Here is a 72,089-nt window from a genome sequence, read left to right as displayed (position 1 = left end):
TCTCTGTAATTATATCCAGCTCCTGGGATCATGAATTCCTTGGTCACTCTGTATCTGGATTTATTTCCTTCTGTTTACAGAGCTTATCTGTGTGCTCCTTTATCTGGAGTTATAAACCGGGATCCTGCTGCCTGGGCTTGTAGTGCGGACCTGTAGCATCTGGGCCCATAACCTGTCACAGAGTGCATCTTCTTACAGTCACCACTGTACTTACGAGAGCTTCAATCAGCAAGATATCTTGAGTAAACAGTATTTACTTCATACTGTATAAACATGAGAAACAATTCAGTGTCACACAGTCCGTGTGCTGCTGACATAACACATTCAGGAAAAAAAGAAAAACAGGAAGCAAAAAACAACCAACTATTAAGAGCTTCCCTCCCCACATTACAGCAAGCATATAACTTTACACACTATCGCCATCTGCTGTCTGGTTAGTATAAAGTCCTTCTTTCACTTATAATAAGTTCTAATCTGTTGCATATGCCAACAATTCAGAATGATTTACAACAATCTAAAAAAAGGACCCAAATCCAAAGCTTTCATTTAGGCTATGTGGAGAAAGGGTATCCAGCCGATGTATCCACCTGCTCTCCACCTGTGCCAGTACCTTGCCCAGATCCTCACCTCTAAATCCCATTTCTACTTGGTCGATACCTCTGATCGTCAGTCACTAAGCACTTTATTTAATTGAATTACAGATTTGTCTTTCCACCTAGGTGACTTTGTATATCAATTAAAAGTTTCTGACATATCAGCAGTTTACTGTATTTTGATATATCTTTAGCTCTAGGCCTTTACAATCAGATGTTTTGTTTGGGGATTGCTATGTTTTTCCTCTCCATTGTGAGGTACCCTTCCCTGTTCTTCTGATATTATCTTGACTGTTTTTAGCATTTTCATCAATAAAATTCTATTTTTATGACATTGTGTATCTAGAGTCTCTTTTTCCTTGGTCTCTGACTTTGACCTATTGAGATCTTGAAGCATTATGACTGTTTAAAGTGTCTAGCTGTAATTTACTATTTTGTACTTTTGAGATAAATTGAATATAGGTGGGTTGTATGTGGTCTCATATGGTATATACAGTGACATGTGAAAGTTTGAGCACCCCTGGTCAAAATTACTGTTATTGTGCACAGTTAAGCAAGTTGAAGATGAAATGATCTCTAAAACGCCTAAATTACAGATGACACATTTCCTTTGTATTTTAGGCAAATATATAAAGTATATACAGGTATATATATATATATACAGTACAGACCAAAAGTTTGGACACACCTTCTCATTTAAAGATTTTTCTGTATTTTCATGACTATGAAAATTGTACATTCACACTGAAGGCATCAAAACTATGAATTAACACAAGTGGAATTATATACTTAACAAAAAAGTGTGAAACAACTGAAAATATGTCTTATATTCTAGGTTCTTCAAAGTAGCCACCTTTTGCTTTGATGACTGCTTTGCACACTATTGGCATTCTTTTGATGAGCTTCAAGAGGTAGTCACCGGAAATGGTTTTCACTTCACTGGTGTGCCTTGTCAGGTTTAATAAGTGGGATTTCTTGCCTTATAAATGGGGTTGGGACCATCAGTTGTGTTATGCAGAAGTCAGATGGATACACAGTGGATAGTCCTACTGAATAGACTGTTAGAATTTGTATTATGGCAAGAAAAAAGCAGCTAAGTAAAGAAAAACAAGTGGCCATCATTACTTTAAGAAATGAAGGTCAGTCAGTGCGAAAAATTGGGAAAACTTTCAAAGTGTCCCCAAGTGCAGTTGCAAAAACCATCAAGCGCTACAAAGAAACTGGCTAACATGAGGACCGCCCAGGAAAGGAATTCCAAGAGTCACCTCTGCTTCTGAGGATAAGTTTATCCGAGTCACTAGCCTCAGAAATCGCAGGTTAACAGCAGCTCAGATTAGAGACCAGGTCAATGCCACACAGAGTTCTACGAGCAGACACATCTCTACAACAACTGTTAAGAGGAGACTTTGTGCAGCAGGACTTCATGGTAAAATAGCTGCTAGGAAACCACTGCTAAGGACAGGCAACAAGCAGAAGAGACTTGTTTGGGCTAAAGCACACAAGGAATGGACATTAGACCAGTGGAAATCTGTGCTTTGGTCTGATGAGTCCAAATTTGAGATCTTTGGTTCCAACTACCGTGTCTTTGTGCGACACAGAAAAGGTGAACGGATGGACTCTATATGCTTGGTTCCCACCGTGAAGCATGGAGGAGGAGGTGTGATGGTGTGGGGGTGCTTTGCTGGTGACACTGTTGGGGATTTATTCAAAATTGAAGGCATACTGAACCAGCATGTCTACCACAGCATCTTGCAGCGGCATGCTATTCCATCCGGTTTGTGTTTAGTTGGACCATCATTTATTTTTCAACAGGACAATGACCCCAAACACACCTCCAAGCTGTGTAAGGGCTATCTGAACAAGAAGGAGAGTGATGGGGTGCTACGCCAGATGACCTGGCCTCCACAGTCACCAGACCTGAACCCAATCGAGAAGGTTTGGGGTGAGCTGGACCGCAGAGTAAAGGCAAAAGGGCCAACAAGTGCTAAGCATCTCTGGGAACTCCTTCAAGATTGTTGGAACACCATTTCTGGTGACTACTAGAGATGAGCGTTGTTCGACTCGAACTGTTCGCCAATCTCAAATTCGAGCTGTTTTGGGCGGTGTTCGAGCGGTTCGGCGAACACGAACGATTTGAAAAAAATTCGGCTGTTCGAGGTTATGTTCGATAACTGTTCGTGCACCAAAATCATAACTGGATTTTTTCGCAGTAATGATGAAAATTAATGTTAATACGCAGTTTGAGTGTTCAGCGGGGCTGGGGGAGGGGCAGGGGATGGATCTCTGCAGGAATAATGAAGATCTCCATTTTTTTTTCTCTTTCCCGCATTTACAGTGGGGAGGTGCAATCTGTCAGCTTATCAGCAGCGCACACACGGAGCGAAGTGCTTTTTTTCACACAAGCAAGGGCATGTGTCATTGGCAGTGTATGTCACATGTCCTTGCCCTATAAGACCCAGCCATTTGCCCCGTCGCCACCATTTTCTCACTGCTGCAGCTGCGTGTTAGACGGCACCGCTGTTGCTGTGTGCGCTATACCTTGTTAATTTCAAGCCAATTTTCGCACAAATCTACAGATAGCTTGGGAGTAGGGAATAGTGTTGAGCCACCCCCGTAGTGTTCGAGTTCGGTTCGGTTCGTCGAACACCCGTGTGTTCGCCGAACTGTTCGTCGAACTGTTCGTCGAACACCTTCGAACACCGTTAAAACCAATGGCAGGCAAACAAAAACACATAGAAACACATAGAAAACACCTTCAAAGGTGTCCAAAAGCTGACAAACTGCTCAGAAGACACAACTAACACATGGAAAAGTGACAAGTACATATAGTCATGCGAAAAGAAAAGAGGTGGAGGAGTAAAAGGAGGGGGAGACACAGATATAGGCATGTCATGCCCTTCTAAAATCCAAAAAGTGAGAAGCCGAGACGGCCAGTCCGCTCCTGCCCGTGCCACCTCCGTGTCGCCGGGTTTGTGCCAGAGCCGCGGTGAACCCTGACGGCCAGCCCCCCTCTCCCAATACTGGTGCCTGTCCGCTGGTGGGTCGAGAGAGCCCCCCTGTGGTGGAGGCAGCTCTAAGCTTTTTAATTTAAATTGTCCCTCTAATTTGAATGAATACACTTTAAATCCATTTACAAGGATCTATTGGAGGGCAAGTCTCATGCCAGCAGCCGCGTAATTCCAGCTCCAGTAGCGTCCACTAAAGCTGCTGCAGTTAAAAAGCTTTTATAAGGATCGAGCTCGGCTGTCCACCGCAAGGCATCCTAGTGCCAGTCCCAGCCCCTATGCCTTGGGGTGCCTCCTGATGCTCTTCACTAAGTATCCCGTGGTCCCGAAGCATTTCCTTTGAAAAAATTAAGTGTCCAAACAACAGGTGGTGTAGCTTGCTTAACAGCCGGGATAATCCGCTGACTAGCAGACACTGCTACTAGGCACAAAGTATTTCCTGGGCTAGATGCAGTTAAAAATTTGTAAGTAGATACTCTCGTTGGATGCTGAGAAAGCATTCCATAGAGTCTCCTGGCACGCCATATATGATTCTCTTAAAAAGCTTGGGGTAGGGGTCTAGGGGACCCTTTTATAGCCAAAATCACGGCCCTGTATCACAATACGTCACCTAGGCTGAAGATAAATGGAACTGTAGCACCGAGGGCTCGGTTGCTACAGACGTATTGCACCTCACCCAGAGGTGTGATATCTCACTCTCAGATAAGGATGGAGTGTGGATCAGGACCCGACACCTGCATGCATTACACCACATTGCCGTGGGGCAGGGCGACCAATATGCCCCTGAGATGGGCACGACAGTCCCTGTCCCTGGCTGGAGTGGGGGGAGGGAACACTGAGGAAGGGGAACCCTGCAGTGCAGGAGCAGGGAGGAAGCAGTTCCTGGGTGCATTGAGAAGGGAGTATAAAAGGTGGGCACCATCTTAGTTCAGTGCAGAGAAGTCTGAGCAGAAGTGGCAGGGAGCAGGGGCTCTGCATGAGCTCTGCTCCGGAGGCGGGCCTAGTAACAGAGGCCCAGGCCTGCAAGAGGGAGAAGGAAGGAAGAGGAGCGGAGAAGGCTCCAGGAACGAGGAATGAAGGGATCCCAGGGGTGCGGACGGGCGAGTCGCCACCGCACGCCCGAATCCACCTGCGTGGAGGGGTCAGGCCAAAGGGGGAGACCGGTCCCCGAACTAGTGGAGGCAGGAAACGACCCTCAGCTAGAAACCGGAGGCTCTGACATTTTATGTGGCGCAGCCCCTTGCTCCACCCGCTAGGAAGGCACCACATAGGGTCAGGGAAACTGGCGCCAAGTTTACCAAGAGGAGGCCCGAGGCAGCCGGACAGAAGTGTTGGTAAGAAAGGCCAGACAAAGGACACACAAAGGGGGTCCTGTGAAGCGCTCCAAAGTTATCTGGGAGTTGTCTGAGCCCCTCACCTGGTGAGCACAGTACGACGTGGGCAGCCGTTACCTGCAGACGTGGTCTGGATAATAAGAACTGTGAGTAAAGGCCCTGAACTGCATCACTGACTCCGTGTCGTTACTGCTGCTGCCCTGCACCATCACCCCCATCCTCTGCATACACTGCCCTGAGGCTATACTCCTCCCGTGGGGAGTTATGCTACGCTCTGCTGCACCCACAACACCAGCCTTAGCGGTCTGCCCTGTAGCGGCGGTTCACTCTGACCGCAATCCACGGGTGGCGTAGTCGGACATTTAAACATCAAAACCACATAAATAGTTCCGCCACTGGTTTGACCGCCCTGAGCCACGGAACCGGATCGCCGCCACGAAGACTACAACCACCAGCATCCACCAAAAAGGGTCCGGCTCCGGGTGTCCCAAGGCCCAGGGGGTGCGTCAGAACATTTTCATCACCTTTCACAATCACCAATGGGACAAGGCAGGGATGTCCTCTGTCCCCTCTCTTATACATCCTAGTGACGGAGCACCTGCTCTCATCAATTCGCCATAACCCCAATATTAGGTGGATTGAGGTGGGAGGCACCGAGTACAAGTGCTCTCTATTTGCTGATGATGTCCTAGTATATATCACTCAATCACATATATCCATCCCTGCTGTTATGGCTGAAATAGATCACTTTGTTACATGGTAAAATTTTAAAATCAATGCAGCGAAGTCTGAGGCCCTCGATGTCTCCCTCCCTAAATCCATATAGGATTCCATCCAGTCCAACTTTCCCTTTGCCTGGCCCTCACAGGGTATCAAATACTTAGGAATTCCTATTCATAGAGACCTCTCCCATCTATGTTATCTTAATTTTGGGCCCTTTATTGAACAATTCCATACAGACCACGGTTGGCAAGTTGGAACTGTGAGATTCACTACGTGCACCACTGGTATTTTGTGGAAAAGCACATGTAAGATTCTGCAACAGTCTCTGCTGATACTCCTGCATGCGTGCATCCCTTTCTATGGCAGGAATAATTTCTGCAAATTTACTTTTGTACCGGGGATCTAACAGTGTGGCAACCCAGTAGTCAGGATTATTTCTAATTCTCACAATTCGAGGGTCATGTTGCAGGTAGTGCAGCAAGAAGGCACTCATGTGTGTTGCGCATCCAGGAGCACCAAGTCCCTGTTGTGTTGGTGGCGAGGTAACAATCATGCTTCCTTCCTCTGTCCTCTCCCCCCAACCTCGCACAACAGAAATGTGATCAAGGTCTCCCTCATCTGATGAGTCTTCCATCAGTTCGTCCTCCACTTCTTCCTGGGCTCCTGCACCTTCCTCACTAGTTTGGCTGCTACCATGCACCCTGGTAAAATCATCTCCCCCACCCTCACATGCCTGCCGCCCTGGTGCTGCCGACCGTCTGGACCTTGCAGATGTTAGCCCTTCCGCATACAACTCCTCCTCCTCTACTTCCTCCACCTCCTCTTGTGCCACCACCTGACTCCGAATTCTGTTTAACATGTGCTCCAGCATGTAAATCACTGGAATAGTCATGCTGATAATGGCATCGTCAGCACTAAACATCTTCGTCGCCATTTCAAAACTGTGCAGAAGGGTGCATAGGTCCCTGATCTGAGACCACTCCTCCAGCGTGATTTGCCCCACCTCTGAATCTCGTTGGCCCAGGCTATACGTCAGAACGTATTGCACCAGGGCTTGTCGGTGCTGCCACAGTCGCTGCAACATGTGCAGAGTTGAATTCCACCGGGTAGGCACATCGCATTTTAGCCGGTGAAGTGGCAGGCCCAAAGACTTCTGTAGAGATGTAAGTCGCTGAGCTGCGGGATGCGAACGGCGGAAGTGAGCACACAGCGACCGTGCCCTCTGCAGAAGGCCATCTAGTCTGGGATAGTGGGCTAAAAATTGCTGGACAACCAGGTTCAACACGTGAGCCATACAAGGCACGTGTGTGACATTGCCCCGGCGAAGGGCCGCACCCAGGTTTGCAGCATTGTCGCACACGGCCTTCCCTGGTTTCAGGTCCAGTGGAGACAACCATTCATGAAATTGGTTCTCCAGAGCTGACCACAACTCCTCAGCTGTGTGACTCACATTTCCCAGACATTTCAATGTAAAAACCGCCTGATGACGTTGAGCCCTACTGCCAGCATAGTAAGGAGGTGTGCAGGATCCCTTCTGCGCAGTTAGAAAGCTTGTGGCATGACCAGACAGGCTTTGGGTGCAGGTGGAAGACCGAGAGGAGGTTGAGGAGGCAGAAGCAGTGGAGGAAAAATGACATAAAGAGGATTGACGCACAACTCGTGGGGACGGCAAGACTTGGACAGCAGCCCCTTGTCCTGCTGTCACCATAGTTACCCAGTGCCCAGTCAGCGACATGTAACGCCCCTGTCCATGCCTACTCGTCCAAGTGTCTGTGGTGAAATGCACCCTGTCACACACAGAGTTTCTCAAAGAAGCGGTGATGTTGTGTGCGACATGCTGGTGGAGCGCAGGCACACCTTTCTTTGAGAAGTAGTGCCGACTGGGCATCTGGTACTGGGGCACTGCGACGGACATAAGGTCTCGAAAATCCTCTGTGTCCACCAGGCGGAAAGGCAGCATTTCTGTAGCCAAGAGCTTGCAGATGGTGAAATTCAACCTCTTAGCTTTCTCATGGCTAGGAGGAAATGGTCTTTTACTTGTCCACATCTGAGGGACCGAGGGCTGGCTATTGTGCTTAGACGGGGTTGATAAGGGTGTCCCCGGCAAACTGCCGGTCTGTGAGGAAGATGCAGGCGGACATGTTAGGTTGCCTTGATCCAAAGGTGGTGCTATCGATGTCGGACAGCGCTCAAGACCAGCTGGTGTTACCACCTCCAAAGAAAATGATGACCTGCCAATCACGCTGGCTGTTGCGGGTAAAGAGGTGGCAGGTCTGCGCCCCAAAACAGGTGTGACTGCTGTCCCCCCAGTCACAGAGGATGAAGAGGCCGCGGATGCACAAGATATGGCAGACGGTGGTTGGCCCGGCCGGCTAGACCGCATTGTAGCACACTGAGCTTCCCACTGCAACTTATGCTTCATGTCCATGTGCCGGTTCATGCATGAAGTACTCAAACTATGTATTTTTTGGCCTCTACTTAGCTTTTGCTGACAAATGTTACAGATAACACGAGTTGGGTCATCTTTATCGATCTGAAAAAATGCCCAGGCTATGCAAAGCTTAGCACCCATGCGATCTGAAGAGCCACCACGACTTGTGGTGAGAGGCAGAGTTGTGTTTGAGGATGCAGTTGTTGACGTGCTTCCAGTACTACGTCTCTGTCCAGGAAGGCGCAACCTGACCTCGTCGTCACTAGCATCTTCCTCCACCTCCTCTGCTGACCTCATCTCTTGGCTGACTGTGGGTTGACAGTAAGTGGGATCTCCGACCTCATTATCATCACCCTGTGCGTTATCACACCCGTCGTCCTCAGAGCCAACCTGTTCCTGCCCTGACAAAAAACTAAAGTTGTCGCTCCAATCAGGTATTTGAGTCTTATCATCGTCTTCCTCATTGTCTCCACCAACAGGAGTTACAGTTTGGGAATGAGGGTCTACATTATGGTCAGAACCTTCTGCGTCTGGTCCTGGATCCGACTCATAAGGATTCTGGGCATCAGTGCAGATCATTTCCTCGTCTGGATTCACAGAAGCGCTGTAGTCGACCTCTGATTCCCAGGCTATAGTATGAGTAAACAGCTCTGCAGACTCAACCATCTGTTCTACCTCATACTCAGACGGGCAGCTGGAGATTTGGGAGCTGTGAGGAAGCAAGTGCGATTTGGGTGACACCTTTGAGGACTGGAGTATTTGTGATGTTGAAGTTGATGTGGAGGAGAGCCCACTTAAAGGAGCACTTGATATCCGTTGAAGCACCTGCTGTTTTTGTGCCTCATCTGGAATTTGTAGCGATTGGCGTGGCCGTAAGAAAGGGATCTTATCACATTGTCCGCTAAAAGAAGTAGACATTTTAGTTTGGCTGGAAGATGGTCTTTCTTCTGCACCTACCCCACGGACACAACCTTTTTTCCCCTTCCCAACACGCCTATTCCCCTTTCCACCAGCAGCAGGCCTTTTTCCACTCATTTTGGTGGTTAACTAATTCACAACTCTGGAGTTGTTTGCACAAAAAAACAATGGATGGTAACCGAGCAGAGCTGAGTGGCCAAACTGTGGTATTAGGCCAAAACTATTGGCTGGGTTAGATGCAGAAAAAAATTATTTTTAATTTGCAACCTGATGGAGGTCAGTATAGATGGACTAATAGACCAAGTCCCACACACCGCTAGAAGCCCAAATATTTTTTCAGAGCTAGATGCAGAAAATTTTTTTATTCAATTTGCAACCTGATGGAGGTCAGTATAGATGGACTAATAGACCAAGTCCCACACACTGCTAGAAGCCCAAATATTTTTTCAGAGCTAGATGCAGAAAAAAATTATTTTTAATTTGCAACCTGATGGAGGTCAGTATAGATGGACTAATAGACCAAGTCCCACACACTGCTAGAAGCCCAAATATTTTTTCAGAGCTAGATGCAGAAAAAAATTATTTTTAATTTGCAACCTGATGGAGGTCAGTATAGATGGACTAATAGAACAAGTCCCACACGCTGCTAGAAGCCCAAATATTTTTTCAGAGATAAATGAAGAAAAAAATTATTTTTAATTTGCAACCTGATGGAGGTCAGTATAGATGGACTAATAGACCAAGTCCCACACACTGCTAGAAGCCCAAATATTTTTTCAGAGCTAGATGCAGAAAAAAATTATTTTTAATTTGCAACTTGATGGAGGTCAGTATAGATGGACTAATAGACCAAGTCCCACACACCGCTAGAAGCCCAAATATTTTTTCAGAGCTAGATGCAGAAAAAAATTATATTCAATTTGCAACCTGCTGGAGGTCAGTATAGAAGGACTAATAGAACAAGTCCCACACACTGCTAGAAGCCCAAATATTTTTTCAGAGCTAAATGAAGAAAAAAATTATTTTTAATTTGCAACCTGATGGAGGTCAGTATAGATGGACTAATAGACCAAGTCCCACACACTGCTAGAAGCCCAAATATTTTTTCAGAGCTAGATGCAGAAAAAAATTATATTCAGTTTGCAACCTGATGGAGGTCAGTATAGATGGACTAATAGAATGATGCTATGCCCAATAGATTTTACTTCACTAGGTGCAGTAAAAAAATTGGTATTCTATACACAGGTGGTATATCTTGCAACACAGATAGGCTACTCCACTGACTAACACACTCTGCAATAGGCCAAAAAGGATTAGCTTTGCTAGATTCAGCCAAATGCTGTGAAAAAAACTTGCACAGCACTGGCACAGACCTGCCTGGCAAAAACTGATAGGAACTGATGTAACCTAGTCCTGAAAAGGACTCCAATTACAATTAGTCTTTACTCCCACAATCTATCTATTTAAGAGCACAGACCTGCCTGATAAAAGTCGTAGGAAATGCTGTAACCTAGTCCTTAAAAGGACTGCAATCACAACTATTCCCTACTCCCAAGCTATCTGTATATTTGTGCGAAAATTGGCTTGAAATTAACAAGGTATAGCGCACACAGCAACAGCGGTGCCGTCTAACACGCAGCTGCAGCAGTGAGAAAATGGTGGCGACGGGGAAAATGGCTTGGTCTTATAGGGCAAGGACATGTGACATACACTGCCAATCACACATGCCCTTGCTTGTGTGAAAAAAAGCACTTCGCTCCGTGTGTGCGCTGCTGATAGGCTGACAGATTGCACCTCCCCACTGCAAATGCGGGAAAGAGAAAAAAAAATGGAGATCTTCATTGTTCCTGCAGAGATCCATCCCCTGCCCCTCCCCCCGCCCCGCTGTACACTCAAACTGCGTATTAACATTAATTTTCATCATTACTGAGAAAAAATCCAGTTATGATTTTGGTGCACGAACAGTTATCGAACATAACCTCGAACAGCCGAATTTTTCTCAAATTGTTCGTGTTCGCCGACCGGCTCGAACACCGCCCAAAACAGCTCGAATTTGAGATTGGCGAACAGTTCGAGTAGAACATCGCTCATCTCTAGTAGGGAATAGTTGTGATTGCAGTCCTTTTAAGGACTAGGTTACAGCATTTCCTACGACTTTTATCAGGCAGGTCTGTGCTCTTAAATAGATAGGTTGGGACTAAAGACTAATTGTAATTGCAGTCCTTTTCAGGACTAAGTTACATCAGTTCCTATCAGTTTTTGCCAGGCAGGTCTGTGCCAGTGCTGTGCAAGTTTTTTTCACAGCATTTGGCTAAATCTAGCAAAGCTAATCCTTTTTGGCCTATTGCAGAGTGTGTTAGTCAGTGGAGTAGCCTATCTGTGTTGCAAGCTACACCATCTGTGTATAGAATACCAATTTTTTTACTGCACCTAGTGAAGTAAAACCTTTTGGGCATAGCATCATTCTATTAGTCCATCTATACTAACCTCCACCAGGTTGCAAATTCAATATAATTTTTTTCTGCATCTAGCTCAGAAAAAATATTTGGGCTTCTAGCAGTGTGTGGGACTTGTTCTATTAGTCCATCTATACTGACCTCCATCAGGTTGCAAATTGAATATAATTTTTTTCTGCATCTAGCTCTGAAAAAATATTTGTGCTTATAGCAGTGTGTGGGACTTGTTCAATTAGTCCATCTATACTGACCTCCATCTGGTTGCAAATTGAATATAATTTTTTTCTGCATCTAGCTCTGAAAAAATATTTGGGCTTCTAGCAGTGTGTGGGACTTGGTCTATTAGTCCATCTTTACTGACCTCCATCAGGTTGTAAATTGAATATAATTTTTTTCTGCATCTAGCTCTGAAAAAATATTTGGGCTTCTAGCAGTGTGTGGGACTTGTTCTATTAGTCCATCTATACTGACCTCCATCAAGTTGCAAATTGAATATAATTTTTTTCTGCATCTAGCTCTGAAATAATATTTGGGCTTCTAGCAGTGTGTGGGACTTGGTCTATTAGTCCATCTATACTAACCTCCACCAGGTTGCAAATTAATAATAATTTGTATCTGCATCTAGCTCTGAAAAAATATTTTGGCTTCTAGCAGTGTGTGGGACTTGGTCTATTAGTCCATCTATACTGACCTCCATCAGGTTGCAAATTGAATATAATTTTTTTCTGCATCCAGCTCTGAAAAAATATTTGGGCTTCTAGCAGTGTGTGGGACTTGTTCTATTAGTCCATCTATACTGACCTCCATCAGGTTGCAAATTGAATATAATTTTTTTCTGCATCTAGCTCTGAAAAAATATTTGGGCTTCTAGCAGTGTGTGGGACTTGGTCTATTAGTCCATCTATACTGACCTCCATCAGCTTGCAAATTGAATATAATTTTTTTCTGCATCTAGCTCTGAAAAAATATTTGGGCTTCTAGCAGTGTGTGGGACTTGGTCTATTAGTCCATCTATACTGACCTCCATCAGGTTGAAAATTCAATATAATTTTTGTCTGCATCTTATCCAGCCAATAGTTTTGGATTAATACCACAGTTTGGCCACTCAGCTCTGCTCGGTTCCCATCCATTGTTTTTTGTGCAAACAACTCCAGAGTTGTGAATTAGTTAACCACCAAAATGAGTGGAAAAAGGCTTGCTGCTGGTGGAAAGGGGAATAGGCGTGTTGGGAAGGGGAAAAAGGTTGTGTCCGTGGGGTAGGTGTTAAAGCAACAGTAACATCTGCAGAAGAAAGACCATCTTCCAGCCAAACTAAAATGTCTACTTCTTTTAGCGGACAATGTGATAAGATCCCTTTCTTACGGCCATGCCAATCGCTACAAATTCCAGATGAGGCACAAAAACAGCAGGTGCTTCAATGAATATCAAGTGCTCCTTTAAGTGGGCTCTCCTCCACCTCAACTTCAACATCACAAATACTCCAGTCCTCAGAGGTGTCACCCCAATCGCACTTGCTTCCTCACAGCTCCCAAATCTCCAGCTGCCCATCTGAGTATGAGGTAGAACAGATGGTTGAGTCTGCAGAGCTGTTTACTCATACTATAGCCTGGGAATCAGAGGTCGGCTCCAGAGCTTCTGTGAATCCAGATAAGGAAATGATCTGCACTGATGCCCAGAATCTTTATGAGTCGGATCCAGGACCAGACGCAGAAGGTTCTGACCATAATGTAGACCCTCATTCCCAAACTGTAACTCCTGTTGGTGGAGACAATGAGGAAGACGATGATGTGACTCAAATACCTGATTGGAGCGACAACTTTAGTTTTTTGTCAGGGCAGGAAGAGGTTGGTTCTGAGGACAACGCGTGTGATAACACACAGGGTGATGATGATGAGGTTGGAGATCCCACTTACTGTCAACCCACAGTCAGCCAAGAGATGAGGTCAGCAGAGGAGGTGGAGGAGAATGCTAGTGATGACGAGGTCAGGTTGCGCCTTCCTGGACAGAGACGTAGTACTGGAAGCACGTCAACAACTGCATCCTCAAACACAACTCTGCCTCTCACCACAAGTCGTGGTGGATCTTCAGGTCGCATGGGTGCTAAGCCTTGCATAGCCTGGGCATTTTTTCAGATCGATAAGGATGACCCAACTCGTGTTATCTGTAACATTTGTCAGCAAAAGCTAAGTAGAGGCCAAAAAATACATAGTTTGAGTACTTCATGCATGAACCAGCACATGGACATGAGGCATAAGTTGCAGTGGGAAGCTCACTGTGCTACAATGCGGCCTAGCTGGCAGGGCCAACCACCGTCTGCCACATCTTGTGCATCCGCGGCCGCTTCATCCTCTGTGACTGGGGGGGCAGCAGTCACACCTGTTTTGGGACACTGACCTGCCACCTCTTTACCCGCAACAGCCAGCGTGATTGGCAGGTCATCATTTTCTTTGGAGGTGGTAACACCAGCTGGTGTTGAGCGCTGTCCCACATCGATAGCACCACCTTTGGATCAAGGCAACCTAACATGTCCGCCTGCATTTTCCTCACAGACCGGCAGTTTGCTGGGGACACCCTTATCAACCCCGTCTAAGCACAACAGCCAGCCCTCGGTCCCTCAGATGTGGACAAGTAAAAGACCATTTCCTCCTAGCCATGAGAAAGCTAAGAGGTTGAATTTCACCATCTGCAAGCTCTTGGCTACAGAAATGCTGCCTTTCCGCCTGGTGGACACAGAGGATTTTCGAGACCTTATGTCCGTCGCAGTGCCCCAGTACCAGATGCCCAGTCGGCACTACTTCTGAAAGAAAGGTGTGCCTGCGCTCCACCAGCATGTCGCACACAACATCACCACTTCTTTGAGAAACTCTGTGTGTGACAGGGTGCATTTCACCACAGACACTTGGACGAGTAGGCATGGACAGGTGCGTTACATGTCGCAGACTGGGCACTGGGTAACTATGGTGACAGCAGGACACGGGGCTGCTGTCCAAGTCTTGCCGTCCCCACGAGTTGTGCGTCAATCCTCTTTATCTCAAAGTTCCTCCACTGCTTCTGCCTCCTCAACCTCCTCTCGGTCCTCCTCCTGCACCCAAAGCCTGTCTGGTCATGCCACAAGCTTTCTAACTGCGCAGAAGGGATCCTGCACACCTCCTTACTATGCTGGCAGTAGGGCTCAACGTCATCAGGCGGTTTTTACTTTGAAATGTCTGGGAAATGTGAGTCAAACAGCTGAGGAGTTGTGGTCAGCTCTGGAGAACCAATTTCATGAATGATTGTCTCCACTGGACCTGAAACCAGGGAAGGCCGTGTGCGACAATGCTGCAAACCTGGGTGCGGCCCTTCGCCGGGGCAATGTCACACACGTGCCTTGTATGGCTCATGTGTTGAACCTGGTTGTCCAGCAATTTTTAGCCCACTATCCCAGACGAGATGGCCTTCTACAGAGGGCACGGTCGCTGTGTGCTCACTTCCGCCGCTCGCATCCCGCAGCTCAGCGACTTACATCTCTACAGAAGTCGTTGGGCCTGCCACTTCACTGGCTAAATTGCGATGTGCCTACCCGGTGGAATTCAACTCTGCACATGTTGCAGCGACTGTGGCAGCACCGACAAGCCCTGGTGCAATACGTTCTGATGTATAGCCTGAGCCAACGAGATCCAGAGGTGGGGCAAATCACACTGGAGGAGTGGTCTCAGATCAGGGACCTATGCACCCTTCTGCACAGTTTTGAAATGGCGACGAAGATGTTTAGTGCTGACGATGCCATTATCAGCATGACTATTCCGGTGATTTACATGCTGGAGCACATGTTAAACAGAATTCGGAGTCAGGTGGTGGCACAAGAGGAGGTGGAGGAAGGAGAAGAGGAGGAGTTGTATGCGGAAGGGCTAACATCTGCAAGGTCCAGACGGTCGGCAGCACCAAGGGGGCAGGCATGTGAGGGTGGGGGAGATGGTTTTACCAGGACGCATGGTAGCAGCCAAACTAGTGAGGAAGGTGCAGGAGCCCAGGAAGAAGTGGAGGACGAACTGATGGAAGACTCATCAGATGAGGGAGACCTTGATCACATTTCTGTTGTGCGAGGTTGGGGGAATAGGACAGAGGAAGGAAGCATGATTGCTAACTCGCCACCACCACAACAGGGACTTGGTGCTCCTGGATGCGCAAGACACATGAGTTCCTTCTTGCTGCACTACCTGCAACATGACCCTCGAATTGTGAGAATTAGAAATAATCCTGACTACTGGGTTGCCACACTGTTAGATCCCCGGTACAAAAGTAAATTTGCAGAAATTATTCCTGCCATAGAAAGGGATTACCGCATGCAGGAGTATCAGCAGAGACTGTTGCAGAATCTTACATGTGCTTTTCCACAAAACACCAGTGGTGCACGTAGTGAATCTCACAGTTCCAACTTGCCAACCGTGGGACCGTCGAGTGTTCAGCACTCAAACCGTAACAGAAACACAGTATCTGCTGGTAACATCAATTTTGTGGAATCATTTCACCACTTTTTTAGCCCATCCTTTGCAAGGCCACAGGAGACAAGAAGTCTGACACATAGTCAACGCCTAGAGACGATGGTACAGGAGTATCTCCAAGTAAACATTGAAGCCATGACTGAGTCACTGGACCCTTGCTCTTTTGGGCTTCCAATCTGGATAAATGGCCGGAGCTCGCCACTTACGCCTTGGAGATCTTGTCATGCCCCGCAGCCAGCGTTCTGTCTGAACGTGTGTTCAGCGCTGCTGGTGGTGTGTTGACAGATAAGCACACGCGGCTCTCCACTGATAATGCAGACAGACTCACGTTCATAAAGATGAACAAATCATGGATCTGAAACGACTTTTCTACCCCTGTGTCATCCTGGGGAGAGTAAAAGCTTGATGATTGGTTAAAATCACCTCTCCAACCGTTTTAAGCTTTCAAATTACTGTTTATCTGTATCTTGGCTGGAAAATAATTTGGGCTTTGTAGCAGTGTGCAGTACTGATTCTATTAGGCCATCTATGCTAAGCTCCACCAGATTTAAAATTACTAATCATGTTTATCTGTATCTTGGCTGGAAAATAATTTGGGCTTTGTAGCAGTGTGCAGTACTGATTCTATTAGGCCATCTATACTAAGCTCCACCAGATTTAAAATTAATAATAATTTTTAGCTGCATCTAGCCCGGAAAATAATTTTGGGGCTCCGAGATGCGCAAGACACATAAGTGCCTTCTTGCTGCACTACCTGCAACATGACCCTCAGATTGTCAGAATTCGAAGTAATCCTGACTACTGGGTTGCCACACTCTTAGATCCCCCACACTCTTCGATTAACCTTTTCATTTTAATAAAGACCAAAAAAATGGTCATTTTTTAAATTATAAGCATTAGCAGGTTATTAGAAACTGAAATCAAACAGTTTTCAACTTAAAACTTTATTCTAGGTGATGTTATATTTGCACATAGGACCCCTTGTTCGAAAGGAGCTTCTGAACTCTCTCGTCCATTGAATTTGTCAGGTTTTGGATGGTTTCTGCTTCAATTGTTTTGCATGAGGACAGAATACCCTCCCAGAGCTGTTGCTTAGATGTGAACTGCCTCCCGCCATCATAGACACTCCTTTTGATGATGCTCCAGAGGTTCTGAATGGGGTAGAGGTCAGGGAAGCATAAGGGTCACACGATGAGTTTGTCCCCTTTTATGCCCATATCAGCCAGAGATGCAGATGTGTTATGTGCAGCATGAGACGGTGCATTATCATGCATGAAAATGATGTTGTTGTGGAATACACGGTTCTTATTCTTGAACCATGGCAGGAAGTGCTGTTTGAGAAACTCCACATACATTATGGAGTTCATCTTTACCCCTTCAGGGATCCTAAAGGGGCCGACAATCTCTCTCCCCATGATTCCAGCCCAAAACATTACTCCACCTCCTCCTTGTTGGCGCTGTAGCCGTGTTTGCGTGGGGTGTCCATCAACCAGCCATCCTCCATTCCATCCATCTGGACCATCGAGCGTTGCACGGCACTCATCCGTGAACAAAACAGTTTTGAAGTCAGTCTTCATGTATTGTTTGGCCCACTGGAGCCATTTCTGCTTGTGTGCAGTGGATAGAGGAGGTCGACAGGATGGCTTACGCACAGCTGCAAACCTCTGAAGGACCCTGCATCTTGTTGTTCGGGGGATGTTGGAGGCACCAGCAGCTTCAAAAACTTGTCTGCTGCTATGACAAGGCTTTTTTGCCGCTGCTCTTTTAACCTGACGAAATTGCCTGTAGGAAAGAGTCCTCCATTTGCCCTTATCACCACGCACACGTGTGTACTGTGAATCAGCTACATACTTCTTGATTGCCAAGACACTTCATCCTGATCATCGCACAATGTTGATTGTAGTCATGCCTTGACCTAAACACTCCACAATTTGTTGCTTCTCAGCAGCCGACACATCCTTTTTCTTTCCCATTTTGGCAGAAAATGTAGGCTGCTTAATAATGTGGGACAGCCTTCTTAATTAGTCTTGCCTTTCATTGGACACACTTGCCAAACTAATTAGCACAGGTGTCTGCAATTGCTTACAGTGATATAAAGAGCCCTGACACACATCACCATCAATGAGTTTAACTGACAAACAAACAAATTCTTCCCTTATCACTCCTAAACACTTTTTGCATAATAATTTGGAACACAGTGTACATGTGCTTTTCCACAAAACACCAGAGGTTCACGTAGTGAATTTTACAGTTCTAACTTGCCAACCGTGGTCTGTATGGAGTTGTTCAATAAAGGGCCCAAAATTAAGATAACATAGACGGGAGAGGTCTCTATGAATACGAATTCCTAAGTATTTGATACCCTGTGAGGGCCAGGCAAAGGGAAAGTTGGACTGGATGGAATCCTATATGGATTTGGGGAGGGAGACATCGAGGGCCTCAGACTTCGCTGCATTGATTTTAAAATTTGACCATGTAACAAAGTGATCTATTTCAGCCATAACAGCAAGGATGGATATATGTGATTGTGTGATATATACTAGGACATCATCAGCAAATAGAGAGCACTTGTACTCGGTGCCTCCCACCTCAATCCACCTAATATTGGGGTTATGGCGAATTGATGAGAGCAGGTGCTCTGTCACTAGGATGTATAAGAGAGGGGACAGAGGACATCCCTGCCATGTCCCATTGGTGATTATGAAAGGTGATGAAAATGTTCTGACGCGCCCCCTGGGCCTTGGGACACCCGGAGCCGGACCCTTTTTGGTGGATGCTGGTGGTTGTAGTCTCCGTGGCGGCGACCCGGTTCCGTGGCTCAGGACGGTCAAACCAGTGGCGGAACTATTTATGTGGTTTTGATGTTTAAATGTCCGACTACGCCACCCGTGGATTGCGGTCAGAGTGAACCGCCGTTGCAGGGCAGACCACTGAGGCTGGTGTTGTGGGTGCAGCAGAGCGTAGTATAAGTCCCCACGGGAGGAGTATAGCCTCAGGGCAGTGTATGTGGAGGATGGGGGTGATGGTGCAGGGCAGCAGCAGTAATGACACGGAGTCAGTGATGCAGTCCAGGGCCTTTACTCACAGTTCTTATTATCCAGACCACTTCTGCAGGTAACGGCTGCCCATGTCGTACTGTGCTCACCAGGTGAGGGGCTCAGACAACTCCCAGATAACTTTGGAGCGCTTCACAGGACCCCCTTTGTGTGTCCTTTGTTTGGCCTTTCTTACCAACCCTTCTGTCCGGCTGCCTCGGGCCTCCTCTTGGTAAACTTGGCGCCAGTTTCCCTGACCCTATGTGGTGCCTTCCTAGCGGGTGTAGCGAGGGGCTGCGCCACATAAAATGTCACAGCCTCCGGTTTCTAGCTGAGGGTCGTTTCCCGCCTCCACTAGTTTCGGGGACCGGTCTCCCCCTTTGGCCTGACCCCTCCACGCAGGTGGATTCGGGTGTGCGGTGGCGACTCGCCCGTCCGCACCCCTGGGATCCCTTCGTTCCTTGTTCCTTTAGCCTTCTCCGCTCCTCTTCCTTCCTTCTCCCTCTTCCAGGCCTGAGCCTCTGTTACTAGGCCCGCCTCTGGAGCAGAGCTCATGCAGAACCCCTGCTCCCTGTCACTTCTGCTCAGACTTCTCTGCACTGAACTAAGATGGTGCCCACCTTTTATACTCCCTTCTCAATGCACCCAGGAACTGCTTCCTCCCTGCTCCTGCACTACAGGGTTCCCCTTCCTCAGTGTTCCCTCCCCCCACTCCAGCCAGGGACAGGGACTGTCGTGCCCATCTCAGGGGCATATTGGTCGCCCTGCCCCACGGCAATGTAGTGTAATGCATGCAGGTGTCGGGTCCTGATCCATACTCCATCCTTACCTGAGAGTGAGATATCACACCTCTGGGTGAAATGCAATACCTCTGTAGCAACCGAGCCCTCAGGGTGCTACAGTTCCATTTATCTTCAGCCTAGGTGACGTATTGCGATATAGGGCCGTGATTTTGGCTATAAAAGGGTCCCCTAGACCCCTACCCCAAGCTTTTTAAGAGAATAATATATGGCGTGCCAGGAGACTCTATGGAATGCTTTCTCAGCATCCAACGAGAGTATCTAATTACAAATTTTAAACTGCATCTAGCCCAGGAAATACTTTGTGCCTAGTAGCAGTGTCTGCTAGTCAGCGGATTATCCCGGCTATTAAGCAAGCTACACCACCTGTAGTTTGGACACTTAATTTTTTCAAAGGAAATGCTTCGGGACCACGGGATACTCAGTGAAGAGCATCAGGAGGCACCCCAAGGCATAGGGGCAGGGACTGGCGGTAGGACGCCTTGCGGTGGACAGCCGAGCTCGATCCTTATAAAAGCTTTTTAACTGCAGCAGCTTTAGTGGACGCTATTGGAGCTGGAATTACGCGGCTGCTGGCATGAGACTTGCCCTCCAATAGATCCTTGTAAAAGGATTTAAAGTGTATTCATTCAAATTAGAGAGACAATTTAAATTAAAAAGCTTAGAGCTGCCTTCACCACAGGGGAGCTCGCTCGACCCACCAGCGGACAGGCACCAGTATTGGGAGAGGGGGGCTGGCCGTCAGGGTCCACCGCGGCTCTGGCTCAAACCCGGCGACACGGAGGTGGCACGGGCAGGAATGGACTGGCCGTGTCGGCTTCTCACTTTTTGGATTTTAGAAGGGCATGACATGCCTATATCTGTGTCTCCCCCTCCTTTTACTCCTCCACCTCTTTTCTTTTCGTATGGCTATATGTACTTGTCACTTTTCCATGTGTTAGTTCAGGGGCGGACACAGACTGTAGTGGGCCCCTGTGCAAGAAATTTTTTGGGGGCCCCCCCCTGCCCTTCATAAGGCAACAAAGTTATGTAAACATAACCCCCCCATGTGCAGCCCTCATCCCCCCCATGTGCAGCTCTCATCCCATGTGCAGCTCACCCCCCCTTGCATCTCTCATCCCCCCGTGCATCTCTCACCCCCCCGTGCATCTCTCATCCCCCCCCGTGCATCTCTCATCCCCCGTGCATCTCTCATCCCCCCCGTGCATCTCTCATCCCCCCGTCCATCTCTCATCCCCCCCCGTGCATCTCTCATCCCCCCCGTGCATCTCTCACCCCCCCCCGTACATCTCTCACCCACCCCGTGCATCTCTCATCCCCCCGTGCATCTCTCATCCCCCCGTGCATCTCTCACCCCCCCCGTGCATCTCTCACCCCCCCGTCAATCTCTCATCCCCCCCGTGCATCTCTCATCCCCCCGTGCATCTCTCATCCCCCCATGTGCATCTCTCATCCCCCCATGTGCATCTCTCATCCCCCCATGTGCATCTCTTATCCCCCCATGTGCATCTCTCATCCCTCCCATGTGCATCTCTCATCCCCCCCATGTGCATCTCTCATCCCCCCCATGTGCATCTCTCATCCCCCCATGTGCATCTCTCACCCCCCCATGTGCATCTCTCATCCCCCCATGAGCATCTCTCACCCCCCCATGTGCATCTCTCATCCCCCCATGTGCATCTCTCATCCCCCCATGTGCATCTCTCATCCCCCCCATGTGCATCTCTCATCCCCCCCATGTGCATCTCTCATCCCCCCATGTGCATCTCTCATCCCCCCCATGTGCATCTCTCACCCCCCCATGTGCATCTCTCACCCCCCCCATGTGCATCTCTCATCCCCCCATGTGCATCTCTCATCCCCCCCATGTGCATCTCTCATCCCCCCCATGTGCATCTCTAATCCCCCCCCATGTGCATCTCTCACCCCCCCCCATGTGCATCTCTCATCCCCCCCATGTGCATCTCTAATTAATTAATTGTATTAATTGTATTTAAAAAAAATAAAACTTGTTATACTTACCCCCATGCGATCCCTGCAGAATCCTGGCGCTCGTCCACGTCGCTGCTGTAGCGCCGGCGTCCCTGCCCTCTGCTAGGCGGGGACGCTGTTCCCCTCACCCCTCTGCTCCGAGCCCGGCATCCTCCTCCCGCTCTGCTGGCAGCGCGCGCTCCTTCCCGGCCACTGTGCTTAGGGCGCGCGCGCGCGCGCTCCCTCCCTCTTAAAGGGGCCGCGCGCGCCGTCCCAATGGCCGGAGGACTTCACCATATATAAGGCACCTCCTCCAAAATGGAGGTGCCCGAGCAATGTTGTAGCACTGTTCACTACTCTGCTTCAGCCCTCAGGTCCCGTTGCCAGTTACCTGCCAGATTCCTGCCAGTTTGCTGTCTGATTCCTGCCTGATATTCTGCTTACCTGCCTGCTAGCCTGAAGTCCGACGGTCTGCCTACCGACTCCTGTCAGTCTGTCTAAGGACCAGCTTGCCCGCTCACCTGGGAGCGCTCCTCTGCTACCTGCCTGCTAGCCTGAAGTCCGACGGTCTGCCTACCGACTCCTGTCAGTCTGTCTAAGGACCAGCTTGCCCGCTCACCTGGGAGCGCTCCTCTGCTACCTGCCTGCTAGCCTGAGGTCCGACGGTCTGCCCTCCAACTCCTGTCAGTCTGTCTATGGACCAGCGTGCCCGCTCACCTGGGAGCGCACATCTGCTACCTGCCTGCTAGCCTATCTGGAGGCTCCGCCGTCACGTGCTGTGACCACCTGCCATTCCAGAGACTCTTGCCCGCTCACCTGGGAGCGCACACCTGTTACCTGCCTGCTAGCCTACCTGGAGGCTCCGCCGTCACGTGCTGTGACCACCTGCCATTCCAGAGACTCCTGCCCGCTCACCTGGGAGCGCACACCTGTTACCTGCCTGCCAGCCTACCTGGAGGCTCCGCCGTCACGTGCTGTGACCACCTGCCATTCCAGAGACTCTCGCTTGCTCACCTGGGAGCACAAATCAACCATCTGCCTGCTAGCCTACCTGGAGGCTCTGCCATCACAGGTCGTACCTACCCTTTACCCAGAGACTGCCCCGGTCACTTGCCGTAACCTCCTGCCCGTTCATCCAGAGACTGCCCCGGTCACTTGCCGTGACCTCCTGCCCGTTCATCCAGAGACTGCCCCGGTCACTTGCCGTGACCTCCAGCCCGTTCACTCAGAGACTGTCCCGGTCACCTGCTGTGACTGCCTGCCCGTCTTCCCTGGTCGCCACCCGCTCCCTTACAAGGACCGCCCCCTTGTATAGTAGCTCAGAGGTTCCGCCTCCCAGACCCGTTACAGTTTGCTCGGGCCATGGAACCCGGTGGCACCCAAGCTCCCTCACTCTCGGACCTGTGTCATGAACTGTCCCGTCAGAGGTCCCAACAGGAGTCCATCCTGGGTCACCTGCAGAATGTCAATACTCGCCTGGACACTCTGACTGCTCCACCAGCAACCACCGCCAGAGCCATGACTCGCAATCCGGCAGCTCCGCTGCCCACCAATACTAAGGTATCCTACCCCGGACCCCGGCTTTCCGCACCTCCTCGCTTCGGAGGCGACTCCGCTCAGGCCCGGGGCTTTATAAATCAGTGCACCCTGCACTTTGAACTCCTGTCCCACCAGTTTAACTCCGACCGGGCCAAAATTGCCTTCATCATGTCCCATCTCACCGGGGAGGCCCTGGCCTGGCTAAATCCTCTATGGGAGAGAGGAGACCCCCTGGTGTCCGACTTGCCTGCCTTTCTCACGGCTTTCCGGAAAGTCTTCGACGAACCTGGACGGAAGACCTCATCCGCGTCATCTCTGCTACGCCTCCGTCAGGGAAGTCTCACCGTGGGCCAATATGCCATACGGTTCCGTACCCTTGCCTCGGAGCTGGCCTGGGATAACGACGCTCTGGTATCTGTCTTCTGGGAAGGTCTGTCCGGCCGTATTAAAGATGAACTTGCCGGTCGAGACATTCCTACCACTCTCGATGACCTAATAACTCTTGCCACCCGGATTGACCTACGGTTCCAGGAGCGTGCCAAAGAAGTCACCCGTGAGAGGAGGTTTCCACGTCTAGCTCCTACTTTTCAGAAATCCGTCACTCCCTCCGTTTCTCCCCAGGTACACTCTCCTGAGCCTATGCAGGTCGACCAGACCAAGATGGTCAAAACCCGTCAGGACTTACGCCGTGCCGAGGGGAGCTGCTTCTACTGTGGCAGTAAGGAGCACCGGATCCGTACCTGCCCGGAGAGGTCGGGAAACGCCTGTGTCTAGGTTCGCTCAGAGAGGTCGACCTAGACAAGAATAAATCCTCTCCATCTCTGCTGCTGTCAGTCGCAATTATCTGCGGGGAGAATCGTTATTTCGAACTGGCTCAACTTGACTCTGGAGCGGCCGGGAATCTTATTGCACAGGCCCTGGTAGAAAAATACCGCATTCCCACCAAACCTCTGGCTATACCATTATCTGTCGCTGCTGTGGATGGGGGCCTCTTACCACGTCCCATCCAACTCATCACCGAATCCGTAACTCTGCAGGTGGGAATGCTGCATTCTGAGAGCATCTCTTTTCATGTTCTGCCTGGACTCTCTCACGCCCTCTTACTAGGTCTACCTTGGCTCCAGAGACATGCACCCGTGCTTGACTGGCAGACCGGAGAAGTCCTTCGCTGGGGACAGGACTGTCATAAGACTTGTTTGGTTCCTGTTCATCCCGCCCGTCCTTCTCCTACCCCAACTAATCTACCTGGACTTCCGATTCCCTATTGGTCATTTGCTGATGTATTTAATAAAAAGGAGGCAGAGACATTACCCCCTCATAGACCATACGACTGTCCTATCGACCTGTTACCCGGTACTACGCCTCCCCGTGGGCGTATTTACCCATTGTCCGCTGCTAAGACCCGGTCGATGTCCGAATATATTGAGGAGAATTTGGCCAGGGGATTCATCCGGAAATCTACCTCCCCGGCGGGAGCAGGCTTCTTTTTCGTAAAAAAGAAGGACTGCTCTCTCCGTCCCTGTATAGACTATAGAGGTCTTAACCAGATCACGGTGAAGAATAAGTACCCCCTTCCGCTCATTCCAGAATTATTTGATCGTCTGAGGGGGGCTAGAATCTTCACCAAACTGGACCTCCGTGGGGCGTACAACCTGGTCCGTATCCGTCAAGGGGATGAATGGAAGACTGCATTCAACACCCGGGACGGCCACTATGAATATCTGGTAATGCCCTTTGGTCTCTGTAACGCTCCTGCCGTCTTTCAAGAGTTGGTCAATGACATCTTCCGGGACCTTCTCTACTCCTGCGTAGTGGTGTACCTGGACGACATCTTGGTCTTCTCTCCGGATCTCCAGACTCACCGGAGAGACGTTCGTCAGGTCCTGCTCAGGCTCAGGCAGAATCACCTCTTCGCTAAATATGAGAAGTGCCTCTTTGAGCAGACCTCGCTTCCGTTTTTGGGCTACATTATTTCTCAGACCGGCCTTCGAATGGATCCAGAGAAACTGTCTGCCATCGAGAAATGGCCCCGACCGGAGGGGTTGAAGGCCATTCAGCGGTTCCTGGGCTTCGCCAACTACTACCGCCTCTTCATTCCGCACTTCTCTTCCCGGACTGCCCCAATTTCCGCGCTCACCCGTAAGGGCACTAATCCCAGAGAGTGGCCGCCCGAAGCAGAGGAGGCCTTTCTTTCCTTAAAACAGGCCTTCTCTTCCGCCCCGGTGCTGCATCGCCCAGATGGCAACAAGCAGTTCTTCCTGGAGGTTGACGCCTCCTCCTCTGGAGCCGGAGCAGTACATACCCAAAAATCATCTTCCGGAAGAATGGTAACTTGTGGCTTCTTCTCCAAACTCTTCTCCTCTTCTGAGCGCAACTATTCCATAGGAGATCGAGAGTTATTGGCCATCAAGCTGGCATTGGAGGAGTGGCGTTACCTGCTCGAAGGGGCTCTTCACCCGGTAATAATTTACACTGACCACAAGAACTTGGCTTACCTCCAGCATGCCCAGAGACTTAACCCGCGCCAAGCTCGGTGGTCCTTGTTTTTTGCTCGCTTTGATTTTATTCTTCATTTTCGCCCGGCTGACAAAAACATCAAGGCGGACGCCTTGTCCCGATCCTTTCTGGTGTCTGATCTCGAGGAGGAACCGAAACACATCATCGATCCCGCCAGAGTAATGCAGGTGGCTCCCGTGAGTCTAAATCATCTCCCTCCCGGTAAGACGTTCGTATCAGTACCTGATCAGGAGAAGATCCTACACTGGGGTCACTCGTCTAAACTAGCTGGCCACGCCGGTCAGAAAAAGACCCTCCAGCTTATTATCCGGCACTACTGGTGGCCTACCCTGCACAAGGACGTAATAGACTTTGTTTCTGCCTGTGTGTCCTGCGCCCGCAACAAGGTTCCGAGACATCTGCCAGCCGGTCGCCTCCTTCCGCTCCCAGTACCTGCTGCCCCCTGGCAGCATATAGCAATGGACTTTATAACTGATCTCCCCGTCTCTGCCGGTTGTACGGTCATTTGGGTGGTCGCTGACCGCTTTTCCAAGATGGCTCATTTCATTCCCCTGCCAGGCCTCCCGTCTGCACCCGAGCTGGCTAAAGACTTTAACCGCCACATCTTCCGTCTTCATGGCCTGCCCCTCCACATCGTGTCGGATCGTGGGGTTCAGTTCACCTCACGCTTCTGGAGAGCCACTTGTAAACTGCTAGACGTCACCCTGGACTTCTCCTCCGCTTACCACCCACAGTCTAATGGTCAAGTGGAGCGGATCAATCAGAACCTGACCAGTTACCTCCGGCACTTCGTTAATGCCCACCATTCAGACTGGGTGGATCTCCTGCCATGGGCCGAATTTTCTTACAACAATCATGAGAGCGAATCTTCCTCCAAATCCCCGTTTTTCGTTGTCTTCGGTCAGCATCCTCGGATCCCATTTCCCGTCTCCACCTCGGTGGACAATCCGGCTGCGGAATCTCTTGTTAACAAATTTTCCTCCATATGGGAGAGTACCCGATCCGCACTCCTTCTGTCATCCGAGCGTATGAAAAGACATGCTGACAAAAAACGTCTGGATCCTCCTCAATTCCGTCCAAGAGATAAGGTCTGGCTCTCGTCCAAGTATGTCCGGCTCAAGATTCCTTCCTATAAGTTAGGGCCTCGGTTCATCGGTCCTCTGGAGGTCATCAGTCAGATCAACCCGGTGGCCTATAAATTGAAACTCCCGGCCAACTTGCGGATCCCTAACTCCTTCCATGTATCTCTCCTCAAACCTGTGGTACTTAACTCTTTTTCCAAGTCTACAGGTACGCCTCCTGCTCCGGTTTCCGCTGAAAACGAATTTGAGGTAGAGAATATTCTGGCCACCAAAAGGGTAAGAGGGAAGACCTTTTTTCTAGTAGATTGGAAGGGGTTTGGTCCTGAAGAGAGAACGTGGGAGCCCCGGGAGAACATCCATGCCCCTCTCATCCTAGCTAAATTTCTCTCTGGCCTAAAAAAGGGGGGGCCTAAAGGGGAGGGGGTACTGTAGCGCCGGCGTCCCTGCCCTCTGCTAGGCAGGGACGCTGTTCCCCTCACCCCTCTGCTCCGAGCCCGGCGTCCTCCTCCCGCTCTGCTGGCAGCGCGCGCTCCTTCCCGGCCACTGTGCTTAGGGCGCGCTCCCTCCCTCTTAAAGGGGCCGCGCGCGCCGTCCTAAGGAGTCCCCGGCCAATGGCCGGAGGACTTCACCATATATAAGGCACCTCCTCCAAAATGGAGGTGCCCGAGCAATGTTGTAGCACTGTTCACTACTCTGCTTCAGCCCTCAGGTCCCGTTGCCAGTTACCTGCCAGATTCCTGCCAGTTTGCTGTCTGATTCCTGCCTGATATTCTGCTTACCTGCCTGCTAGCCTGAAGTCCGACGGTCTGCCTACCGACTCCTGTCAGTCTGTCTAAGGACCAGCTTGCCCGCTCACCTGGGAGCGCTCCTCTGCTACCTGCCTGCTAGCCTGAAGTCCGACGGTCTGCCTACCGACTCCTGTCAGTCTGTCTAAGGACCAGCTTGCCCGCTCACCTGGGAGCGCTCCTCTGCTACCTGCCTGCTAGCCTGAGGTCCGACAGTCTGCCCTCCAACTCCTGTCAGTCTGTCTATGGACCAGCGTGCCCGCTCACCTGGGAGCTCACATCTGCTACCTGCCTGCTAGCCTATCTGGAGGCTCCGCCGTCACGTGCTGTGACCACCTGCCATTCCAGAGACTCCTGCCCGCTCACCTGGGAGCGCACACCTGTTACCTGCCTGCCAGCCTACCTGGAGGCTCCGCCGTCACGTGCTGTGACCACCTGCCATTCCAGAGACTCTCGCTTGCTCACCTGGGAGCACACATCAACCATCTGCCTGCTAGCCTACCTGGAGGCTCTGCCATCACAGGTCGTACCTACCCTTTACCCAGAGACTGCCCCGGTCACTTGCCGTGACCTCCTGCCCGTTCATCCAGAGACTGCCCCGGTCACTTGCCGTGACCTCCTGCCCGTTCATCCAGAGACTGCCCCGGTCACTTGCCGTGACCTCCAGCCCGTTCACTCAGAGACTGTCCCGGTCACCTGCTGTGACTGCCTGCCCGTCTTCCCTGGTCGCCACCCGCTCCCTTACAAGGACCGCCCCCTTGTATAGTAGCTCAGAGGTTCCGCCTCCCAGACCCGTTACAGCTGCCACCACGTTCTCCTGACGTTCGGCCATGTGACGGCGCCACATACATAGCCATCAGCTTTTGTTTTGGCCAAAAGATTTTTAAAGCCGCCACCACGATAAGGTAGACTCTTCTTGCCGGGCCCTACTCTAACCTATTAAAATTTTCTTAAAATATCCAATACTCTTTTTAGATATATGTTTATTTAGTTTTCTTTAAGGGAATGTGTCATATATATTTTTTTTTAAAATGACCAATAATACCACATACAGGGAATACCGCCACACCATGACCAGACCACATATTACCACAACATAGTGACCGAATAATACCACACAGAAGGGAGAAAAACTGCCACACCATGACCAGACCACATATTACCACCACATTACTAATATTACCACCACATTACTAATATTACCATAAGTGTCATTATGCACGGGAGCTCTATACATGGTATGTATAATGTAAGTGTCCAGGTAATCTAGTGATCACCAGTGACATTATACACAGGAGCTCTGTATATAGTGTCAGTGTACAGGTAATACAGTGATCACCAGTGACATTATACACAGGAGCTCTGTATATAGTGTACAGGTAATACAGTGATCACCAGTGACATTATACACAGGAGCCCGGTACATAGTATATAGTGTAAGTGTACATGTAATACACTGACTCACTGGTGACGTCTCTAGGTGAAGTCCTTCAGCTATGCTTTTCTCCTTCATCCAGCACAGACCGCCATCACGTCTTCCAGCCAGGACTCGTCTCTGCATAAAATAACACAGTTATCTAGAGCACATTCCCCAACTTCTACATTACGCAGCTGAATACAGACGTGCATGCACCATCAATATATGGTTAGTTATTATGCCACCTACCATTCCAAATATAAATTGTAATCCACCACGGTGCCCCCATTAACTGTAAATAGGCACTCAATATATAATTTAATTAGAACCTCTACTCTTTCCGCCAATTTGTTACCAGTTACACTCCTGCATCCGCAACGCCCCCTACTCTATGCTTCCTGCTCCCCGCATTCATTATTTACATGCACCCCCTGCCCCAATTCATTATATCATGTCCGTGCTCTCCCCACCCCATCATCATTTATCATTTACTCTCCCCCACCCCACATTCATTATATGCAGCTCATTATCCCCCTACTCCCAATTCCCCCATGTGCAGCTCATTTTCTCCCAATTCCCCCATGTGCAGCTCTCATCCCCCCCATGTGCAGCTCTCAAACCCCCCCCATGTGCAGCTCTCAAACCCCCCCATGTGCAGCTCTCAACCCCCCCATGTGCACATCTCTCACCACCCCCATGTGCACATCTCTCACCCCCCATGTGCACATCTCTCACCCCCCCATGTGCACATCTCTCATCCCCCTCCCCCACATGTGCCCCTCTCTCATCCCCCCATGTGCATCTCTCATCCCCCCACATGTGCAGCTCTCACCACCCCCCCATGTGCACCTCTCTCACCCCCCCATGTGCACATCTCTCACCCCCCCATGTGCACCTCTTTCATCCCCCTCCCCCACATGTGCACCTCTCTCATCCCCCTCCCCCACATGTGCACCTCTCTCATCCCCCTCCCCCACATGTGCACCTCTCTCATCCCCCTCCCCCACATGTGCACCTCTCTCACCCCCCTCCCCCACATGTGCACCTCTCTCATCCCCCTCCCCCACATGTGCACCTCTCTCATCCCCCTCCACCACATGTGCATCTCTCATCCCCCCCACATGTGCATCTCTCATCTCCCCCCCCACATGTGCATCTCTCATCTCCCACCCACATGTGCATCTCTCATCCCCCCCCACATGTGCATCTCTCATCCCCCCCACATGTGCATCTCTCATCCCCCCCCACATGTGCATCTCTCATCCCCCCCCACATGTGCATCTATCATCCCCCCCACATGTGCATCTCCCATTCCCCCCCACATGTGCATCTCTCATCCCCCCCACATGTGCATCTCCCATTCCCCCCCACATGTGCATCTCCCATTCCCCCCCCCACATGTGCATCTCCCATTCCCCCCCCCACATGTGCATCTCCCATCCCCCCCCACATGTGCATCTCCCATTCCCCCCCCCCCCACACATGTGCATCTCCCATTCCCCCCACTCCTAGTTAACTGTATTTTAAAAAAAATAAAACTTGTTATACTTACCCCCATGCAATCCCTGCAGAATCCTGGCGCTCGTCCAAATCGCTGACACCAGGTTCTCCTGACTTCCGGCCATGTGACGGAGCCGTCACATGACCGGAAGTCAGGGGAATCATGAAGGCGCTGCCACGGCAGCGCAGCGCAGCGCTGAGGTGTCCCGGACCCGGCGCTTAGCATGGGGCCGGGGGCCCCATGAGGCGAGAGATGCACAAGAGGGGGGCCCCCAACGGGGCTCCGAGGGGGCCCCTACCGGCCGGGCCCCATACTGGAGTCAGGGCAGTCATGCCCTGATGGCGGCCCTGCTGGAGGCTGGAGGGGCCCCCTCTCCCTCGGGGCCCCCGTTCAATGAACCGGCTGCACGGGCGGTAGTTCCGCCCCTGTGTTAGTTATGTCTTCTGAGCAGTTTGTCAGCTTTTGGACACCATTGAAGGTGTTTTCTATGTGTTTCTATGTGTTTTTCTTTTCCTGCCATTGGTTTTAACGGTGTTCGAAGGTGTTCGACGAACAGTTCGACGAACCGAACTCGAACACTATGGGGGTGGCTCAACACTAGTGACTACCTCTTGAAGCTCATCAAGAGAATTCCAAGAGTGTGCAAGGCAGTCATCAAAGCAAAAGGTGGCTACTTTGAAGAACCTAGAATATAAGACATATTTTCAGTTGTTTCACACTTTTTTGTTAATTATATAATTCCACATGTGTTAATTCATAGTTTTGATGCCTACAGTGTGAATGTACAATTTTCATAATCATGAAAATACAGAAAAGAGGACGGGAGCGCGGGCACGCCTTAAGCACAGTGCCCAGGCATCTGTGCACTGTTAAGATAGGAGGACACTTGAGTATTATGGCAAACAGTAAATATAATTTTATTTGAATACAAAATTCCAAATATAAAAGACATATAAAAATAGCAGTGACAAGGGGGTGAGGTGAAAAGTGCCAGCGGCTGGGGAGTACCGAGAATGGGGTGGGCAATATAGAGTAATCAATTTATATATATATAGTCAAAGTAGACTTGGGTGAGTCATTATTAAAATATACTGTATAGAGCAAACAGCATATATTAGGAGTAACAATTGATGAAATATGGCATACAGGGAGACCTTAGCTTTATTCGCTATCTGTATATAGATACCCTGATACTGAGAAAAGGGAGATATAGGTAAGGACAATGATCCCTATAGCACATACATGTATTGACTCACCACAAAAAAGCAGGGTGAAAAGAGCCCACGACCCCAACAGGGAGTCCCCAGCTGTGCAACGGGCAGGAGCGCGCCACGACACGCGTTTCGGCGATCTTTTTCAAGAGGCGCCTTACCTATATCTCCCTTTCCTCAATATCAGGGTATCTATATACAGATAGCGAGTAATGCTAAGGTCTCCCTGTATGCCATATTTCATCAATTGTTACTCCTAATATATGCTGTTTGCTCTATGCTGTATATTTTAATAATGACTCACCCAAGTCTACTTTTAGTATATATATATATATATATATATATAAATTGATTACTCTATATTGCCCACCCCCTTCTCGGTACTCCCCAGCCGCTGGCACTTTTCACCTCACCCCCTTGTCACTGCTATTTTTATATGTCTTTTATATTTGGAATTTTGTATTCAAATAAAATTATATTTACTGTTTGCCATAATACTCAAGTGTCCTCCTATCTTTATATGTATTCATTGGAGTAGGCAATACGGACTTAGTGCCTGACACTGGGTCTAGGTACCATGGTCTGTCCAACATTGAACATTTGGCCTCTTTTTTTCTCATCTGCGCACTGTGCGCGCATGACGGGCTGAGTCAGCGTGGAGAGAGGGGGGACCTCTGGAGTCTCTGCCGGGGAAAGAGGGTAGGAGGCAGAGACACCGGAGCTACAGTACCCCCCCTTTATGCCCCCTCTTTTTTTAGGCCTGCTAGAAATTTCTCCAGGAGAAGAGGGGTGTGGATGTGACGCACCCCTGGGCCTGTGTCGCACAGCGTTGCGCATGCAGGAGCTTACCCGGAGCCGGATCTGTTGAGGGTTGTAGTCTCGTGGCGGTGACCCGGTCCGTGCCCAGGGAGTCAGACTAAGTAGCGTTGTATTAGCGGTAGATGTTGGACGACTACGCCACCCGTTGGATGCAGCGAAGGAGCTGCCGCTGCAGGGCAGACCGCTGAGGCCGGTGGTAGGATTGTGCAGCGTGATAGTATCACCCCCAACGGGAGGGGTATGGCCTCAGGGCAGCCGACGTGGATGATGGGGGTAGCAGGAATCACTCAGAGACGATGCGGTGTAGTTTAGGGTCTTTACTGGTGATAAAGATAGACCCTCCCGGAGTACTGGCTAGCGATCGGGGCCTGGTCAGTCCTTGAGCAGATGGGATTTCCCCTGGCCAGACGGAGTTGTAGGCCTCCCAAACTGACTGTACTCTTCTGGCTACCTTGCTAGAGGCGGGTATAAGTAGCCCACGTCCCTGAGTGTACCGTGTGGTGCTCACCCGTATGGCTGGTGACTCGGGGCCTTCTAGTGGCTTCCGCTCCACGACGGCGGTGCTGGTCCCACGCGTGTGACCGTGCCTTCAGGTTTCTTGGCCAGAGGACCTAAAATCCCCTGCCGGGCGGTTTCTGCTGCTGGGTAAAGATTAGTCCCCACAGCCTCGGACTCCGGGTCCGGTGATAGCTTCTCAGTCAGGGCGAGCTCTGCAGCTGCCAGCCCCTGACTCCTTATAGCACTGCTCCCACAGAGCTCCTGATGTTCTTCTCCTATATCTGCTGCTCTTCTCTGTCTCTACTTCTTCTCTACTCCCTAACCCTGCCTCAGCCCTAGGTTTATATAGGGGAAGTCCTTCCCCTCCCAGGACTGGGCAGGAGGTGTGGCATGCATTGGATCCCTGACCAAGAGACCGCCCACCTGCTCTCAGACGTAATATCTCTATCACTGTGGCAACCAGACCCCTGGGGTGTCACATTCCCCCCTAGTGAACTTTAGTACTCCGGGACTAAACATATTTTTAGAAAAACATAACAAGGTATAAACAATAATAATACAATAGGAAAAACACATAAAGATGGTTACGGCGTGTCCGCAACCGGGTGCAGTTTTGTAGAAAACAAAGGTGTCCATTTCACCAAAACAGGGAGACGTAACCAGGTAGGGGTCTGTCCTGCCCCGAGTCCTTATCAGTCTTTTAGTCCATCCTGGGTTACGCTCCAACTAATTGTACAAGGATTCCCGGTAAATCCACCAAGGACTCCTAAAAATAACTAGAAACACATAATTATTTACAAGTAACAGACAGGTGACCACAAATAAAACAATTTAAACACTTCAAATCCTCCAACGTGCGGGTAACTGGCCTCTAGTGGCCCTAGTGGACCTACGGAGTTGACTGTCTGGCCCTGAACTACAGGGTGTAGGAGCTGTCAAGGGTAAACTGGGCAGCTGTCTACGGGCTCTTTGGCTCACTAGGGGTACGGCAGGCTCACTATGAGCAGAGGGTTGATCCTCCTGTTCTGCTTGTGTGGAGTCTGCTGCCTCCTGGACCGGCTGCTCTTCCAGCTCTACCTGTTGCTCCGTAGGCACTTGGGATGCTGGTTGGAGGAACGTGAGGACGGGTACCACAACTGCACCATTGACTTGAGTCCAGGACCGAGGGAAGTCTCCGAGCACAGTACTAACCATATCTTCCCTTTCCTCTACGGGTCGAGGGTCTTCTTGCTCTCCTTCTGGGTTCCGTAGCTGTTCGGGACACTTCTTCAGGTGATCCCGGGATACAATGGCTGTGGTTTCCCCTCCGTCTTTACTGATGGTACAGACCTTTGGGTTGTCGTGGCTTGAGGGCAGTACGGTGTACGGGTCCTTCTCCCACTGGTCGTCCAACTTGTGGAGCCGTCTCTTCCTCTTCAAGACCTGCTCTCCAGGTACCAGGGGAACAGCGGGAGCATACTGGTTGTAAGTTTTCTCTTGTCTTTCCCTAGCGAGACAGAGACTTCGCTCCACGCTCTCCTGTACTTTCCGGTACTGCTGCTGCCTCTCTGTGTCCCAGTCTGCTTCCGGTGAAGTGTCCTCGGGTGTCAGGACTCCCATCTCCAGGTCAACAGGTAGCTTACCAGGCCTTGCCCTCATTAGGTAAGCCGGGGTACAGTTGGTGGAACCTACAGGGATGTAGTTGTATAGGTCCACCAGGTCGGGCAGCTTCTCAGGCCACAGACTGCGTTCTTCCAGGGGCAACGTTTTCAGAAGATCCATTACCACCTGGTTCATTTTCTCACAAAGTCCATTAGTTTGCGGATGATAGGGTGTCGTCCTTATCTTCCGGCAGCCATACAGATTGCAGAATTCCTGGAAGACCTCCGCTTCAAAGGCAGGTCCCTGGTCCGTCAGCACTTGGTCCGGGTACCCGTGTGGACGGCAGAAGTGCTGCTGGAAGGCTCTAGCTGCTGTTTGAGCTGTTAAGTCCTTAACGGGGACGACAACCAAGAACCGGGAGTAATGATCCACAATGGTTAACGCGTAGACGTAGCCACTTCTGCTTGGGGTCAGTTTTACATGATCCAAGGCTACCAGTTCCAACGGCTGCTTGGTGACGATGGACTGAAGGGGGGTCTTCTGGCTGGCACGGTCCTTCCTTCTTAGGTTGCACGGGCCACAGTCTCTGCACCACCTCTCGATGGTTCCCCTCATGCCTACCCAGTGGAAACGCCCGCGCAGCAGGAACTCCAGCTTCTTCCATCCGAAGTGTCCAGCCCCGTCGTGGTATGCCTCCATCACCATGGCTGCGTCTCTTCGTGGCACCACTACTTGCCAGATTAGTTCATGCGTCCGGGAGTTAACCATTCTGCGGCACAACTTCCCCTTGTAAAGGAACAGTCGACTCTTCTCAGCCCACAGTTGTTTGGCTTCCTCCGGAGCGTCTGGGTCAAGGCGAGCCTCTGGCCGGGTCAGCATCTCCTTCACCAGTCGGACGGCAGGGTCACTGTCTTGCGTTTCCTCCCAGTTGTAGTGAGGCAAGGGGTTAAACGTAGCGGCTTGCTTACTCCTTACCCGATGGGAATACTGGATAGTCCCATGACGGTGGAACGCGGGGAGTTCAACTTCTTCCAGTCCCTCTGGATCTTCTCCTACGTCCGGTAGGTTTGGCATCCTGGACAGGGCGTCCGCGTTGGTATTGGAGCGTCCTGCCCGGTATTTGATTGTGAACTCGTAGTTGGACAGACGGGCCATCCATCTCTGCTCTAGGGCACCGAGTCTTGCCGTGTCCAGGTGTGTCAACGGGTTGTTATCCGTGTACACGGTGAACCGGGAAGAAGCGAGGTAGTGCTTAAAGCGTTCGGTGACTGCCCACACCACTGCCAGGAACTCTAGCTTAAATGAGCTGTAATTCTCAGGGTTTCTTTCGGTGGGTCGCAGTTTTCGACTGGCGTAAGCGATTACTCGTTCTTTCCCCTGCTGGATCTGGGACAGTATGGCTCCTAGCCCGATGTTACTTGCGTCGGTGTAGAGGATAAAGGGCTGGCTGTAATCAGGGTACGCCAGGATTTCATCCCCCGTGAGGGCCATCTTCAGCTGGCGGAAGGACTCTTCTTCTAACTTCTCCCATTTGAAGGGCGGCTTCTGGTTCTTGGCCTTCCGGGACTGGCCTATCTGGAGGTCCTGCATAGGAGCTGCCTTTTTGGTGAAACCGGGGATGAATCTGCGGTAATAGCCTACCAACCCGAGGAACTGCCGCACTTCCTTTACACTGGAGGGACTTGGCCATTCTTTAATTGCGGTGATCTTATCAGGGTCGGGAGCCACTCCGTCAGCGCTCACCACGTGTCCCAGGTACTGCACCTTTGGTTTTAGGAGGTGACACTTGGAGGGTTTTACCTTTAGGCCGTAGTTTGCCAGAGCTTCGAACACTTCCGCCAGGTGTTTCAGGTGGTCCTCATAAGTCTTGGAATATACGATGACATCGTCCAGGTACAACAGGACCGTCTCGAAGTTTCTGTGGCCCAGACAGCACTCCATTAATCGTTGAAAGGTTCCTGGTGCGTTACAGAGTCCGAACGGCATGCAGGTAAACTCGCTAAGTCCCATCGGGGTGGTGAATGCGGTCTTCTCCCGGTCCGCCTCTGCTACAGGAACCTGCCAGTACCCGCTAGTGAGATCCAAGGTAGAGAAGAAGTTAGCAGATCTTAAAGCAGCCAAAGACTCCTCTATCCTTGGTAAGGGGTACGCATCCTTGTGTGTGATACGGTTGATTTTCCGGTAATCTACACACATCCTCATGGTGTTGTCTTTCTTTCTGACTAAGACTAGTGGAGCTGCCCAGGGGCTACAGCTATCCCTAATCACCCCAGCCTCCTTCATGTCCCTAAGCATCCCCTTGGCGTGTTGGTAGTGTGCAGGGGGTACGGGTCGATACCTCTCTTTTATGGGAAGATGGTGTCCCGTGGGGATGTGGTTCTACCCCCTTGATTCGCCCGAAGTCTAACGGGTGTTTACTAAACACTCTCTCGTACTCTTGAACCACCCGATAGACTCCCTGTCTCTGGTGTGAGGGAGTGGAGTCAGTACCCAAATGTAGTTGCTGACACCAGTCCTCCATTGTTTCCTTAGAGCTGTTACTTTCCTCCGGGGAAGATGGAGGCAAGGGTTCTACGGACTGTATGGAATTTTGATTGATGGTATACAATTTGGCTAGCGTGGCATACCGGGGCAGGTATACTTCCCTCTTCCCGATATTTATTATGCGAACGGGCACCCTCCCATGGCGTACATTGACCACCCCCCGTGCTGTCAAAATGGTGGGCCTACTGTCTGAGTAAACTGGTTCTACCATTGCCTGGTAATCTCTACCTCTCAGACCAATAGCTGCCCGGCACCAAATCATCATTTCACATTTTGGGGGCATGGCAATAGGGAAAGGGTCACACATTCTTACGCTACCAATCTCACCACCGGAGAGTTCTATCTGTTGCCGTCGCATCAGTGCCCGGATCTCTTTCTGGAGCACTCGCTGCTGGCCGGAGCTGGCGTTCTTGGCAACCTGCTGTAAAAGGAAAATCACCTCTGCAAGACAATTTTCAATTACATTAGTTCCTAGAGTTATCTTTGGGTGACTCTCGTGCTTGTCAATGTCTACAATGATCAGTCCTTGTGCCGCCAATTCGACTCTACCGATTTTAATGGTCACCTCTTTAAATCCAATCTGTGGCACGGGCTGACCATTGCTGGCGATGATACTCAAGTCGTCGTCAGGGTAGCGGGTGATATCCGAGTCATTCCAGTACTGCTTGAAGAGCACGTACGGGATAGTGGTAACCTGTGACCCGGTGTCCAGTAGGGCACTCATGGGGATGCCATCCAGTACCACAGGCAAGACTGGACGTCCTCCCACATATTTGTCGCGCCAGTTCGATGGGCCTGATGATCTTTTTCCTGGGGTTTGGCCCTCTACCCCAGGTTGTGCCAGTTTAAAGGACAGTACCTTGCCATATGTCCGGGTTGATTGCAGCGGCGGCAGATGGGTTGTCCGTCCTCGTTGTATCGGTCGCTGGGTCTTCCTCTGGCCGGTGGGGTCCTCCTTGGTCGACGCCACGGGATGTCCTCCGGTCCGGATGCCAGCTGGATCTTCCCTGGAGTGGAAACCTGTAAAGACTGCACAGTTCGGGTTAGCGCAGCAATGCTTTTAGCTAGCTCTTGGACCTGATGGTGCAGGTCTGGAGCCGGGTCATTGTTCAAAGCCTTCGCATCAGCTCCCACAGGCCCTGCCGACAAGGGCGCCGCCTCCTGGTGGTAAGTGGTAGTGGTTCGTCGGTGGGTCACAACGCCACCTGGTGCCGGTTCTCGGAGCACCCGGATGGCTCTGTCCTTGAACTGTGCAAATCCCAGATGAGGGTCCTGTAAGGCCATTGCCCGCAACTGGGTTCGGTGGGCATTGCAATATAAACCCTCTATAAATTGTTCAGTCAACAGCCTGTCCTCGTCTCCCACGCCGTCAGGGTCGGTCTGCTTAATGGCTCTCAGGGCCTCTTGTAGGTTCAGGGCATAGTCCCTTATACTCTCGTGTGCTTGCTGCTTGCACCCGTAGAATCTAAGCTTGATCTCGGCTGAGGTGCGGGTATCAAAGGTGTCCCTCAGCCGGGTTAGTATCCCTGCAACAGTCCTCCCCCCAGGTGGCCAGGACTTTACCTCCCTTTGGGCTGCCCCGGTTAATTGGGCCACCAGGATGCTCACTTTTTGCTCTTCTGTGAGGGGATACACCTGGAAGAGGCTATCCAGCTTTTCTCTAAAGTCATGCAGGGTATGTGACTCCCCTGAGTACTGGGGTAGCCAGGCCGCTCCCGGGATATAGGGCATGGTGAAAGGCATGACTGCAGCAGCGGTGACGCTGGCGGGGGTTGAGGCAGTGAAGCTCTCCTCCGTATCCGACATCTTCCTCCCCCCTAGTGGACCGTGGCCTTCCTTGCGATGATCCTCTTCCATAGGCCGCGGCTCCGCAGTGGATCGTCAGGGTTGAGGACCTTCCGTCGCGCTCCTGTGACGTCGGCGTCTGCTGGGCTCCTTCCAGGACCTTACGCAACGTCCGGACGTGAGGCGGGGCTTCAGTTCTCGCGCGCTTTCGGAGTCCACGCCCCTCTTCTTCCCGCGCGGCGTCTTCAAGATGGCGTCCAACGGCGGGAAAACTCCACGGATGGCGGGAAGAAGGCAGAAGATGGCGCCGGATGGCGGGAAAACTTCGCGGATGGCGGGAAGAAGGTAGAAGATGGCGCCGGATGGCGGGAAACCTCCACGGATGGCGGGAATCTTCACCACTGGTAAGTTTGAACAGTCTTTTTCAGGCACGCAGTACCCGGTGGTTGCGGGCACGAGATCCTGCCGACTACGCCAAAAGTTGACGCACCCCTGGGCCTGTGTCGCACAGCGTTGCGCATGCAGGAGCTTACCCGGAGCCGGATCTGTTGAGGGTTGTAGTCTCGTGGCGGTGACCCGGTCCGTGCCCAGGGAGTCAGACTAAGTAGCGTTGTATTAGCGGTAGATGTTGGACGACTACGCCACCCGTTGGATGCAGCGAAGGAGCTGCCGCTGCAGGGCAGACCGCTGAGGCCGGTGGTAGGATTGTGCAGCGTGATAGTATCACCCCCAACGGGAGGGGTATGGCCTCAGGGCAGCCGACGTGGATGATGGGGGTAGCAGGAATCACTCAGAGACGATGCGGTGTAGTTCAGGGTCTTTACTGGTGATAAAGATAGACCCTCCCGGAGTACTGGCTAGCGATCGGGGCCTGGTCAGTCCTTGAGCAGATGGGATTTCCCCTGGCCAGACGGAGTTGTAGGCCTCCCAAACTGACTGTACTCTTCTGGCTACCTTGCTAGAGGCGGGTATAAGTAGCCCACGTCCCTGAGTGTACCGTGTGGTGCTCACCCGTATGGCCGGTGACTCGGGGCCTTCTAGTGGCTTCCGCTCCACGACGGCGGTGCTGGTCCCACGCGTGTGACCGTGCCTTCAGGTTTCTTGGCCAGAGGACCTAAAATCCCCTGCCGGGCGGTTTCTGCTGCTGGGTAAAGATTAGTCCCCACAGCCTCGGACTCCGGGTCCGGTGATAGCTTCTCAGTCAGGGCGAGCTCTGCAGCTGCCAGCCCCTGACTCCTTATAGCACTGCTCCCACAGAGCTCCTGATGTTCTTCTCCTATATCTGCTGCTCTTCTCTGTCTCTACTTCTTCTCTACTCCCTAACCCTGCCTCAGCCCTAGGTTTATATAGGGGAAGTCCTTCCCCTCCCAGGACTGGGCAGGAGGTGTGGCATGCATAGGATCCCTGACCAAGAGACCTCCCACCTGCTCTCAGACGTAATATCTCTATCACTGTGGCAACCAGACCCCTGGGCTGTCACAGATGTTCTCTCTGGGTTCCCAGGATCTCTTCTCAAAACCAAACCCCTTCCAGTCTACAAGAGAAAAGGTCTTTACTCTTACCCTCTTGGTAGCCAGGATACTCTCTACTTCAAAAACGTCTGCAGTGCTGACAGGAGCAGGAGTAGTTCCCGAATCTTTGGAAAATGGACTAGATGTTTAAGGAGAGACACATTAATTTGCGATCTATGCCGTAATAGTATGGCAAAGGTCGTATTCCCCTGTTTAGCGCAGGCTCTGGCCTTGAGTCTGCACTAAATGTGGCACATGTCAGCTGATCTATACAGCTGACATGTGCCTGCAACAGCCGCGAGTGGAATCGCGATTCACCTGCAGCTGTTAACTAGTTAAATGCCACTGTCAATCTCTGACAGCGGCATTTTACATCGCCAAGCCGGAGGCGCATCACTTTCCCTGCCCATCGGTGACCCTGTCACATGATTGTGGGTCACCAATGGGTTGGCATGACAACCAAAGATTTGCAGGAGACCTCTGTGGCTCTCATGTCCAGATTGCTATGAGCGCCACCCAGTGGGCTGCGCTCATAGCACGTGAGCAAATCTGCTACATAGAGGCGATCTGATCATCGCCTGTATGTAGCAGAGCCTATCAGGCAAGTGCTGCTTTTAGTCTCCCATGGAGACTATTGAAGCAATCAAAAAGTTTAAAAAAAATGTTTAAACATATTAAAAAAAGAAAAAACTAAAAAATAAAAGTTTAAAACACCCCCCTTTCGCCCCAATTCAAAGAAAAACAATAAAAAAAAAATCACACATACACATATTTGGTATCGCTGTGTTCAGAATCGCCCGATCTATCAAAATAAAAAAATAATTAATCCGATCAGTAAACAGCGTAATGAGAAACAAATTCTAAACTCCAGAACTACGTTTTTTTGGTCGCCGCAACATTGCAATGATGTTGTTTAAGCTTATACTTGTTTAGGGGATTCTTTTTTACTTGTGCGTCCATTGGTTTTTGGCCCAGTCTGGCTTCGCAGTTTTTCTTATGTGTTTGTTATTTATTAGTGTGTGTGTACTCGGGATTGTCTCTGTGGAGCAGTGGCTCCATTTCATCTTACACACAGAGTGCCAACTTCTGCAGTCAGGTAGGGATGTTTTTATAAGGGCTTTCCCAATTATATCTTTGTATGCCATGATCCCTGTAGCAGCATACTATATGTTCCAGTAGCGTAGCTACCGGGGGGGCAGAGGAGGCTGTCGCCCCGGGCCCTGCGCTCTGAGGGGGCCCACCCGGAGCTACACTATTGTAACTGTAGCGGCGTGTGCAGCACGCTGCTACAGTTACACTCCGGGCAGAGCAGGGAGACTCGATGTCCCTGCACTGCCTGGCGGCCGCTATGGGGCCCTTGAGCAGGACGGGTGCCCCCGGTGCCAGCATCGGGCCCCCCCACCATTCACCACAACCGCGAGCTCAGTGATGAGAGAGGGAGCGACCTCTGTGTCTGAGCACCCGGCCCGCTGTGCTGAAGATGTGTACCGGCTTGGCGCTCAGAGCAGCGGGGGAACCAGGAGGAGAGAGAGGTGAGTATTCTGCTTATGTATTTATTTTTTCTTATGGGGGGATTATGCTACAGACTGCCTATGGGGGTGGGGGGATTATGCTACAGACTGCCTATGGGGGGTGGGGGGATAATGCTACAGACTGCCTATGGGAGGGTGGGGGGATTATGCTACAGACTGCCTATAGGGGGGGGTGGGGGGATTATTCTACAGACTGCCTATGGGGGTGGGGAGATTATGCTACAGACTGTCTATGGGGTTTGGGGGGAATTATGCTACAGACTGCCTATGAGGGAGTGGGGGGATTATTCTACAGACTGCCTATGGGGGATGGGGGGATTATGGTACAGACTGCCTATGGGGGGTGGGGAGAATTATGCTACAGACTGCCTGTTGGGGGTTTATGCTGCAGACTGCCTATAGGGGGTGGGGAGATTATGCTACAGACTGCCTATGGGGTGGGTGGGGGGATTATGCTACAGACCGCCTATAGGGCGTGGGGGGATTATACTACATACTGTCTATGGGGGGGTGGGGAAATTATGCTACATACTGCCTATGGGGGGTGGGAGGATTTTGCTACAGACTGCCTATGGGGGGTGGGGGGATTATGCTACATACTCCCTATGGGGGGGATTATCCTGCAGACTCTGCCTCTGGGGAGTGCACTATACTTTATTGAGGACTATCTGGCGCATTATACTATATGGAGGTTATTTATACAGTGTGGGGTTTACAGTTAGGGTCATACAGTGTGGGAGATTATGTGGGGTTTTTTAACAGTGTAGGGGCCATCATACAGTGTGGGAGATAATGTGGGGTCTTTGTATATTGAGGAGGCCATCATACAGTGTGGGAGATAATGTGGGGTCTTTGTATAGTTTGGGGTCCATCATACAATGTGGGAGATAATGTGGGGTCTTTGTGCAGTGTGGGGGCCATAATACGGTGTGGGAGATAATGTGGGGTCTTTACACAGTGTGAGAGCCATCGTACAGTGAGGGACATAATGTGGGGTCTTTTCACAGTGTGGGGGCTATCATACAGTGTGGGAGATAATGTGGGGTCTTTGCACAGTGTGGGGGCCATCATACAGTATGGGAGATAATGTGGGGTCTTTGCACAGTGTGGAGTCCATCATACAGTGTTGGAGACATCAGTTTGGAGACTACTAAGGGGTCAGTATACTGTGTGTTGGGTACTATACAGTGAGGGGGCATTATACTGTGTATAGGAGAGCATCATACTGTATATAGGGGAGCTGTGCATGGGGGGAGACTCAGGACATTATTAAATGTTAAGTTGGCACTTATCGTTATAGGGTAACTCAGGTTATTTTGACTGTCAGAGGAGCACACAGAGGGCATTATTACTTTCTAGGGGGCAAAATGTGTCACTGTTTTCTAGGGCACTTGCACACGGCATTACTATATTCTAGAGGGTTGCTTTACCATTTTAAGAGCACACAGAAGGTGCAGTAATATGGACTTGTACAGCAAAAGAGGCTCAGTATTGGGGTATCAGCAGGAAGAGGTGTTTGTGCAGGTTGGGAATAGATGGGGACAGGGCCTGAAATGTAAGGAGTCAAATGTGTCTTTGTTATGATCTCTGCAGACCTGAGACTCTGAGTCCTGGATGGAGAAGTCGTTGTGTCGGTCTGGGCCAGATGGAAAAGAAGGGAAAAGTGAACAATTTAATCAGAAAAGACATCAGCTGTAAGTTACTATATATAACTGTGCTGTGATCTCTTATATATTCTGCAGAACTGGTATCTAGCAATATGTCACCATATGGCGGTAATAGCAGTGCTGGTCTTTGTTTAGAGATTATTTTCAGTAACAGCGCTGTCATCTGCTGAGGTTCTCCTACATCCACTGTGTGGGTGCGCCACTATTTTTGTAATCAGGGTTACCTGGTTAGGGGCCCATTCAGAAGTTTTGCCCCCCCCTGAACCAAAACCCTAGCTACACCTCTGATTTGATCATATATAAGCTCTGCTTACTGTCATTTAACAGTCATACATTACATACAGTTAGATCCAGAAATATTTGGACAGTGACTGAATCTTTGTGATTTGAGCTCTACATGCCACTATTTTTTATTTAAAATGAAACAACTGAGATGCAATTGAAGTGTAGACTTTCAGGTTCAATTAAAGGGTTTGAACAAAATTATCCTGTGAAATGTTTAGGAATTGCAACCATTTTTTTACATATCCTCCTCATTTCAAGGCCACAAAAGTAGTTGGACAAATTAACTTTACCATAAATAAAATGTTCATTATTAATACTTTGTTGAGAATCCTCTGCAGGCAATGACTGCCTGAGGTCTGGAATTTATGGATGTCACCAAATGCTGGGTTTCCTCCTATTTGATGCCTTGCCAGGCCTTTACTTCAGCTGACTTCAGGTGTAGCTTGTTTGTGGGTCTTTCTCGCTTAAATTTTGTACTAAAGGGGTTTTCCCACAAATAAAGTACATTTTAATTAATAGATCTTGGAATAAAAATAAGTTCCACAATTGGATGTGTTTAAAAAAAATGTTCTTGTGCTGAGATTATCTTATAAATGTGCCCCTGTTGTGTACTGAGTAATGGCTGTGTCTGACTGTGCAGGAACCTGGTCTAATCACACCACATCTCCTGGGCCGGCATTATGGGGGAGCACTTTGGGCGGTTGACCATGGCCCGCACTCTACCATAGGCCCCGAGCGATATTATCAGCAGGCCACACAATTGCAATTGGGCCCTTGATTCGGAGGTGGGACCCGGTGCCAGCTGTCCGCTCCTTCCACCATCATTCTCCCTCAGCATCTGATGTCTCAGCCAGTGGGCGCAATGCTATCACTTCATCGCGCCGCATTGTGCCGGGCAGTGGAGTACTATATGTACTGTATGGGGTGTGCATTATAGTATATGTACTGTATGGAGGATTATGAGATGTGCATTATACTATATGTTCTATACTGAGGACTATGGGGTGCGCATTATACTCTATGTACTGTATGGAAGACTATGGGGTGTGCATTATACTGTATAGAGGACTATGGTGGGTGCATTATACTTTATGCACTGTATGAAGAACTATGGGTGTGCATTAAACTGTATGGAGGACGAAGGGGAGTGTAGTATACTGTATGGAGGACTATGGGGTGTGCATTATATTGCATGTACTGTATGGATGACTATGGATTGTTCATTATACTGTATGGAGGACTATGTGGTGTGCATTATACTGTATGTACTTTATGGAGGACTATAGGGTGGGCATTATACTATATGAAGGACTATTGGGGTGCATTATACTATATAGGAGGTAATATGGGGCCCATTATACTATATGGAAGGCAATGTGGGCACGATTATAATATTTGGAGGGCTATGTGGAGACCATTATAATATTTGGAGGGGCATTATAAGATTTAAAGGGCTATGTGGGGTCATTATAATATTTGAAGGGCTATTTGAGGGTCATTATACTATATGGAGGATTATGTGGGCGCCTTTATACTTTATGAAGGGCTATGTGGGAGCCTTTATACTTTATGAAGGGCTATGTGGGGGCCATTATACTGTATGCAAGCATTTATACAGGGTGAAGGTTTGTGTGGGGTTCATCATCCTGTGGAGGGCTGTGTGAGAGCCATTATACTGTTTGTAGGGCTGTGTGGAAGCCAATTACACTGAAGAGCTGCGTGGGGTCCATTATACTATGTCTCTGTATGTAACAGCTCTGTCCATGCATGTGTTGGTATGTATGTGCTCTGTCCATGCATGTGTCTGTATGTATGTGCTCCGTACATGCATGTGTTGGTAGGTATGTGCTCCGTCCATGCATGTGTTTGTATTTATGTGTTCCATCCAAGCATGAGTCTGTATGTATGTGCTCCATATATGCATGCGTCTTTATGTAGGTGCTCTGTTTACATGTATCTGTATGTATGTACGTGCCTGTAAATATGTGCTCTGTGTATACATTTATGTGTATGTGATATGTGTATATACATGTGTGTAACATGAAGTTTGTGTATACGTGTGTGTCACATACTGTGTGTTTAGCATCCACATTTATAAATACCAGTAGCACAGACAGGAGAAAATAGGTGTAAACATCAGCAATCGCCCAGCGAACGAGCAAAATGTAACCTATTGTTTATGCCAGAATAGAAATCATTGTTCTCAGCAGCTCATCGCCTAGTGCAAACTGCAGATGTGCTGCTGATAACATTATATGTATGGGGACAGATTGATCTATTAGTGATTGTTCTGTGCCCATGACTTTTCTTCACCCGGTGTAAAGAGGCCGGGAAACAAGCACCGAAGGACTTCAGAATTGCCGATAGCATTCATTTAATGGCCTGAACTCAACCTATGTAAATGCAATGTAAATGTTTCTGTGTGATGGTGCAATATGTTATCACTGGAGCTCCACTTTGTCAAAAAACGGCACTTCTCCTTATCAGGGGAGGAAGTAAAAGAGTATAAAGACAGGACAGCAAATGATTCTTTTTGTGAGGCAAAACATTTCACTGACTGTTTTTAAGCAAAGTTTTGCCTGGAAGTAAAATTCATTCGTGATACTATGCTGTAATGTCTGTATACTGTTTTGCTTCCTCCCCTGCCCAGAAGCTGTGGTATTATCCTGCACGGTCAGACACAGCCATTACACAGTAGATAGTATGGGCACATTTATAAGATTATCTCCGCACAGAAACATTTTTTTGAAACACATCCAATTGTGGAACTTCTTAGAATTCAAAGATCAATTGATTAAAATGTTGATTCAAATTAACTTTGTTTGTGGGAAAACCCCTTTAAACCCTTCACAAACTTGGACGTATCCATACATCCTGGCTGGGAAGGGTTCCCGACCTTGAATTTATGGATACATCCTGCTGAAAATGCGGCACTGTGACCGAGCGCACTGTGATCACACAAAGGTGCCTGCTGATTCTGACAGGACACTCATCACCATGGAGCCGTCCCCCGCAACTACAGTCACTGTGATTGACTTTTCAATTCTGAACAGCCAATCACAGCTATTTTAGAGTTTCAGGCCATGAAAATGCCTGAAACATTAAAGTCCAGGGACAATCGGTGCTTTAACAGCACTGATCATAGCCAGGTGCTAGGAAACCACAGCGTCAGCAGCCACAGCACTGATTGGAACAATCGGATGATTGTACCAATCAGTGAGCAGAGACACGGTCTGATCTCACAGTGACCGCTTAGCCTCATTATAGCTTGTAGGCATTGCAGAGCAGTCACTGTGTCATTCTGTTGCTGATCTGCTGGGCCTTCTGGTACCGCAGACTTTTTAAAGCCTGTGACATCACGTCCTCTGCTGCTGCTACTGCTAGAAGAAAGAAGATGGTCCTGATCCGTTTCTGACCTGTAATTGTCCCTTGTTTTTTCTAACCCACCCAAATCCCCCTCACCATCTTTACCCCCTCTCTCTAACCCCTTCCCCACTCCCACTTCTGCCGCTGAGCTTTGATCGGTATTTGATCGCCGATCAGTAGTTGATCTTTCTATTTTTAGCAGTTTCTTTGTTCGTCCTACTGTCGCTGAGCGCTGATCAGTGACACACATCACTGATCAGAGTCCGTGCTCGCTTTTGGCCAGGACTTTTTTTCCTGTTCATTTTCTCTCCTCCCCCCCTTTGTACCACCTCCATGCTTGTATCCTGCAGCCAGTGAGCCACTGATCGGTGATGCACATCACTGATCATCATCTGTGCTTGCTTTTGGCCAGGACTTTTTTTTTTCCCTGTTCATTTTTTCCCCCATTTTGCACCACATCCGTGCGTGCCTCCTACAACATTTTTTGCGACTATTTGACAACTTTAATATGACGCGCCCCCTGGGCCATATTCGTTAGGGGGAATATCCGGAGCCGGATCAGATGGGGGTTGTAGTCTTCCGAGTGGCTGTGACCCGGTCCGTGCCCAGGGTGTCAAACTCAGTTGTATGTGGCAGTCCTACAGATGTTATAAGTTCTTTATTGTCGACTACGCCACCCGTTGTGTTGCGGTCACTATGGCCGCCGCTGCAGCAGGGTCCGCTGAGGCTGATGGTGTAGGTGCAGCTTGTGATGGTATAACCCCCAACGGGTGGGGTATAGCCTCAGGGGGTCAGGTGCAGAGGATGGGGGTTGTGGTGGTGCAGCATAGATGTTAAAGGAAGACAGAGTCGGGTTGTGTAGTTTAGGGTATTTACTCACTGCTGATGTTCCGGTCACTCCAGCTTCAAGTGACCTCCCGAGCCGTGCTGCGTCCACCAGGTCCTGGATCCAGCCAACCCCCAAGCGAGTCCGGAGCGTGACCCTGAGCTCTCCTTCAGTCCTTTCTCTGGCCGTCCCCACTATTGATCCACCCAGGTCCAGCTCCCTCGGGCCTTCTGTTGGGTGACCCTTGGCCTTGGGTTCCCTGACCCTCCACGTGGTATGCCTTCGTGGTGGATGTGGTGGGTGGCCGTGGCAGACGCTGCCCACGGCCTCCGGTCTCTGGCTGGGGTGTGTTTTTGCCCCCACCAGCTTGGGTTCCGGTACCCTGATGCCGACTCTTCACCCGTGGCTTGAATTTGGGGTCTTAGAGTCCTCTCTTCTGCTTCCCCCTCTGGGTCTCTCTTGCTTTCTCCTCTCTCTCTCTATGGATCTGCTCTGCTCCTCTTCCTCTGCTCTGACAGACTGACCCTGATCTCTGATGGTGCCCACCTTATATACACCCTCTATGTGTGAGCTCAGGTGACCAGCACCCAATGAGCTCCTATCTTTACCCAGGCTGCTCCCCCTATCTGCCCCTACACTACTGGGATGTACCACCCCCCTCCCACTCCAGCCAGGAACAGACTCGGTCGTACCTGCACATTTCTAAGTGGGAGTACCGTCGGCCTGCTCCTCGGAAATGGGATGTGTGTAGTGCATGCAGCCTACCGAGCTCAGTTCCACACTCCATCCTTACCCGGGAGTGGAATATCACACCTCTGGGTTGAGGTGCAATACCCCTGTAGCAGCCGAATCCTCAGGGTGCTACATTCCCCCCTGGTAAATCACAGCACGTCCTCGGGCTGTAAGACAAAACATCCACAAACATACATTTTTTTTTTTCATAAACATATAAAACATATTAAACAACATATCTTAGCAGATAAAACATTCTCGTCGCCTCAGGCTCCTCCTCCGGTCACTGTGCAACGTGTGACCGGGTAAAGTGCGACAGTCTCTCTGGAAAACTGGTTTTCCTATAAAACCGGTAGGGGGCGCTTTAGGACGCGCAACTATTTACAGGGATATGGCCGCTCTCAGTCCTCGGCCAGGTATTAGGGAGGAATGACCGCTCTCAGTCCTCGGCCAGGTATTAGGGAGGAATGACCGCTCTCAGTCCTCGGTCAGTGGGATTTAGGGGTTAAACGGGTAACAGTTCACACTTGCTGGTCCCAACGGGGACTATTTTTAGCAACAGCAACAGTTTCAGTTTCAGTTTATGGTGCCCCGACGGGCAACTATATACAGCTCCTGCTTCGCTGTACTTAACGACGGCGTCCTCCTGCTCTTTCTTTATTGTTACCTTTGGCTCTAGTTTCAGACCCGTCCGGGTCCTCTTGTTCTTCCTCCTCACACCGCAGCTCTTCCTCCGTCAGACGATGCACATGGAGGGCGTAGGGTCCTTTGGCACACTTGTGCCGGGTGAAAGTGACCTCGTCCCCGATGTAAAGGTCACGACCTCTGTGTCCCTCCGGTAGGTGGGACTCAACGTCTCTCCTGGTCACGAAGACGTCGCCTAGGGTGCGGTGGTCTCGGATGAAGCCCCACCCATGCTGCATGTTAAACTTTATCACAGTCCCGGTGGTGCGGGGACTATGCGCTGCACGGGGGTCTCTCCTGGCCCGGCTCTTCTGCTCCGCGCTCCTTACTTGAGCTTGCTGTTCCCGGACCCGCCTCTCTCTCCGCTCCCTCTCAAAGTCCTCGAGCTGTTGGCGGCAGCACTCAGCACGCTCCGCTGCAGCTGCCCGAGTCTCTTGAGTGAACCCCATGAGATCTTCTCCGGTGGGGTCCCACTCGAACTGCGCTTCTGCTAGCGGGGGCGAGATCCTCTTTACGGGCTTTGGAGCCGGGATCAGGGGTTCATCCAGGGGTCTCTCTCTCCGGAGTCGGGGATGGTGGAACTCCGGTGGCCATATAAATGGCTGCCCATCCGGGCACGTATGCTGGGCGTACAGGTCCTCTCCCAGATGCGGCACTCTTGGTCTTATGGGCGCGGTGGTGTTAGCGCCCGGGTTGCCCGGGCCTTGCGGCCAGGCCTGGGGTATCTGGAAGGTAAAGGGCACCGTAAGGACGGCGGCGCCCTGGGCTACTTGGCCCTGCGACCAGGCCGGGGGCTCCGCGGAGGTAGGGGGCGCTGTTGGTATTGCGGCGCCCGGGGGTACTAGGCCTTGCGACCAGGCTGGTGGTACTTCCTGCTTGGTCACGCTCGGGATCGAGGCGTGTGACGTCACAGGGGTCGCGGCTCCCGTTTGAGGCCTAGTCTGCGGCGGTGACGTTGCAGCGACGGGCACGGCAGGATAGACTTCGGGCTCTGCGACGGGGAGCTGGGGCAGGTACGCGGTTTCCCGGTTTGGGGTATAGACGTCCCCTTTACCTGCCTCCACTCGTTCGGCTCCCTTCTCGTCGCCGTCTCCGGCCTTCAGTCCTCCCGCGCCATCCTCAGAGGCGGTCTGTTTCCTCGTCTCGGGTGGCGTGCTCCGCTGACAGGTCTTGGTCTGCTGGGCCATCTCACGGCTCCACTCCGCCAACGTCTCTCGCTGCACCCGGGCCATCCTCCTTGCGAGGCCCTCCAGAGCGGTCTGCGCACACTCCCGGTCTCGGGGGAGCTGTGCTAGGACCTCCACTAGGCCTAGTGGGGTCGTTGTTTCCAGCAGGCTCCTGACCAACGGGTCGGTGCTGCTCTGCTCTTCTACAGTTGTTTCCAGCAGGCTCCTGGCCAGCGGGCCGGTGCTGCTCTGCTTTCCCTCCTCTGTTTCTAGCAGGCTCCTGGCCAACGGGCCGGTGCTGCTCTGCTTTCTCGCCATCTCCGGGTAAGCTCCTCCGATATTCTTCTCCCGGCTTCTTGCCTCCGGGTGCGCTCGCTCTAGACTGCTCCAGGCGGCACCCATCTTTGTTCTCTCCTTTCGTCTCCTCCCCCCTCGAGGGCGGTCCCGGGGCCACTTGGTGATTGTCAGCTCCAGGGGCTGTTCTTTCACGCTGACAGACACCTCTAGCATCACAGTCTCTGTTGGTGGGGGCGGTTTCCACTTTTGGCGCCATTTTCGGTCCTGGCCCACGATGGGAGGTGGCCTCTCGCCACCCTCTGGCACGCCCATAATGGCGTCCGCTCTTCCAAGGCGGGAAACCTTTGGAAATGGCGGGAATCGCTTCCCAGTGGCGGGAAACTCTGCAGATGGCGGGAAAACGCTGTTAATGGCGGACAACCGGCGGGAATCGACTGGTGATGGGGTCCGATGGCGGGGACCCTCCGGAACCGGCGGAGACTTCTTTTTGAGGTAAACTTGTTCTTTTCTTCAGGCACGCAGTACCCGGTTGTTGCGGGCACGTAATCCTGCCGACTACGCCAAAGTTGGCGCGCCCCCTGGGCCATATTCGTTAGGGGGAATATCCGGAGCCGGATCAGATGGGGGTTGTAGTCTTCCGAGTGGCTGTGACCCGGTCCGTGCCCAGGGTGTCAAACTCAGTTGTATGTGGCAGTCCTACAGATGTTATAAGTTCTTTATTGTCGACTACGCCACCCGTTGTGTTGCGGTCACTATGGCCGCCGCTGCAGCAGGGTCCGCTGAGGCTGATGGTGTAGGTGCAGCTTGTGATGGTATAACCCCCAACGGGTGGGGTATAGCCTCAGGGGGTCAGGTGCAGAGGATGGGGGTTGTGGTGGTGCAGCATAGATGTTAAAGGAAGACAGAGTCGGGTTGTGCAGTTTAGGGTATTTACTCACTGCTGATGTTCCGGTCACTCCAGCTTCAAGTGACCTCCCGAGCCGTGCTGCGTCCACCAGGTCCTGGATCCAGCCAACCCCCAAGCGAGTCCGGAGCGTGACCCTGAGCTCTCCTTCAGTCCTTTCTCTGGCCGTCCCCACTATTGATCCACCCAGGTCCAGCTCCCTCGGGCCTTCTGTTGGGTGACCCTTGGCCTTGGGTTCCCTGACCCTCCACGTGGTATGCCTTCGTGGTGGATGTGGTGGGTGGCCGTGGCAGACGCTGCCCACGGCCTCCGGTCTCTGGCTGGGGTGTGTTTTTGCCCCCACCAGCTTGGGTTCCGGTACCCTGATGCCGACTCTTCACCCGTGGCTTGAATTTGGGGTCTTAGAGTCCTCTCTTCTGCTTCCCCCTCTGGGTCTCTCTTGCTTTCTTCTCTCTCTCTCTTTGGATCTGCTCTGCTCCTCTTCCTCTGCTCTGACAGACTGACCCTGATCTCTGATGGTGCCCACCTTATATACACCCTCTATGTGTGAGCTCAGGTGACCAGCACCCAATGAGCTCCTATCTTTACCCAGGCTGCTCCCCCTATCTGCCCCTACACTACTGGGATGTACCACCCCCCTCCCACTCCAGCCAGGAACAGACTCGGTCGTACCTGCACATTTCTAAGTGGGAGTACCGTCGGCCTGCTCCTCGGAAATGGGATGTGTGTAGTGCATGCAGCCTACCGAGCTCAGTTCCACACTCCATCCTTACCCGGGAGTGGAATATCACACCTCTGGGTTGAGGTGCAATACCCCTGTAGCAGCCGAATCCTCAGGGTGCTACAAATACATGTGAGGAATGTGTAAGAAATAGACATTCCTTACATGTACTAAAGCTGTCAAACAGTCGCAAATCATGCACACGGGAGCAATTCAAACATAACACCGAGCAGCTGTAACTACTCGGTGCTCGACCCGAGCATACTCGCCGAAAGGGTTAACAGAACATACACGCTCATCACTAATTACAACGATTATGCACAGCGTCCACCCCGAGAAGACCCCAACTTTGACCGACTTTTCAAAGTTCAGCCGGTCAATAAGTTTGCTGAAGTTTATGACTTGCCCCCTGGGCCGAGGAGCACTCGGGACCGGGCTTCAGGGCAATGCTGGGAGTAGTAGTGGCGACCCACTCCCGTGGCTCAGGGTGGTCAGACCAGTGGCAGCCTTTTATATGTTTTAGGTAATGTCCAACTACACCACCGGTGGATTGCGTCTATTATGAACCGCCGCTGCAAGGCAGTCCACTGAGGCTGATGGTGTGTGCAGCTGAGGTAGTATAACTCCCCACGGGAAGAGTGTAGCCTCAGGGCAGTTAGCGCAGATGGTGGGGATTGAAGTGCAGGGCGTGCGAGCATCGGTAGTGCTGGAGCGGCAAGAAATGCAAAGACAACGTGTTGCAGTCCAGGGTCTTTTACTCACAGTTCGTACACTCCAAGTCACTTCCACCGGTAATGACTGCCCGAGCCGTGCTGCGTCCACCAGGTGAGGGTCTCGGTCAACCCACAGGCCATTCAGGAGTATGGCACAGGACTCCCTTCTAACCTTCCTCTGGCTCGTGCCCCACCAGTGACCAAGCTTTTGTCCAGCTGCCGTGGATCTATGCGGGTAAACGTGGGCCCCGTTTCCCGCTATCCTATATGGTGCCTTCCTAGCAACGTTTAGCAGGGGGTCGCACCAAGTGATGATCACGACCTCCGGTTCTTGGCTGAGGATTATTTGCCTCCACCAACTTTGGTTCCGGTACCCTTTTCTTGCCTGACCCGTCACCCGTAATTTCCTGGATCCTTAGGGTCCCTTCTGCCTCCTTGTTTCTGGAGCCCTTCTACTCCTCTTTCTCTCCACCTTTCTTCCTTCTCCTTCTCCTCTTCTCCCTTCTGGCTCCGGCCTCTGTGCTAGGCCTGTCCAGGGAGCAGAGCCCATGCAGCAGCTCTGCTCCCTGCCTTCTCCTCTCACGGAACACTGAACTCAACTCCCTCCTAAGATGGCCCCCACCTTTTTATCTGCTTCACTGTGTCTGAGCTCAGGTGACCTGCAACCAATGAGCTCCTTCCTATGCTCCAGAAACCGTCCCCTCCTGCTCCTACATCACTGGGTTTTCCTCCCCCCTCCCCACTCTAGCCAGGGACATGGTCTGTCGTGCCGGCATTACTGTATAAATGGGAGCACCGTTGAGCTGTCCCCCGGAAATGGGGTGTGTGTGATGCATGCAGCTAACTGAGCCCTGGTCCATACTCCATCCTTACTCGGGAGTGGAATATCACACCTCCCGCAGAGGTGCAATACCCCTGTAGCGGCCGAACCCACGGGGCGCTACATTCCCCCCCGGTAAACCACAGCACGTCCTCGGGCTGGAAAAGAGTAAAGACATTTGATTACAAGACATGCAAAACTTTTTCAATAACTCTTTACATCAGAAAACGAACGACATTGTTCAATTCCCTTTATGTGAGACACTTTTCTTTGTCATTGTTAATGCTACCGGAACTCTTTTGTCAAATAAAACATTCTCATTATCATATAGCAGCATATAAAATTCTTCATATAAAACATTTTTAAGTAAGACATATTCTTGTGCTCTGACTGCGGTGCAACTTACAACCAGGTGTCCATTTTTCTTAAAGGTGCAAAAGTCTAGCAAACTTCTCCTGAGGTAGACGTTGCAGTCTTTTTATAAAACCAGCAGGGGGCGCTTTAGGAAGCGCCACTATTTACAAGGACGGCCGTTCTCAGTCCTCGGCCAGTTTTGGGAAGGGGAATGGCTGCTCTCAGTCCTCAGCCAGGTAAAAGAAAAAGGGATGGCTGCTCTCAGTCCTCAGCCAGGTAAAGGAAAAGGGATGGCTGCTCTCAGTACTCAGCCAGGTAACTTGGGGAAGGGGACAACTTTAGCAGGTAACAGTCCCATAACAGTCCCAACGGGGATCACACTCAAATTTGAAACAGTCCCATGTACCCTGTCGGGTAACTATACACAATGGTATGCTACTGTTCACTGGTAGCGATACCCTTCATACACGCCTTGTTCCTCATAGCGGTGGTCTTCAGACCCGTCCGGGCCCTCTGAAGTGTGACTCTCTGCGCCCACCCGGTGGATGTTGGGGGCATACCAGCCCCTTGCGCCGTGGTGCAGTGGGCCTTGCGGCGGGGCCTGGAGAGGGCCGCTGTTGATGACGCCCGGGATCGGCGGCTCCACCAGGGGGCCCGGGAGCAGGCTGACGCTGGCAGCGTCCGGAACAGGGAGACTCCTCTTACCTGCTCCCGCGACCGCTCCTGTGTCACGCGTCTTCTCCTGGCGCTGGTCGGGGCCCGCGACGGCTGGGGCACTGCCGATGCTGGGCAGCTTAGTCTGCTGCCGGTCTGCCATCTTGCTCTCCGTTCCTGATGTCTTCCTCCCCCCTGATTAACCATGGCCTACCTTCCGGCGATCCTCTTCTGTAGGCCCCTGCTCCGCTGACGATGGTCTGCGTTGAGGACCTGGCGTCGCGCACTGCTGACGTCAGCGCTTGCTGGGCTCCTTCCAGGACCTTGTGTGGCGTCAGCGCGTGAGGCGGGGCTTCGGACTACGCGCGTTTTTGACGTCCATGCCCCTCTTCTTCCCGCGCAGCGTCCCGAAGATGGCATCCGATGGCGGGAAAACGGCTGAAGATGGCGGGAAACGACTGAAGATGGCGGGAAACGGCTCCGGATGGCGGGAAACCTCTTTTTCAGGTAAGTGTACAGTCTTTTTCAGGCATGCAATACCCGTTTGTGGCAGGTTGGTCACAATCCTGCCGACTACGCCAAAGCTGACATGCCCCCTGGGCCGAGGGACACTCGGGACCGGGCTTCAGGGCAATGCTGGGAGTAGTAGTGGGGACCCGGTCCCGTGGCTCAGGGTGGTCAGGCCAGTGGCAGCCTTTTATATGTTTTAGGTAATGTCCGACTACGCCACCCGTGGATTGCGGCTATTATGAACCGCCGCTGCAAGACAGTCCACTGAGGCTGATGGTGTGTGCAGCTGAGGTAGTATAACTCGCCACGGGAAGAGTGTAGTCTCAGGGCAGTTAGCGCAGATGATGGGGATTGAAGTGCAGGGAGTCCCAGCACCGGTAGTGCTGGCGCGGCAAGAAATGCAAAGACAACGTGTTGCAGTCCAGGGTCTTTTACTCACAGTTCGTATACTCCAAGTAACTTCCGCCGGTAATGACTGCCCGAGCCGTGCTGCGTCCACCAGTTGAGGGGCTCGGTCAACCCCCAGGCCATTCAGGAGTATGGCACAGGACTCCCTTCTATCCTTCCTCTGGCTCGTGCCCCACCAGTGACCAAGCTTTTGTCCAGCTGCCGCGGATCTATGCGGGTAAACGTGGGCCCCGTTTCCCGCTATCCCATATGGTGCCTTCCTAGCAAGGTTTAGCAGGGGGTCGCACCAAGTGATGATCACGACCTCCGGTTCTTGGCTGAGGATTATTTGCCTCCACCAACTTGGGTTCCGGTACCCTTTTCTTGCCTGACCCTTCACCCGTAATCTCCTGGGTCCTTAGGGTCCCTTCTGCCTCCTTGTTTCTGGAGCCCTTCTACTCCTCTTTTTCTCCACCTTTCTTCCTTCTCCTTCTCCTCTTCTCCCTTCTGGCTCCGGCCTCTGTGCTAGGCCTGCCCAGGGAACAGAGCCCATGCAGCAGCTCTGCTCTCTGCCTTCTCCTCTCACCGAACACTGAACTCAACTCCCTCCTAAGATGGCCCCCAACTTTTTATCTGCTTCACTGTGTCTGAGCTCAGGTGACCTGCAACCAATGAGCTCCTTCCTATGCTCCAGAAACCGTCCCCTCCTGCTCCTACATCACTGGGTTTTCCTCCCCCCTCCCCACTCCAGCCAGGGACATGGTCTGTCATGCCTGCATTACTGTATAAATGGGAGCACCGTTGAGCTGTCCCCTGGAAATGGGGTGTGTGTGATGCATGCAGTTAACTGAGCCCTGGTCCATACTCCATCCTTACCCGGGAGTGGAATATCACACCTCTGGCAGAGGTGCAATACCCCTGTAGCGGCCGAACCCTCGGGGCACTACATTTACATTCCCCAAAGTGACATCTGTGTGGATGAGTTCATAATACTGAAATGTAGGGGAGGCTCAAATTCCAGCAATTCCTACCCAGTAAGAGGGCCAGGTACGGAATTAAACTCTACAAGCAGTGTGAGAGTACCTCAGGGTTCACCCAAAGATTTAGGGTTTATGAAGGGAAGGACACCTGGATTCAATCCTCTGAATGCCCCCCTGTCCTGGGAATGGGTAGGAGAATTGTGTGGGATTTGGTTCATCCACTGCTGGATCAAAGTTATCACCTCTACATAGATAACTTTTATACCAGCATCCCTCTCTTCATATTCCTCTCTGCCAGATCTACCGCAGTATTTGGTACTGTCTGCAAAATTCAGAGAGGACTCCCTAAGTCACTAATTGGGCAGCTACTCAGAAATGGTGATAGCAGAGCCCACAGTAACGACAACATGCTGGTGGGATATCCTTTTATTGACCACCGTACATGGTGATGGCAGCACCCCCACAGCTATAAAAGGTACCTATACGCAGGTCCGCAAACCAGACTGTGTACTGTACAATAAAAATGTGGAGGAAGTTGATCTGTAAGACTATTTTAACAACTCTGTGTGCCCATAGTAATAGGTTTAAAATATCCCAGGGGGTGACAGATTCCCTTCAAGAAAGGCTGTATAATGCTATATGTTTTATTTCACTAATTTATATAGTGCCATTAATTCCACAGCACTTCACAGACATTATGGGCACAGTCCCCAATGGGGCTCACAATCTAGATTCCCTATCAGTATGTCTTTGGAGTGTGGGAGGAAACTGGAGAACCCAGAGGAAACCCACCCAAACATGGGGAGAACATATAAACTCCTTGCAGATGTTGTTCTTGGTTGGATTTGAACATAGGACCCCAGTGCTGCAAGGCAGCAGTGCTAACCACTGAGCCACCATGCTGCCTTGTAGGGCTGTATAATGCTATATGAAAGTTTTCCTGCCTAATTTGAACATGATTTTTTATCAGTCTAGGTCTAGCTGAAGTCATCAAATGCTATTTTAAAGTTGAGAATTAGACAGCCATTTGACATTGATTCTCACGATAATTACACCAGTTTCATCAGATTTAAGAGAAATAATTAATGAGTTTTGCAGTGCGTAATGTGAAAGTGGGTAACAGATCAACTTTTAAGGTGTACTCCCATCTTAGACATTTGTGTCTGTAGAATATGCCATGAATGTCAGATAAATGCCATTTTCACATTTGTACTCCACACCTTTTTTCAGAATGGGTGTTCCATATACTGCTTTTACATCTATTCCGGAACTCCCATGGAAATCAATAAAGAGGAGCACGAATATTCATGGCCATCTCTCTATTCATTGGAAATTGGAGTGCATCTATCAGACAGTGATGACATATCCTGTGGATAGGCAATAAACTATTTATGGTACAAATACCCGCTCCCCAGATACAACATGAGGCCGCACGTAGCTCTCTAGATAGAGCTTGAGGCCGCACGGTGCTCCCAGATACAGCTTGAGGCCGCACGGCGCTCCCCAGATACAGCATGAGTCTGCACGATGGTCCCTAGAAACAGCAGGAGGCCGCATGGCGCTCCCCAGATACAGCATGAGGCCGCACGGTGCTCACCAGATACAGCATGAGGCTGTACGGCGCTCCCCAGATACAGCAGGAGGCAGCACGGCGTTCCCCAGATGCAGCATGAGGCTGCACGGCGCTCCCCAGATACAGCATGAGGTCGCACGGCGCTCTGCAGACACAACATGAGGTCGCATGTCGCTCCCCAGATACAGCATGAGGCCGCATGGCGCTCCGCAGACACAGCATGTGGCCACATGTCACTCCCCAGATACAGCAAGAGGCCGCACGGCACTCCCCAGATACAGCATGAGGCTGCACGGCGCTCCCCAGATACAGCATGAGGCCGCACATAGCACCCTATATACAGTATGTACACAGACAGTCACGCACACACAAGGTCATTCACATGCAGATACGCACATGCACTCACGTATACACATGCAGAGTAGCACGTATACGGGTCGCAGAAATGTGCACACAAACAAACATATGCAGACATATGCTAAGTACAACAAGAACAAAAAAACGATCACAGGCCACAATACATAATAATGAAATTAATCTTTATTTATTAAAAAAAAATAACAAGCCTACAACCTGCAGTAACCACCGCTCCACCATACTGGTGCACGACCAGCTCTACCCTCACCTACTGTTTCCTCACCCATTCGTCGTAGATTGTGTGCCCTCGCGGGCAGGATCCTCTCTCCTCCTGTACCAGTCGCTAACTTGTTTTGTTAAAATTATTGTGTTTTTGCTATGTATACTCCCTTTCACATGTAAAGCGCCATGGAATAAATGGCGCTATAATAATAATAAATAATAATAAAAATAATAAACAGGCAATGGAAGAAAAAGTGCACAGTGCAAATCGCTATGTGAATAAAGGACGCACAGCCGTGGAGACATAATTCATGGTAATATCAATATAACAATACATACATATATGTGTTTTTCCCCTCCATATCATGAAATCATAACCATGCTAATACAAAATAATGCATCCTACAGTCGCCGAGTGCTCATCAGTGACACACATCACTGATCAGCGCCCTTGCTCAATTTTGGCCAGGACTTTTTTTCCTGTTCATTTTCTCTCCTTCCCCCTTTGCACTTGCTCCATGCGTGTGTCCTGCAACCAGTGAGCCATTGATCAGTGACGCACATCACTGATCAGCGTCTGTGCTCGCTTTTGGCCAGGACTTTTTTTCCCTGTCCATTTTTTTTCCCCTGTTTTGCACCACATCCATGCATGCGTCCTCACTGTCAAAAAGTTTTTTTTTTATATCTAATCTGTACCTTGTCCCATTCAGTTTCATCCCATTGCTTCTAGTCTTTCTTTGTGCAAATGATAATATAGCTGATCCCTCTACAATGTGAGAGGCCTTGAGATTTTCGTAGACAGCTAGTAAAGGCCCTGTCACACATAACGAGATCGCTAGCGAGATCGTTGATACGTCACGGGTTTTGTGATGCAATAGCGACATCGCTAGCGATCTCATTACGTTTGACAGGTAGCAACGATCAGGCCCCTGCTGTGAGATCGTTGATCATTACAAAGCTTCCTGGACCATTCCTGGGTCGTTGCACTCCCGCTGGGCAGTGTGCATCGCTGTATTTGACACCTAACCAACGACCTCGTCAGCGATTCAGAGCAGAGACACGTAGGCGTGCATAAATTGGACTTTTCCGCGCCCCTCGTCCCCGATTGGTGGTCGCTACAGCGTTCTCATTTCCGGCCGCGCATAAAGAAGGCAACAGAATAGCAATTCCGTCCTTTGTTTCTGACCTCGTGCTTGATTGCAGATCGTAGCAGAGTTCTCCGGGCTGTTAATATCCGTTCATTGGACTAGTGCTGATTTTTGCGGATCATTGTAGCGTTCTCCAGCTGTGACTCCGCTTTGAAGAAATAAGGCATCTTTAGCGAGGTAGGAATTGTTTGAGGTCTCAAATGAGTTTCCATTTTTAATTCATTTATAGGACATTTACCAATTATCTGCTATCATTGCTCTTCCGGGAGGGAGGGCTTGGCTTCTATCTGTATATATATGCTTTTGCATGGACAGAAATTTTAGGGATCTCATGCACACGCACCCACACAGAACGTTTTCTGTCATGCTCACTAACAGAATGGAACACGGTTTTCCATGATAATTTTTATGTACAGTTTAAATACTTGTGTTAATTGTTTTGTTGAAAGTGTTCTCATCTTTTCATGTTATGTTTGCAGTTTGCACATCATGGACGACGGGCAGTGTGCTATTGTGGTTGCTGCATTGCTGGTTGAGGAAGCTCGGCGTCAAGATGAGGCACGAGAGCTACAGAGGCGTTCCAAACGAAAAAGTCGCATGTGGACCAGAGAGTGGCTGAAGAAGAGGTCTGAATTGTCCCACATGCAACTTGTAAGAGAGCTTCAGGAGAAGAACCCTCATGATTTCCACAACTATCTGAGGATGTCAGAGGAATCTTTTAAAGAGTTACTGAAATGAGTTACGCCATGTATTTGTGGCACCCCAGGGGTCTGGTTGCCACAGTAATAGAAATATCATGTCTGAGAGCAAGTGGGAGGTTTCTCTGGTCAGGAGCCCTAAGCATGCAACACTGCCCGCCCAGACCTGGGAGGGGAGGAATCTGCCCTTATAAACTGGGTCTGGGGCGGGATTAGGTCAGACAGAGCCTGCAGAACAAGCAGAGCAGACAGAGTCTGAGAGTCAGAGCCTGGAGAGGGAAAGCAAGAACTAGGAGCTCTGTAGGAGCAGGAGCGAGTGCCAGAGGCTGGAAGCTAGAAAGCTCGCCTTGGCTGAAGACACTAAACCCGGACACGGAGTCCGAGGCTGTGGGGACATCCAGGTCCAGCAGCAGAATCCAACCGGCAGGGGATTCCATGTCCTCTGGCCATAGAAGCCCGGAGGCACGGAGACAAGCAAGGGACCAGCACCGCTATCGTGAAGCGGAGGCTAACGGAAGGCCCCAAGTCACCGGCCATACGGGTGAGCACCACACAGTATACTCAGGGACGTGGGCTACTTCTACCCGCATAGAGCAAGGTAGCCAGGAAAGAGTGCAGATAGTCGGGGAGGCCTACAACTCCACCTGGCCAGGGGAGATCCTACTTCCTTACAGACTGACCAGGCCCCTACTGCTAACCAGTACTCCCAGGAGGGTTTGCGTTATACCATCAGTAAAGACCCTGAACTGCACCACACGTCTCTGTGTTTCATCGCCGCACCAGCACCATCAGTACTGGGACGCTCACACCATCACTCCCATCATCCACACTAGCTGCCCTGAGGCAATACTTCTCCCGTGGGGAGTTATCCCATACTCGGCTGCGCAAACAACATCAGCCTCAGCGGTCTGCAGCGCAGCGGCGGTCCCCACTGACCGCAATCCACGGGTGGCATAGTCGGACATTGTTATTACCTAAGACTGCCACTGGTTTGACCGCCCTGGGCACGGACCGGGTCACCGCCACACTGAGACTACAACCCCCAGAGATCTTGCTCCGGGTATCCCCTGCACAACACAGACCCAGGGGGCGTGTCAACGTTGGCATAGTCGGCAAGATTTCGTGCCCGCAACCACCGAGTACTGCGTGCCTGAAAAAGACTTTTATACTTACCTGTTGTGAAGTTTCCCGCCGTCCGGAGTTGTTTCCCGCCATCGGAGGCCATCTTGGACCGTTTCCCGCCGTCTTCTGCCGTCTTCCCGCCATCCGCAGCTGCTTCCCGCCATCGGACGCCATCTTCAGGACGCCGCGCGGGAAGAAGAGGGGCGTGGACGCCGAAAGCGCGCGAGATCCGAAGCTCCGCCCCACGCACCGACTCTGCGCAAGTTCCTGGAAGGGAGAAAGAGCGACGCTGACGTCATCGGAGCGCGACGCCAGGTCCTCGACCCCGACGATTGACTGAGGAGCCGCGGCCTACGGAAGAAGAGCATCACAAGGTAGGCCACGGTCCACTAGGGGGGAAGGAGGATGTCGGACACCGAGGGGAGCTCCACTGCCACAGCCACCGCCAGCGCAACCGCTGCAGCGGTCATGCCATTCACCATGCCCTATATCCCGGGGGCAACCTGGCTACCCCAGTACTCAGGGGAGTCATATACTCTAAGTGACTTTAGGGAAAGACTGGATAGCCTCTTCCAGGTATACCCCCTCACGGAAGAGCAAAAAGTGAGCATCCTGGTGGCCTAGTTAATCGAGGCAGCCCAAAGGGAGTTAAAGTCCTGGTCACCTGGGAAGAAGAGGACTGTCAGAGAGATACTAGCCCGGCTGAAAGACACATTTAATACCCGAACCTCAGCCGAGATAAAACTAAGATTTTACGGGTGCAAACAACGGGCACATGAAAGTATAAGAGACTATGCTCTAAACCTACAAGAGGCCCTGAGAGCCATTAAACAGGCAGACCCTGACAGCGTGGGAAATGAAGACAAGCCGTTGACCGAACAATTTATTAAGGGTCTACTGTGCAATGCCCACCGAACCCAGTTGCGGGCAATGGCCTTACAGGACCCTGACCTGGACTTTGCACAGTTCAAGGACAGAGCCATCCGGATGCTCCGAGAACCGGCACCAGGTGGCGCTGTGACCCACAGGCGCCCTGCTATCACTTATCACCAGGACGCGGCGCCCTTGTCTGCAGGGCCTGTGGGAGCTGATGCGCAGGCTTTGAACAATGACCCGGCAACAGACCTGCACCATCAAGTCCAAGAGCTGACTAAGAGCGTTGCCGCGCTAACCAGAACTGTGCAGTCTGTACAGGTCTCTTCTCCAGGAAAGATCCAGCTCGCATCCGGACCAGAGGACGTCCCGTGGCGCCGACTGAGGAGGACCCCACCGGCCAGAGGAAGACCCAGCGACCGATACAACGAGGACGGACGACCCATCTGCCGCCGCTGCAATCAACCCGGACATATGGCAAGGTACTGTCATTTAAACGGGCACAACCTGGGGTAGAGGGCCAACCCCCAGGCATAAGATCATCAGGCTCATCGAACTGGCGTGATAAATACGTAGGGGGACTGTTATGATCTGCTACAAGCACTAAGGAAAGACCGGAGATCTGTCCCTACAATCGAACTAAACTGGATCCCTACGATGTAACGGGGAACCTGATCCTGCGATCAGACCCGCTAAAGTCCTCGGCTAGTCTGTACGAAGACCTATAGATGCAAGGGAGGAATCCCTACAAGAACTAGGGACTGGGATAAAGTTGGACACCTCCTAGCAGAAATTGTAGCAGTCAAAGACAAACACACAACAAAGAACATAGAGGTCCGAAGACCTAGCAAAACTAACAGAGAACGGTAACAGAGCACCAAGCTAGCTCAAGAGTAGTAAATACAATGAAGTCCAGCAAGGCCAGGAGGGCGGAGCCGGATTAAATAGGCAAAAATGGTCATGTGACCAGCAAACTAGAAAAAACCTAACGGGAGAGTTCTAACAGTACCCCCTCTTCTAAGAGGATCCTCTGGATCCCCTAGGACCGGGCTTATCAGGAAACCTCCTGTGAAATGCTCTGACAAGTCTGGAAGCAGAAACATCATCTGCCCTCACCCATGAGTTATCCTCGGGTCCGAAACCCTTCCAAGCGACGAGATACTGCAAACTCCCTCTATACCGTCTAGAATTTAGGATGCGGGAAATTTCATATTCCCCGTCCTCCACCACCGGAGGAACAGTGGCAGAGGCGTCACCAACCGACACATCAGCTTTTTTCAACAGAGAAACATGAAACACCGGATTAATCTTCCAGGAGGTAGGAACCTACAACCTAACAGCAGATTGGTTAACTATCTGAAGCACCTTAAAGGGCCCTACAAACTTGGGACTAGTGTTGAGCCACCCCGTAGTGTTCGGGTTCAGTTCGGTTCGTCGAACACCGGGATGTTCGAGGAACTGTTCGTCGAACTGTTCGTCGAACACCTTAGAACACCGTCGAACATCGTTAAAACCAATGGCAGGCAAACAAAAACACATAGAAACACATAGAAAACACCTTCAAAGGTGTCCAAAAGCTGACAAACTGCTCAGAAGACGCTTTCTTTAAAAAAGCCGGCCGGCAATTCAGCAGCGGCATACACCGGTACCCGACAATTTAGACAAGAAGAAATAGAGCCTCACACATAGATTAGATAGATAGAAACATGTCAGTCACATATATATGAAGTACAGTGACAGTGTTGCTTACTGTACTTGTCATTTAGTGTAAAGGATTTATTAAAAAATATAATAGTGTTTTCATGCACTGTCTCTTTAAAAGAGCCGGCCGGCAATTCAGCATCTGTACCCGACAATTTATAACAGACAGAATAGAGCTTCACACATAGATTAGATAGATAGAAACATGTCAGTCACATATATATGAAGTACAGTGACAATGTTGCTTACTGTACTTGTCATTTAGTGTAAAGGATTTATTAAAAAAAATAATAGTGTTTTCATGCACCGTCTCTTTAAAAAAGCCGGCCGACAATTCAGCATCTGTACCCAACAATTTAGAATAGAAGGAATAGAGAATCACACATAGATTAGATAGATAGAAACATGTCAGTCACATATATATGAAGAACAGTGACAATGTTGCTTACTGTACTTGTCATTTAGTGTAAAGGATTTATTAAAAAAAATATTAGTGTTTTCATGCACCGTCTCTTTAAAAAAGCCGGCCGGCAATTCAGTATCTGTACCCGACAATTTATAACAGACAGAATAGAGCTTCACACATAGATTAGATAGATAGAAACATGTCAGTCACATATATATGAAGTACAGTGATAGTGTTGGTTACTGTACTTGTCATTTAGTATTAAAATAAAGGATTTATTATTAAAAAAAATTGGCGTGGGGTTCCCCTTAATTTTAGTCTCTAGCGGAGGTTAAGCAGACAGCTGGGGCAGATGTTTGAAGCTTGGGAAGGGGGTAATACCCACGGAGCTTCCCAGGCTACTAATATGAGCCCCCAGCTGAATACATAGCCTTTACTAGCTATTAAAATGGGGGACCCCCCAAAAAAAATGACGTGGGTCCCCCCTAATTTAATAGCTAGCAAAGGCTAGGCAGACAGCTGGGGGCTGATATTAATATCCCAGGAAGGGAGCCATGAATATTGGCCCCCTCCCAGGCTAGAAACACCAGCCGTCAGCCGCCCCAGAAATGGCGCATTCATAGGATGCGCCAATTCTGGCACTTAGCCTCGCTCTTCCACGCTGCCCTGTAGCGGTGGCAGGGGGTAATAGGGCTGGGGTTGATGTCAGCTTATAATGCCAGCTGACATCAAGCCCAGGTTAGTAATGGAGAGGCGTCTATAAGACACCCCCATTACTAACCCCATAGTCAAAGTTAAAAGAAAACACAAACACCCAGAATAAAGTCCTTTAATTGAAATAAAGACACAATCCTTTATTGTTCTAAATTAAACCATACTTACCATCACGCCCATTCCAGCTGAAGCCAACGATCTCCTGCAATAAAAGAAAAATAATAAAGCAACATCATCCTTACCTTTCCATGGTTCCCACGACAGCTTCAGCTCTGCTACATCGAGATGACAGGCTGGACCGCAGCAGAACGCTGCCATCCAGCCTGTCATGCCGCAGACACTGAGAAGAGCAGGCATGCTTGCGCTCCACATTGTCTCTCTGTGACGGCATCCAGATGAGCCGAGGTCATGTCCAATGAACTCGGCTCACCTCATGCACGTCACTGACAGCGTGGGAAAATTCTCACGCTGAAGTGCTGAGTGCAGGAGAATTCTCCCACGCTGTCAGTGAGGTGCATGAGGTGAGCTCATGTCCAATGAACTCAGCTCACCTCATGCACCTCACTGACAGCGTGGGAAAATTCTCCTGCATTCAGAGCTTCAGCGTGAGAATTCTCCCACGCTGTAAGTGACGTGCATGAGGTGAGCCGAGTTCATTGGACATGACCTCGGCTCATCTTTATGCCGTCACAAAGAGACAATGTGGAGCGCAAGCAAGCCTGCTCTTCTCAGTGTCTGCGGGATGACAGGCTGGATGGCGGCGTTCTGCTGCGGTCCAGCCTGTCATCTCGATGTAGCAGAGCTGAAGCTGTCGTGGGAACCATGGAAAGGTAAGGATGAGGTTGCTTTATTATTTTATTTTTATTACAGGAGATCGTTGGCTTCAGCTGGAATGGGCGTGACGGTAAGTATGGTTTAATTTAGAACAATAAAGAATTGTGTCTTTATTTCAATTAAAGGACTTTATTCTGGGTGTTTGTGTTTTTTTTAACTTTGACTATGGGGTTAGTAATGGGGGTGTCTTATAGACGCCTCTCCATTACTAACCTGGGCTTGATGTCAGCTGGCATTATAAGCTGACATCAACCCCAGCCCTATTACCCCCTGCCACCGCACCAGGGCAGCGTGGAAGAGCGAGGCTAAGTGCCAGAATTGGCGCATCCTATGAATGCGCCATTTCTGGGGCGGCTGACGGCTGGTGTTTCTAGCCTGGGAGGGGGCCAATATTCATGGCTCCCTTCCTGGGCTATTAATATCAGCCCCCAGCTGTCTGCCTAGCCTTTGCTAGCTATTAAATTAGGGGGGACCGAACGTCATTTTTTTGGGGGGGTCCCCCATTTTAATAGCTAGTAAAGGCTATGTATTCAGCTGGGGGCTGATATTAGTAGCCTGGGAAGCTCCGTGGATATTACCCCCTTCCCAGTGTTATGCACACGCCCGGGCTGAGCGGCGTGTGCGTGTGATTGTAGTGATTCCACTGGACCATGAACCGGAGAGTGCCTGGAGGGGCGTGACTAAGTATCTGGCCGATCCGACCAAGATGGCACGACGGCATATGACGCCAGTTCACCAGGGAGAAACCGGGCAGAGGGACCAGGTGCTACTCCAGGTCAAACTCCGGACACGGGGGTTGACCCACACAGGGATTACTGGATCAGGCTGGTTAGGCTGGCGCACAGACTGGAGGGTATAGGCAGGCACGACTGGTATGCAGGCAGGCGGGTAAAGGCAAGCGCAGCTAGAGTGCAGACAGGGAGGCACTAGCAGGTAGGAACACAGGCGGGATAGGACCCAGTACACACTGGGACTCAGGAACAGGCAGGTTAGGCTGGCACAGACTGGTGGATATAAGCAAACACGGCAGGTATGCAGATGGGTGGATACAGGCGAGTATGCAGGCAGGGAGGTACTGGCCGAAAGGACGGGCTGGAGCACAGAAAGGTTAAGACCCAGTACAGACTGGGTCACAGAACCGCAGATGCGGTAGACAACCACAGCAGAGAGGGAACGCCCGAAGCGGTGGGCAAGAAGAGAGCAGGACGGGGCTGCAGGAGCAGCGAGCACAAGCAGGGCAGGACAGGACTGCCGGAGCAGCGGGCAGAAGCAGGGCAGGACAGGACTGCCGGAGCAGCGGGCAGAAGCAGGGCAGGACAGGACTGCCGGAGCAGCGGGCAGAAGCAGGGCAGGACAGGACTGCCGGAGCAGCGGGCAGAAGCAGGGCAGGACAGGACTGCCGGAGCAGCGGGCAGAAGCAGGGCAGGACAGGACTGCCGGAGCAGCGGGCAGAAGCAGGGCAGGACAGGACTGCCGGAGCAGCGGGCAGAAGCAGGGCAGGACAGGACTGCCGGAGCAGCGGGCAGAAGCAGGGCAGGACAGGACTGCCGGAGCAGCGGGCAGAAGCAGGGCAGGACAGGACTGCCGGAGCAGCGGGCAGAAGCAGGGCAGGACAGGACTGCCGGAGCAGCGGGCAGAAGCAGGGCAGGACAGGACTGCCGGAGCAGCGGGCAGAAGCAGGGCAGGACAGGACTGCCGGAGCAGCGGGCAGAAGCAGGGCAGGACAGGACTGCCGGAGCAGCGGGCAGAAGCAGGGCAGGCTAGAACCGCCGGAGCGGTAAGCAAAGGAGTCAGAGCAGACTAGAACCACCGGAGCGGTGAGCAAAGGAGTCAGAGCAGGCTAGGCTGAGTAGGGGGGACAGGGCTCTGTTCACACGGAACAGACAGGAAGGGAAAGGCAGAGCCAGACACCCACAGGGTACTAGCAGAGAAGTAGCGAGTGGACCACAAACTCACAAACGGGAGTACAGAGACAACAAGCAGGAGTTAGGTATGAGTTCAGACTCTGCAGAAAAAGGAAGGGAACGGACATAGAGGCAAAACAGGTAAAGGATAGGAGAGAGTTCAGACTGGAACTGAGTGTACGGAGGAGACCGACACTGCAGCGGAATACAGGAGCGGGTCTGGGAATACGGCCCCCAGAGAGGCAGGACGAACAGGCAAGGAGCGTGTTCAGACAGGACAGACAAGATACAGGAGCGGGTCTAGGTAATCGGCCCCTAGAAGGCAGGAGGAACAGGCTAGGAGCGTGTTCAGACAGGTCAGACAAGATACAGGAACGGGTCTAGGTAATCGGCCCCTAGAAGGCAGGAGGAACAGGCTAGGAGCGTGTTCAGACAGACCTGGAAATACAGCCTCCAGGATAGGCAGACAAGAGAACACAGAACGGGACCTGGCACCTTCAGAGTGCAAGCACACACTGAATGAAACACTATGCTCAGGCAGGGATAGATGGGAGCAGCTGAGCTATATACCAGGTGACAGACAGCAATAGGCTGAGGACGCACAAGGGGTGTGACCCACAGCAGGTACAAAAAGCAGGAAGTGATCGGGCGCCGCCCTTAAGCAGCAGAAACAGACACAAACAGACAGCATGGAGGGAAGCCAGAGAGACATTCTGGACAGGAGATCAAGTGCGCGCTCTTGCACAGTGGGAGATGGACCACTATGCAAGGACGCCGCCAGGTATGTTACACCCAGGCTTCAAACATCTGCCATAGCTGTCTGCTTAACCTCCGCTAGAGCCTAAAATTAAGGGGAACCCCACGCCAATTTTTTTAATAATAAATCCTTTATTTTAATACTAAATGACAAGTACAGTAACCAACACTATCACTGTACTTCATATATATGTGACTGACATGTTTCTATCTATCTAATCTATGTGTGAAGCTCTATTCTGTCTGTTATAAATTGTCGGGTACAGATGCTGAATTGGCGGCCGGCTTTCTTAAAGAGACGGTGCATGAAAACACTATTATTTTTTTTGATAAATCCTTTACACTAAATGACAAGTACAGTAATCAACACTGTCACTGTACTTCATATATATGTGACTGACATGTTTCTATCTATCTAATCTATGTGTGATTCTCTATTCCTTCTATTCTAAATTGTCGGGTACCGCTGCTGAATTGCCGGCCGGCTTTTTTAAAGAGACGGTGCATGAAAACACTATTATTTTTTTTGATAAATCCTTTACGCTAAATGACAAGTACAGTAAGCAGCACTTTCACTGTACTTCGTATATATGTGGCTGACATGTTTATATCTATCTAATCTATGTGTGAAGCTCTATTCTTTCGGTTCTAAATTGTCGGGTACCGGTGTATGCCGCTGCTGAATTGCCGGCTTTTCATGTTTCACTGTTGGCACTGTTCCCATCGATTTGGGCAATCACTGTAATGCCACAACCACCATGGCTGTGGCATTACAGTGAGTGGCAGACAATCTCTGCATGATTGGTGCTCTAAATAGCACCAGACATGCAGGACACGCTTTTGGTGCACGAACAGTTATCGAACATAACCTCGAACAGCCGAATTTTTTGCAAATCATTCGGGTTCGTGGAACAACTCGAACACCGCCCAAAACAGCTCGAATTTGAGATTGGCGAACAGTTCTAGTCGAACACCGCTCATCTCTACTTGGGACCCAATTTTTTCGAAGGAATCCTCAATCGCAGATTCTTAGAGGACAACCAAACCATGTCACCAATAGCAAACGAAACCTCTTGCCGTTTCCTATCAAAGTACCTCTTAGATTTTTTGTTAGCCTCCTGAAGATTATCACGCACATCCGTCCAAACTCTCTCCAAATCACCGGAAAAACTCTCCTCCTCCGGCACAGCCGATACTAATTTGGAGAATGACCCAAAAGACGGATGTCTCCCAGTACAACAAAAAAAAGGCGAACACCCAGCAGAAGAGGATGTATGGTTGTTAAGAGCAAATTCAGCAAGTGGCAGAAACTCAGACCACCCCTCTTGATTGTCTGCCACAAAGCAACGCAAGAACTGCTCAACATCCTGGTTCTTTCTTTCTGTCTGGCCATTAGACTCAGGATGATATCCGGATGAAAACGACAAATGAACTCCCAACCTGTCACAAAAGGCACGCCAAAAACGTGCCACGAACTGAGGTCCCCTATCAGAAACAATGTCAGTTGGAACGCCATGTAGTCTGACAATTTCCTTGACAAAGGCCTTAGCGAGTGTCTTAGCGCAAGGCAGTTTGATGAAGGGAACCAAGTGACACATCTTGCTAAAACGGTCCACGACCACCCAGATGACCGTGAAACCTTCAGAGGGGGGAAGGTCAGTAATAAAGTCCATAGCCAGATGTGTCCAAGTTGCACTAGGAACCTCCAGAGTGCAAAGCAACCCCGCAGCAGGAGCATGCGAAGACTTAGATCTAGCACACACAGTACATTGACGCACCCACTTAATGACTTCCTTCTGCCATCCAGGCCACCAAAAACTGCGACGCACAAGTCTCTTGGTCTCAGAAATTCCAGGATGACCTGCCAACTGAGACTCATGACACTCAACAAACAAATCTCTCCTAAAGGTCCTAGGCACAAACAACCTCCCATGGGGAGTGTTAGAAGGGGCATTCTCCTGAGCTTTAAAAATCTCATCCTCCAAAACGGAGTCCAAAGCAGCAATCACAACACCTTCTTGTAAAATGCTCTCCTCCTCCTCCTCAGCACTGACCATAGGAGAAAAGCTGCGAGACAAAGCATCCGCTTTAACATTCTTGGCACCCGGGATGTAAGTAACGGAAAAATTAAACCGCGAGAAAAAAAGTGCCCACCTAGCCTGACCGGCATTCAAGCGCTTGGCAGCATCAAGATAGATCAGATTTTTATGATCAGTGAAAACCTGAATGGGAAATTCAGCACCTTCCAAGAGATGACGCCAGTGTTCAAATGCGAGTTTAATAGCCAGCAATTCCCGATTACCAATATCGTAATTAAGTTCAGTCTCAGAAAATTTTTTTGAAAAAAAGGCACAGGGATGTACTCCATCCTTGCTTTCCTGAGACAACACCGCACCGACCCCCACAGAAGAAGCATCAACCTCAACCAAAAACGGCTTAGTCACATCAGGCTGCATAAGGATGGGAGCAGAGGTGAACCTCTCCTTTAGAAACACAAAAGCTTCAATGGCCTCAGAAGTCCACTGAACCGCATTAGCACCTTTCCTGGTGAGATCGGTCAGTGGTTTGACAATAATAGAATTTTTTTTATGAATTTTCTGTAAGAATTGGCGAAACCCAAAAACCTCTGTATCGATTTCAAACCAA

This window comes from Phyllobates terribilis, unplaced genomic scaffold (assembly GCF_046119375.1).
Source record: "Phyllobates terribilis strain yellow unplaced genomic scaffold, ASM4611937v1 Scaffold_9__5_contigs__length_417890890, whole genome shotgun sequence".
NCBI classification, from domain to species: domain Eukaryota; kingdom Metazoa; phylum Chordata; class Amphibia; order Anura; family Dendrobatidae; genus Phyllobates; species Phyllobates terribilis.
Note: the sequence above shows the minus strand (reverse complement) of the source record.